Raw genomic sequence first — 72,089 nt, 5'->3', positions numbered from 1 at the left:
GGAGTGCCAGCTGTCGCGCCCCTTTAACCCAATAACTCAAAATTGTAGCTCATACTGTAAATTACTGCGTCACATAAACTGATGATAAGTATCAATACAATGCCGTATGGACTTTTATGCCCTCTATAACTCTGTCACTCTGCATACCTGATTCCACATCTGGATTCTCTTTCAATTGGGTGTCGACAGTGTGATGTTATCAAAGGAGAATAACGCAAAGGAGAACATTTTTCAATGCAATGCTGTGTCCACAAGCCATTGAGTAAGACCACTCGCAACATTAGTCACATATTCTGGAACGCATGACCTATTCAAAGGTAATCACATGTTAATCACATGTCAGGAATATCTTCGGGGGGAAGTAATTGCCCCAAGAAATCCCCGGAGGATGTGTGTGCCCACATCAGCACCGCCCCATGCATTAGACACCATTGCTATATTCATTGAAAGAAATGAGAGAAGAAATGCTGCATTTTTGTCCCTCTGCATGCCGCATTATCATAACATCACATTAAAGCAGTCCTTTTATTGCTTGCAGGTTCTTCCATGTTGGTGTGGGCCACTAATGTATTTTAAAGTAACTTGACTGTGGACTTGTGCTCTTTTGCACCTGTCTTTAAACATTTCTGCAACTAATTAGGTCTGTCAAAAGTGGCGATTTTAATAACAAAAAAAATACAAACATAGCAAACTATTCAAGGTTTATTCAAATATTGATTTTTGCGGATTGTGTCCATTACACTGTGAGGCGCTTTGATCTGAACAGATTTTTACCAATATACTTTTTTACAGTAACTACACACAATACCATGGCACAACTTAACAGAACGATGCGGTGCATTTAGTGGTCACCGGTCGGGATCTGGGCTGCACGGTGGTTCAGTGGCTGGCAGCAAGGGTGCGATCCCCGATCCCGGGTGCGGTTCTTCTGCGTGGAGCTCTCCACGCGGCAGCGTGGGTTCCCTCCGGGTTCTCCGGCTTCCTCCCACAGTCCAAAGGCATGCAGTTTGGGTTAATTGGAGACTCTAAAATTGGCCGTAGGCGTGAATTTGATATACGTGTCCTGAGATAGACTGCCGACCTCTCCAGGGTGAACCGCGCCTTCGCCCAATGTCAGCTGGGATCGGCTCCAGCACCCCTAAATAGGATAAGCGGTTTGGATGATGCAATAGTTGGGATCAGAGATGACAAAAACCTGATACTTTGAACCACAGAGGGCAGTGAACACACTGCTTCTCAGCCTGGTGTCAAATTACGTGTGGATTATTCCCTCCCGTCTGAAAGCCACCCATTTGATCCCCATAGTGCAGATGGATAAAACAAGCACGTGGGAATACTTGTAGGTCCAGCGTGGCCATGTTGATGGTCATTACAGCTGTCTGGTGGCTGGTGGCTGTCGACCTTTTTTTTTCCGAAATAACTTCGATTAAACCCTTTCTGTGTGAGCCATTTCAGGACATTTAGAGGGATTTAACTCTGCTGGTGCGGTCATTTCTCTCTTCGCCGAGAGCGTTAAGCCGTTGCGAGGCGAGCAGCTGCTTGAACGGTGGCCGCTTACATGTACGTGTTGCAGGAATTTAATGGGGGTCACGTCCTCACCTTATTGTTTCTGACCTGGGGGCTTATCTAGATTCTATAGTTAACGCAGGATCGCCATGGGGATGTCATCTTGATGCTAGCACCAGCGGGATGGCTGCCTCTTTGGGTTTCATTCAGTCCCGTATCACTTTACAGACGTAAAGAGCGCATTCGTCTTTAGACTCGACCCTCCCATTATCCTGGGAGAGATGCGGCCGCCCGGTTAGCCGTTTAAGCAGAAGCCGTTAATACCACACAAAAAAAATAATATTCATCTGCCTGTGAGCGTCTCCGGCCAAGCCACTGCAAACCTCCGATAAAACCTTTAATGGCATTTGCGTTGGTGTGCCTGCAATCGCTGTGGAGCATGCGTTCGCATTAAGGATAATTTCATGTGTTTGCTTTGGCTGATAACCCTCGCGCTGTCTGAATAGTTGATGCCTTTCAGACAAAAAAAAAAAACCTCTCTCATCGCTTTTCTCTCCCACCGTCAGGCCGCCACGCCCCTCTTATCTCACCTCTGATTACGATAAACACTTCAAGGCAATAAGTGACACGACATAATAACAAGGTGGAGAAGAGTGAGATTAAAGGTCAGGAGGCAAATGTGGATGGAAACAAGGACGACGGGAAGAACAGAAATACCATGCTTTTGAGAAGAAAACACGGCCATCGGTTCAATGATATGATGATGATGATGATAATAATAATATAAATTGTGCTCCGGTTCATTTTCCGCGTTAAATACAAAATAATATATCTTATTTACAATATCTATGGTGTACATTACACATCATGCTTACCTGTCATTGTTATCTTGCTCTGAATGTGTCTGACAGATGGAGATTCTAGCTCTCTGTGTACTCGCTGCACAGCCAGTCGAAGACTCACATTTGATGTAGGCACAGTTTCTATCCGGGGGATTGCTCGCATTGGCGAATTTGCTCCTGCGGCTCGATGTTGACGATATTCCAAGCATTGCACACAAAGAGTTAGTCAGTAAGAGAAACAGATCAGATATAAAAAAAAAACTAAATTCCCTCATGACAGGTTGGTGTCAGAGTAAAAACCCACTGCTGGTGTTTCGTCTCGCAGCAGCCGGAGGGCTTGATCAGGACCCCGGTAAGCCGACGTCAGGAGGGGGAGACCACGACAACAACACAAGCCTTTATTTACCAATATTGTTCTTAACTTTGCTGTTATCGTCTAATGAGAGATGACAAAAATAAACATCACGGGATTCATTTGATATTGAAATGAAAACTGCAACAACAAAAAAAATCAAACATTTATAACAGCAATTTCCCACACAAACAAATCCATAATCATACCGATGCATATATGCCAACATGTAGGCCTGAAATAAAAGAACTGTCTATCGATCCCCTCCACTGTATTTCAGCAGCCGAGACAGCGCACACACACACACACACACACCTACACACACACATACACAGAGACTCTAAACACGAGCAACCAGCACTACAATTAATCTGTGAATAACTCATCTAACTAAGGGATGATTTCCATTACGCCGGTTATTATTGCAAAATGAGCCCCAACAGTGTGAGTGAGACCACAAAGCAAAGCATCGAGAATGCAAACAAAAGAAAATCAAAAAAACGATGCGTCGTAATACTGATTTGGACGTTGATTACCATGGCAACGGTTAAAGCTCCGAAGCATTTGGGTCAGCCATAACACAATTCACAGTTCATGGCTTTTTTTGTAGAAAATAACAGCGATAACACAATTAAAGCACTCGTATGCCTAATATGCCAATTGTATACTGTATTTACACTCCTTCCTCTTGAAGTCATGTGATCTGTCACTGAGGCCCAATCATTACTCCAATGAGTGTTCCCATTCTCCCTGGGATGTCTGCCAGCAAGCTGGCATCTCGCTAGAATATGTGTGCTTTTTCTTCCACTTCTTCAAAATAAAAGCCTCTGTATAATTCTGTTGAAATTAGTTTAACGCTGCATTTGGGAAACGTGCAATGGTTGTTTTGCGGATTGCAACGCCACAGTTTTCCCATCACACATCACTTGGTGGTGGTGCGTACCAATCGACTGCAGGATCAATGCGTTGACATGCACTTAAGTAAGTGGGTTAAGGTGAGCTTTCTCCAGTAAGACGGTTCCTTAAATGTAATCTGGACGGGAGATTAAAGAAACCAGATTCCCCCGGTCTTGATCTCTCCAGGACAAAGCCAGTGTTATTGGCGAGCTGTCCGTGGAATCGGGTTTCTAATTGGCTCATCACATGTGAGGGTTCGCGAGGGGAAGACTTCAGACAGGGAAGTAAAAGGGCTCAAAGGAGAGATTATAACGCATATCGTATTTAAAATATTACCACCCAGAGCAAAAAACTGAAACTCACACACGGTATCCACTGGAAGCCGAGTTGAGTCGTTTACGACCGCTGAATATGTGACTATTTATGAAGTAACTCCAACCCACACACACACACACACACACACACACACAAAAGGCTGGAAGCAGCATCCCGTATTACTAATACATTTACAGTAAGTAAGAAATGCTGCCAAATTATGATCTGGGTTATGGGAAACATGTGTGACCTGCCCTGTGTATAGATGGATTTACAGTCACTACAGTGCATGCAAACACATTCTCCGTTTACCTGCCTCACCTGAGTCAATTTTGGTGAGTAACCTGGATTTTTGAGTGCACGCTTAATAGATTCATCAATATTTCGCACTTGTGTGGTTTTCAGTCACATTAATTGGATCGTAATTATATAAAGTCAACCTCACAAACTCAAAGATCAAAGATCGGGTCCTCAAATTAAGCATGAAAATAAAGAGAAAAGTGTCCGTCACCTTCAACAAAGGCAGGCGTGGCGAGAGGTGATCAATACTGCGCTTAGGTCACGCTCTCTCTCTCTCTCTCTTTCTCTCTCTCTCTCTGTGACAAATGAGTCCGGCTCTGTGAAACAGACGGTGCAAACAAACACTCTCCCTTCTGCCTCGGGGGCACCGCAATTGTGGAGGTAAGTGACGTTCCTCGGAATGAACGAAGACGGAAAACAAAAAGATAAAAGTGTCACTGCATGGGCGAGAGAGCAGGCGGCTGGCTCGCAGCTAAATGTAGCTGCAGACAGGAGGTGGTCATGTGGAAGACAAGCGGGGAGTTTTAGACTCGACATCTATATAGAATTAGTCTGAAAAAAAAAGAATCCTCTCCTTCGTCGTCTTAGTTTGTTTTTTTACCACAGACACCAAAGCAAAACCCCAATCACATGCCTCTTAATTTCTGTTTTTGACCAATAGATCCTTGTATTAGAAAGAAGAAGCTGCTCGTCAGTGTGATGACACCACTGCCTAGTTTTTCCACCCTCCAATCAAATCTCTTTGGGTATTTTTTTTCCCGAGCAACTGACAAAGTCCCTATTTTGTTTTACCTGTAATTTTAGTTATTCTTATTTATTTTGAGCTTTTAGGATGTTATACTTATGTTATGTAAAGTGTCTTTGAGTATCACGAAAAGCGCTTTATAAATGAAATGCATTATTATTATTATTATTTTGAGGCAACTGCTCAGCGATCCTTCACACGGAGACCAACACAACCCTCGCCGTCAGTCAGGCGGTGTGACACTCGAGGGACGGAGCCACAGTCAGGTGATTGACTCAGAACCAACAGGTGATTGACTCAGAACCAACTGGTGATTGACTCAGAACCAACAGGTGATTGACTCAGAACCAACAGGTGATTGACTCAGAACCAACTGGTGATTGACTCAGAACCAACAGGTGATTGACTCTGAACCAACTGGTGATTGACTCAGAACCAACTGGTGATTGACTCAGAACCAACAGGTGATTGACTCTGAACCAACTGGTGATTGACTCAGAACCAACTGGTGATTGACTCTGAACCAACAGGTGATTGACTCTGAACCAACTGGTGATTGACTCTGAACCAACTGGTGATTGACTCTGAACCAACAGGTGATTGACTCAGAACCAACAGGTGATTGACTCTGAACCAACTGGTGATTGACTCAGAACCAACTGGTGATTGACTCTGAACCAACTGGTGATTGACTCTGAACCAACAGGTGATTGACTCTGAACCAACAGGTGATTGACTCAGAACCAACAGGTGATTGACTCAGAACCAACAGGTGATTGACTCTGAACCAACTGGTGATTGACTCTGAACCAACTGGTGATTGACTCTGAACCAACTGCGTGTTGACAAACGGCGCGCTCTCTTTCAGGTGGTGGAAACACCGACACAAAGCTAATCTCATCATCAGCCCGGTCACTCGGCTTATCCACGATGAAATTAGTACGGGGACATTGGATGTGATGTGTTGATAAGCTTATTTGTCACTTTAATGAGGTTGGGCGCAGGGAAATTGTGAACAGCTTTTGTTGCCAACGAGCTCTCTTGTCGTCCATTTTTCGGTCTCTCGGGTCTCTTTGCAGAATTCAAACATGTATGTATGTATGTATGTATGTATGTATGCATGCATACATGCATACATACATACATGTATGTATGTATGCATACATGCATACATATTATACATGTATGTATGTATGTATGTATGTATGTATGTATGTATGTATGCATACATACATGCATACATATTATACATGTATGTATGTATGTATACATACATACATATATACATACTGTACATAGTATACATGTATGTTTGTATGTATGCATACGAACATAAATATGTACATACATATTATACATGTATGTATGTATGTATACATACATACATACAAGTATAATATGTATGCATGCATACATACATACAGTACATACATACATACATACATAGTATACATGTATGTATGTATATATACATACATACATACAAGTATAATATGTATGCATGCATACATACATACAGTACATACATACATACATACATACATAGTATACATGTATGTATGTATATATACATACATACATACATAGTATCATGTATGTATGTATTTCCAGTGGGATTCCTGTCAATTTTGAAGATTTGTTTTATGAAGTTGCAGATGTACAATTTATTTTTTTAATAATAAATCACAATTCAGTGAATTTTTATCTAGATATGTTTACATCAAGCCTGATGTTGCCTTACACATAAAAAGAAGAAAAAGATCCCAGTCACTTCCACTCAATGAGTCATTTGGCTCTTTAATTAAACTTTGGTATGAGACCAGTACGAGGTATCAGCCCAGGTATCACTACTGGGACTTAAAAAGTTGGATCGGAGGATCCCAAGTTTAAATAGGCATCTATTTTTAAAGATTAGGGATTCAGCCACGGTTCTGGTCAGCATATCCTCTTCATCCCGAGAGAATACTAAAGACCGTTATACCATCTCACATGCCGGCAATAAAATAATAAATCACTTACTAATTTGATTTATTTCAGATAAAAGCTATTTTACATGTTAAAGTCCTCCTAATTGTCTGCCCCTTAAACATCTGTGACTGATACCCAGAGGGCCAGCCAGCAAACCCGTCCTATCTCCCAACAACACCATCTCATAATGGACTTTTAATGGTAGTATAATGGGTTTTATGGAGTAATGAATTTACTGTAATTGTTGCCTTGGGTGGCAAAAAAACAGCGTTACAGTACAGGCAAACTATTTTAACGTGTCCCTGATCAGAGTTCACACTCTGACTTTTGCAAAATATATGTAGAAGTTTATACAGAAAACACTGAGTAGATCTATGGGTACACCAAAAAGTACTTAGTAAATAATTACTATTATTATACTGTTATCAAAAGTACAGGCCAATAAATTTTTTTATGTTCCTGTTTATGGCACAGTAACAGCATTCGCTGCAAATGATCTGATCTTTAAGATTTTCTGTAAATTATAGATTAGCTCATAATTAGTTCCCATTATTTTAATAGGGCGCACTCAAAATGCTGTAATGAAACTAAATTTATTTTCACATTCAACAAGCAGTATCAGGCACACACACACACACACACACACACACATACACACATATATCAAGCTGTATCGCGTGTGATCTTTTTTTGAAATGATTGTTTTGAATCCGAGAGCTCTAACAATTCACAACAATCGGCGCTGTAAAACCAACTAATTGTAGCTTGTCAACCTTACTTAGTTCTAATATGTTATAATACAAGGTCTGTTACCAGATTGTCATCTAAATGAGATAATTCTACTCGAGCTGAAAGTACTTTTGCAGTATTTGCAAAGCGCGATGGTGCCACACGCTACTCTCCTAGCTGGTTGGCTGGTCCTGATTAGAGTGTTGCTGGTTTCCACATCGACTGTTAATCCATGTGGTGTGTGTGTGTGTGTGTGGTGGATGCTGTGAGAGCTGATTACGTCTCCCCAGTGGCAACATAGTACAAACGGATGAGCCCGAAAGGGGTTGAAGTGGTCACCTGCTTTGGTTTCAGTAGCCGGATTTGGCCACAGATAAATCCAACAGAGATTTAGGATTAGCCCTCCATAATGCACAAAACCGACGCATTTATTAAGTACCGCAGATGTCCAATTGCTGGTGTGTTGCATCACTTTAAAGATGCATTTTTTATTTTGTGCAAATAAAGCATAAAGTAAAGAAACGATGTGCAACGACACGTTTAAACAAACATCCCGATATTTCACTGTGCATATGCGACCAGTCAAAATGTACAGTTTGGATTATTAAGTTAGCCGACAGCTTTATAATGCAATCCAGCAGCGCAACGGGGGTTTCCTTCACTGAGAATATAACATAATATTATGCAGCTTGTACAGTCAACAAGAGAACTCCACGGGGAAAATAACTTTACTGCGTGAAGAGGCTAGAATGATGTTTTATAAATGTGTGTGGGGGGGTGGACTTCCTGTGTAGGTAAGGAGAGGGGAGTGAGCGTGCTCTGAAACACAGTTGAACGTTTAGGGGTTTAATTCAGGGTTTCGATGACCGGCTGTGCACCCATCTGCTTAATGGGGAAAAGGGTTTTATTTTCTAGCTGGCGGCTTTGTTTTCACAAGACAGAAATGGAAAAAGGAAAGTTCTGTTTTATGGGGGGGGGGGGGGGGGGGGGGGGGGGGACTTGCCTTCGCAATATCCACCCGGCCTGTGTTATGCATACATATTCATACATTTTTTTATTTACTGAATAATTAACGGGTGCTACGGAGTCCTTCAACCTGAATAAATTCTAACATGATATGCTGGTGGGAATATCGTTATTGGAATATCAATATCCTCATATAAAGTAAGCAGGTGAATGTCAGAAAAAAAGCAAGAGCTAATGGCGTACAGCATAATAATGTCGCGCCTGGCTGGTGGAATATCTGCCGTGATATTAATTCGTCTGATGGCAAATTTTTAGTCTTTTTGGGCTGAAATAACAAATATCGAAGAATTTTTCTATGAAATCGTTTATTCCCTGCACAGAGAAGAGGCACCGTGATACAGAGTCACATATGAGTCTGCCCAAGGATGCACTGAAGAGTTACAATTCAAGTAGGCATATATATATATATATATATATATATATATATATATATATATATATATATATATATATATATATATATAAAAGAGAGGAAAGGTGGGAGGTTGTGAGAAGAACAGAGGGACTGGGTAAGCGTGGGAATCAAACCAGTCAGGGGTCTGCCTGCCCTTAATTTATGACCTATCCACACAAGTGATTGATTACTTTACACCAGGTTCAGGGGTTAGTATATTATGCCATTTGCTTCGTAAACCCCCCAGTCCGGCACTGCAGGATAAGATAATATGCACATATATATATTTGTAAACCAGTTCACTTAAATATAAAGATAAAACACAACTAAGAGTATAACATTTCTATTCGTGAACCACCAGCAGCAGGGACTAACTATTGTAAATGAGGTGAAAGAGGGGAGAGATTTGCCAAAGTGAAAATCATGAAATCTCATCTTTGAACTGAATTAATAATGCATCAAAAAGTAAGTGACACATTCATAAGTAGATTAATTAGCAAATGCAGTTTCCAGTCAGACATCTTGTATGTAGATGTTGTATGTAGAATAGTGAAAAACAAACATACATGCGTATAATCAGTGAAATATATTCATATACATGTATATTTGGATTTGAATACCGCAGAAAATACCCCATTTTCACATATATTTCTCATAACACTGTAGTCGCCTGCATGACCCAAAAAGCTCATTATTCCATTGACACTTTTCATTTGCAGCTGGAGATTCAAACAGATTGTCAGTAATTAATTTCATGTCGGCCCTAATACTGAACCTCAAAAATTTTTCTCGGAGTGAAGTGTAGCCTAAAAATAGATCCTTTAATGAAGAGCAGAACCATGAATTATTTTATTTGTTAAGCGACTTATTCATATTTTACAATGAGGGTTGGCCTAAAAAGAAGGAAACGCACAGTTTCAAGTTGTAGAGTGCAGCTTATTTAAATTAATACTTTTGGTAATAATACAATCCCCCCCCCGGAAGAAGAGATTTCTTAATATTAGTAATATTAGAATAATGTGTCATTTTGGAAAATGCTGGGAATGAACGACTAAGTCCTTCAGCAAAGCAAGTCCCCAGTTCGATTCCTGGCAGGAGCGTTTGATGCACGTCATTCCCCTGGCGCTCACTTTCCATGTCCCGTCTCTCTCCACCGTCAATGTCAAACACAGGCATACAATGTCCAAAAGGTTATCTTGGAAAGAAATATCATCCGACCCCCAAATAGATATTGGCTGCTTTTTTTCCTCTTCTTCTTCGTGTCGCCTCCACCTCTCACCGTTTACTTATGAAACGACGTCAGGATGAAAACGTGATTAATTGTGCTCCACTTTGCAGTCGACTGTGTGTCGGGACAATAAACTCTCAATGACAAACGCTAAGGGACGAGATAAGAGAGACGTTATTAAAATGCTGCGTGCACTTCAACACACGCTCCGGTGTCACACTTTCAAAACATTAATTCTCAGGGAAATCCAATAAAAAACTAATTGTATATATGCATATATGTTAATAATCACGTTAATTATATGGAAGTATTACAAAAAGTAGACCTATCAAAAGAGTTTTTTTTTTATGTCAATGGGTGTGTACTACTTTGCAGTACATATGTAATACTGTATCTACACATGTGCACTCCAGATGTTCGTGTACATGTCTAGAACTTTATTTTTAGCTTTTAGGATGTTTTAATTATGTGAAGTGTCTTTGAGTATTATGAAAAGCGCTATATAAATTAAATGCATTATTATTATTATTATTATTAGAACATAGTAGCCCCCACATCACCCTGTGTTCTCCCAGTGGGAAACATGAGCAGCTGTAGTGGGTGGGACATCTGCTGCTCTATGGTATTACAGCGTTTCATAAGGTTTAATACCCTGATGCCAGCGAGCTGAATTTCTCAAAAATATTGACCCACCTGAGCATCATCTGGTCTCATGTTGTGTAGAAACTGATACTGTCAGGTGTTCATTGGCAATCTCTGTTATGTAACGGTTTATAAGGTGCTAGATTTGATATTCACAGCATTAATATGACGGCAAAGACTTTGCTCAGCGATCGTCACGTTGAGAGGCAATAAATATAAATGTAGAGCGGTCGCTGTACTTGCATGAGCAAGATCGTAACAGGACAAAGGAGGTTCAGGAAGACTAACTATCTCAGATAATGAGCATAAAGACGGAGTCATAACTTACAACAGCTCCATGCATGTGGAGAAATCTTGATAGGCCTGCCGCGCTAGTTAGTTACAGTTGCTACGTTACCACTGGATAGTGGATGCTTGGTGGGGGGTAACCCTTTATTCTGAATGAGAAAAGTCGGGATGAAAATTGTCGTTAATCGAATCATTAATAAAAGGAACTCAGTACTTGTCACTTAGGAACACAGTAGGGGTAACACGTCTTTGCTCTGGCTGAGATCACTTGTGATGCTGATGCTGCCTCTTCGCGAGAATATAAAAATGAAAACCTTTTGAATTAATACCTCTGTAATTGCAACGGCATATGCAATTACTTCAATGTTTTTTTTCTTCATGTGATCACTGAATTTGGCACAGGGTTTTTTTTTTCTTCTTCGATACAACGAAGTCACAGCGCGGCAACCGTCTTTGATTAAAAACACATTTCTCTGACTTCTCTGAAGTGTGTGTGTGTGTGTGTGTCAACGAAAAGGTGCATGTATACGTTAAGGACTATGGATCTTTGACGTATTCCTCCTGTAATATTATTAATAAAAGTTGGCAGCCAGCGTCTTTTTAAGAAATTGCTGCTTTGGAGAAGAGCTTGTTGATATTGATTAAATCAGATATTGACTGTCCTTCATATGAAAACTTGAATATCACACAGGCACTCATCATATGCTCTGATTAGATAGGCTGCTTCCACTCTCTCTCTCTCTCTCTCTCTCTCTCGCTGTGCTCTCTATCAGGCCAATTGATTTCTTTGTCTCCACATCCTCCGGACCCCTCCATGTGCCCCGGAGCAGAAAGCAATGTATTAAGTGCTTGTTTGGATCAATCTAATGTGCACTGATGGCACATTCACAAAATGCTGACCGGCCAGTAAAACTAATTAATTTACCAAACACTGTTTTCCAAAGAACCCATTGCTTCATTACGTACACGTAACATCCACCGACTGGACACCTGCAAAGCCTACAGACAGAGGGAGGACATATTAATACAACAAAACGGAAACATCACAGTGTACGTGCATAAGAGCATAGAAAATAGAACGGCATACATACAAGGGCGCTGCTTGTGTAACTTTCCAAAAAGAGATAATAGGAGGTGGAGGTGTGAAAAGTAAAGTGGGCTTTGAACTCTCAAGCTGTCTTTGTTTTCATTCTCCACACAGCTCTAAAAAAAAATATATTCTTGGGAGCGAGATCGAGAAAGCAGTGGGAACAAACTGCAAGCGTACTGAACTCTCAACATGTGGGAGGCTCATGGTCTCTATCTTCCTGCTTCCACCACAAGTTTCAATAGTGCAGTGATGAGAACCTCTGCTGACTTCCATCCTGCAGACACAGCAACTTGAGGAGACTTTAAACTTACGTGGGACACTTGACTAGATGTTCCTCCTGTCCAGAATCTATATCAGATAAAGAGGGAGGAGCTTTGCCTGCCAATCACAGGTGTGTAGAAACTAAAACACCCACATCGGGATCACCGCACTCTCGTTGTCACTGGACTTCACTTCTAGTTTACTGCCACGAAACAAGAGGCCACGCAAAGCAGTAATCCACACAGCAACATCATCACTTCAGCAAGAAAATACGATTTTACAAAAATGCCACCCTCCCTGTGGATTGCCTAGATTGCCTCCCCTACCACTGGCTTTTGACTGTGCACTCAAAGAAAGGTATTAAAAGAAACTTTGACCAAACTAACTTGCTGATGTGAGCAAAAACAGACTAACTGTGGAGCAGAGGGCTTATTCGGGGGTTACCATTGGCTCATGTCTATGTCTGGGCTAACAAGGCATGCGTGGAGCGATTCCGAATGGGTCGATATCCATCCATCAAGCATGAGACCACGGAGCCACAGATCAGGTTGTAATAAAACTTTGGGGATGATGCAGGTCGTCGCTCTGTTGAGTTCTGGGAAGAACAATGATTGGACTACAAAATTGGTTTAATTTTCTGTACTTCACTGACTCCACTGATTGGCTATTCTCAAAAACCTAATGGATCGATGCGTCACTACCTCCTCGGGGACGACGCGTTTACTACTGATCTGTTCTTTTAATTAACTGAAGGATTACATGCTCTATAAAAATTAAGCTCAATGACCACCCTTTTAAATGCTATTTGCCCAAAATATATAAGCATAAATTGAAAATCTGGTATTTCTTCTTCAATTTTCCACAGTTCTTAAACGATGCTTGCAGCACCTCTTGGACATAGGCTACTGTAATATATTACAGTATTTTTTTCTCTACAGGCTTGTTCTGGTTTTCAAAACCAATTTAGAGTCTGCATTTGAAGATGTGAAGATGTTATGATCCGTGGCAGCAGTGCCCGCTGTGCTCTGCTATCAGCTTGAAGCATGTTGCATGTACAGCACGTTGAAGCTAACTGACGGCGCCTTTTTAATGCTGTGCTCTGTGTTCAATAAAAGGTTTTCTCTGTCACCAAGAATTGCTTAAACTCAATTAAATGCTTTGATCAGACATACCAGGACATTATTCATTTTCTTTACCATGGTAACTAAGCTGCACATACAGTAATACTCGAGAGACCTTCCATGGTATATAGCTCGTCCTGTTTAAAAGACGATGTTGGAGAAAATAGCACCTTATGGTAATAGCACCCAATGCATCGTCTCTCTCCTGAAACAGGGAGACTGTATCTAGCTTCAGAGTTAAAGAAGACCTACTTATGTTGAAGGTGAATAAAAAGTTTGTTGAAAGCTTCATCGTTCAAAGCTTAGTTACTGTTGCTACGCCTGTGAACGTTTCCCACGCGGCGCATGTGCCGTTTTCAATGATAATGGGGACGGATTTACCACTCAAATTTTTTGGAGACAACGGAGATTATTTAAGACAAAAGCAGGCTCCTCATTTCTAGTCTGCAGTTATCACTTTTTGTGTCGCAAGTCCCCGCTGACAATTTAAGGTCGACGTTGGCTGCATTGACAACGCAGCTACATACATGACCCATACATACATGAAAGACTGAGGCGAAAGCTGCATGCCCAAGGCAAAACAAGGCACCATCAACAAGACATTTTATGATTGCTCATATTGTCCGTGTTAAGTAATGCTTCGGTATTAGGAAGCCAGTTTGGCTGCGATCGCTAGTGTGCATGCTAACATTCGCAGCTCACATTGGAGGACACTACATGCTATGCTTCGGCGTGTGGAGAAAACCAAAGCTTGACTGGTCGTGCGTACCTAGTTGTGGTCGCTAGGCGATGATTGAACAATTCCTGGAGGGAATGGATTTCTTCTTTTTTTTTTTCTTTCTCCATGAATCAAAATAGATTACTGACTGGGAGTTGGCTCAGTGTGAGTTGTTGAGGTCTCGTGGTAGAATTGTACGCATTGTACACAGCCGATAATTGGTCTTGCGGTCCCGATTCTTATTCCACAGATGACCTTCTTTGCGCTTTCAAACTATGTCTCTTCTGTTCTTTGCCTTTTGCCCTTTAAGATGTAGGTATATTGCAAATCCGTTGCTCTGCATGTCAGCACATATTATATTTCCCCAAGCATGAGATCAAGGCTGTCCTATCCGCGTCCCCCCCTCGATTGGTACATCACAATGGTGAACATCATTGGTGTACATGAAGCACAGTAGGTGGTGTTCTGGCAAAGGTCAAGAAGGTCTGATATATTTTCTGAGCTGTGGCCATGGACCGTATATGAGAAGTGGATGTTGTCACCCTGAAGATGCCCCTTGGTTCGCGGACTCGAGTTTAGCTTTTTGGCCATCGCCCTCTTGGATTTTGGCCGTCCCCACATTGGTTTCTTAAAACAAGTGAAAGGAAGTGACCATATTTGGACGGAAGAGGAGTGACGGCTTGGAAGAGACCTGCTATACAGCTCTGGTCGCTGCCTGTCACTTACAAATTAGCCCCGCCCTAAAGCATACCCTTCTTCATGGACTATTGTACTCTAGATGAGACCATCATTTACTAAATGGACATCATGCTGTATTGAAGACTAGTAACTGAGACCATAAACTCATGTTTACAGTGTTTACAAAGGTAATAAATTAAGTGAGTCTTGCTCTAATGGACTTTCATATAATCAGACTTCCTTTTGCAACCAGAGGAGTCGCCCCCAGATGGTCAGTGGAGATAATGCAAATTTAAGGCACTTCTGCATTGGCTTCACTTTTCAGACCCGGATGTCGCCTCCTGGCTGAAGCTTGTTCTTCTACTCAGGGTTTTATGCGGATGAGGGTGAGCGTCTTAGTACATTTGGACAACGTTATCAGCCAAATACTGAGCAAACGAGTTACTGACAAATGTGTTACCATAAGCTGCCACATTGAGCAGGATCACGATCCACAATTTTATAACAAATATTCTTTGTGTTGACTATTTTGCAAGTTACTGAACTGTACAACCAAACTACTTACCCTATTTAAAAAATGTAGTCCAACATTGTTTTACGAAACAAGAAGCAAATTTCACATTCAAAAGTTTCTTCGGATATTTGTCAGTTTTCCACATGAACCACTCTTCACATCAACATAAATCAAAGCGGCCGCACGGTATTTATTTGAAAAGAAAGTCAATAACTTTGAAAGCTGGTTGGCCTGTTGAGCCCATTATCTCCTTCTTCTAAAAAAACAGTGGTGAAAAATGCCAAGAGCCCAAAAACCAGGAGATGAGTTTTTATTAAAATGTAATCATGACCGATGTGTTAACTGCATGCTGAAGGAATCAAAGCACACTTTGGAACTGCCTCCCGAGTAACCGTATCATCGCTTGCTGACAAACTATGTAGCGTTTAAAAGTGTATTTTAATTTCATACAGAATCCGGTGCAGTGAAACGCTGCAAAACAGCAACGCAGATTAATTTTAACCGCATATTATTTGGTCTCGCTTATCTACAAACAGAATCCTTCAGCACGTTAACCTGTCGACCCGTTTGTAACCAGTACCGACGGCGTTATCTTCACCCAAGCCGTCTCTCTTCCTCTCCATGTGTAATTAGTTACTTGTTATATTTTTCAAAGTGTAATAAGAAGTGTAACTATTACAGTTCAAATCTAACCTTCCCAACACCGATTGAGGGCAATGTTGTATTTTTTTTATGATGGCTTTTATCTCCCGGAGGCATTTTTTATGTTGGCTATCAGTGATGATTGCTTGAAAGGCAAGTGCAGATGACGTGTCTGTCTAGACGGGAAACAGAATCAGACTATTGTGTCGAAATGTCCTTTAACAGGCTGCAATTATCATTTTATGGTTCATTTTTTCACCTTCTACTAGTGGATGGCATCCTCCCTACAATATAATGCCAGACAATAGCCTTAGAGCCTCTGTAAAGCTATTGTATGTGCAGTTGATTTGTATTTATTGTAGTATATGGGGCCCTGGTTGCATTGTTGTTGTTCCGGATGCCATTATGTGCTCATACAGACGCCGGAATACAATTTCGGCTCAGTCCGACCGAAACTATAGATTTTGGCAGCTGTAAAATGTGGGAAATGATCAACAGAGGAGGTATAATGTGTCCCATCATCCTGTGCCGAGCGACTCGTACCCGTCAATAAAAACAGGCATATCGCTTCCAGCCAGTCGCGTCCAGCCCAAACAAGAAAATGACTTTCAAAGTTCACTGAAGTGATGTGGCTAATCATATGCATGCCGATACAGACTGACCATCACTCTCTGATGTGGGTGAAAGAGTCTGCAGCCTCCGACCGGTGCCGAAGGAAATTACAGGCGAGGTAAGCCGGCAAGAGTATAAATTGAATAGAAGTGTGTTTTGATTGAATATGCCCATCCCAATTACGTCGTACCTCTCAGGCATTCGAGTTCTCATTATTTCACCTTACCATCAGAGCGTGTTTTTTTCATCAAGGGAAGCAAGTCGAGTGCTGCGGTGAACCCTTGAATTTCATTAGGGGGAGGCTTACCAATTTTCAAGCCTGTTGTGTAATTTGGAAAATGGAAATGTTGTAGTCAGGTATAGGGAGGTTTAGTTTCCCAGGCTCATTGATCCTTTTCAGTTTGCTCCCTGCTGGGAATCCAGTCATGCAAGATCGTCTCGTTGCCGTCGTGCTCCGACGTAGAATGGGAGGAAAGTATTGGAAGTGGATTCGGAAGGAGTGCACGCACGGTGAAATCTTTGAAGTCTGCATCGGAAATCCTGTTGTCTAAGAAATGTATAGCAGTGCACTTTTAGTTTTTGTTTTCATTCAAAGTGAAAAAGCGGTGAACTCGTTCACACTGCAGCAGGTCCCATGGAGGCGCTCGTGGGAGTGGCTGTGCGCTGCTCTTTAACAGGTACAGACCGACGGTCTTCTTTTATCTTCAAAGTCTTCTTTTAAAACTACAACAACACTATTTAAACACAGTAAAAACACAATGCAAACAAATATATAGAAATCACACCTCTGTGCTGCGTGTGGAGAGTGCAAAGCAAGCTCATTGGTGCCTCTAGTAGCCGTTGGGGTCTTTGTTCTGCCCTCCTGCCCATTGGGGGGGGGGGGGGGGGGGGGCACAAGGGTCCATTACAGCATGGTGCACCACAATGGGGCACCGAAAGCGGACCTGGACGGGCGAAAAAAAAAGAGGTAAAAATGTCAGAAATCCTTTTGTTTTACGAGTGAAAACTAATTATTTGCAGCTTCCATGAGCCTTTCTTGAAAAGTTGATGATGTAAAGCACCTCGAGTTGCCTCTGTGTATGAAATGCGCTGTATAAATAAACTTGCCTTTCCTTTGAACCATCCAGGAATGTCTCCCATATGCAAACAAGGGCGATACGAAATGTAGCCTCTTTATTACACTGTGCGTCGTGTCTGCAGGGTTACCACTTTTATTAGATTTAAATCCCCCCCCCCCCGGTGTGCATTAAATTATGTACAATTACAAACCCGAAATGAAGTCATTCAGATTTTAATTTCAAACTTTCCCATAATAACTATCATGAAGTGAACTGGAAAAAGGGGCACGGTACGCCGGGTGAAGCCTAAAGCCTGCGCACCTGGATGCCACTTGTTTTTTTTCTCGAGGCATGTAAAGAAGTCGCGATCGACAGGCAAACATCTTTCACCAAACATCAAAACCCCCTTGAGGTCAGACAGATATCTTGGCCGGTGTTTCCTCGTCTTAAAGGGAAAAACAAATCAGACTGCGTGTCACGCCTCAGACTGCGAGTCCCTCCAGCGCCTAATGAAGAGAGCAAAAGCATCATTCAGACCTCTCTGCCCTCCATTCGACACCTTTTTTTTTTTTCTTCTCACAAATGCTGCATCCGTGAAGTGTCTCGCATTATCAACGACCTTCTCACCGCCATCTGGCTGGAAGACGAGCATGAGCAACTGTTTCTTTTGCCAACAATCACCAACAATCTATAGTTCATGGTCCCCCCCCAAAGTCCCATGTGAATATGTACCTGCGTGTGCGTACGCGTGTGTGTAAATGTGGTACTGCAATATAAAACCTTTCAATGACTATTTTTCAAAATTATTGAAGCTAAATTACAAAAGAAATCTATAATTACACATTAAAATGCTGTTGTGCTGCGCTCCACCGGCGCTAATGGAAAAGGCCACCCGAAGAACCAGCTGCAGATGACTGATCCTCTAATTGTATTTCTCATTACAAGTACACAAATGCGTGAAATGACAACAACAGTGATTCAATTATACACGGCGGAGTGAGGCGAGAAAGTTTTTTTTTTTTTTCCCAGTCTGGGCGATAGAACTAATGGAACGGAACCAGCAAAATGGAGTACAGCTTCTACTTACTGGCCAAATTTTTCTGGCAGAGTTTATGCGACGACAGCTGACATGCTGAGTGCATGAATAAAACACGTGCACACACACACACACGCACAGACGCATTCACATGTTCACATGTTCACAGCGTGTGAAGGGCATATGCATACATATTGGACAGTCGGTGGGAACAAGCTGACTCGTCCTTTCCTCAATGACGCATCCCAACAGCCTTGTGTGGATTTATTTTTTTTTAAAGATGCGTTTACCCTTGAAAACTTGGGACTGGAAATGATCACCACTCTTCCTGTCAAGGTAAATCGTCTAATGAAGCCCAAGGGCAAGAAATTCCATAATGACCGATAAAATACATGAAGCAAAAAAAATAGATAAAATCTGTTTACGTTCAAAGCCCTCTCATGAATGGACTCTGGAAGTCCGGTGAAGCTTATAGAGCGACCGTCTCCGCTCAGGGACGGGGTCGCAGTGGAGGAGGGGGTCAACTATACAATACGACTTTAACGCGGGAGAACGCTGTTTCCTGTATCCAACAGGAAGTCAACGTTGGTTTCTTTTAACCGCCGTCCTCCCCCTTACCTCCACCATCTGGTTATTATTGTAACCACAAAAAAGCACTTATTTGTATCCAAACTCTCCAGGTTCGAAATAAAAAAAGAAGCTCAACCTTCCAGGTCACGATTCCCGAGGAGTTACGTCCATACTGGATAATTCTGCACATCCCAAATGTTTTGTCCAATGACAAGGAGAAGAATTTGTTTGTCAATAAAAATTAATGTTTCCTGTATAATGTGTTTTTATCTGCCATTTTTTTATTATTGTTACGGTGACAAAGCTTCAAGGTAGAACATAAAAAAAGACATAAGACATATAATAAATCACTTTTGAAAACAATTTGAAACGCCTGAAGAGAACGTCACGTCATAAACAACTGAACATAAATTACTTTTGTTGTTTCACAAGGACAGAGAAGAAAACAACGAGCAATAGTGTGAAATAGTAGAAACATTTGTGTGTCTGTTGTTACTCTCAATGGCTTTGTTTCATGTTTATTGTAACATCCAGGGCCATTTCGCCAAATCAACATCCCTATATTATGTTGGCTTAAACACGCCACTGATTTTAATCGTGGTTTAGTTCGTGCTCCTCTAAATTTAGCCTGAAGAAGCTCCTCTATGCAGTGCTGCTTTGTGTGTGTTTTCTACCTTATTGACAGTGGACTAGTAATATCCATCCATTTCACAGAAGCATTGCAAGCAAAATTCAATTACTGTATGTTTGCTGATGAAATGCTAATGACCGGTGGGGTAGACAGGCAGATGGATGACCTTGATCCGGGGGGTAGGAGTTATTGATGCCCTACAGAGAGACACATTGTAAACACCGTTGTGTTTGCTGTTTATTATACGCTTTATTTCACTTTTTGCATGCCTGTCCCCAGCTGGCGGTCATGTTCTGTCATTTTCTATTCATCATTTTATCAGATTTGTTTACCCTCTGTTAAGATATTCACAGTTATATAATGATTTACGGAAGGAATGACCTCCAAATATGTTGCAAAAAGCAAAGTGACATTGATTTTATTTTATTCACAAGGAAGCACACGCTTGTGTTCAATGCACAGGGGGTGGTTCAGGCTGTACGTTCATAATAAAATTAGCGAAAAGAACAAAATGACGATTAAAGTGAGCCATTGCTTTAAAGGTTCATTACATTCTGGCGAAAGACATTAATTTATAAACATCTGCTATATCACCTTTTTTTTAATGCAGATTATGGAGGCTCATTATTGACACTGGGGTTATGTTGAAAGGCCAGATTGTTCTCTTTGTTCGAGATATTTAAAAATACATTGGTTAAGATTTAAATCCTGCCCCGTTTAAAAAAAAAAAGAAGAAGCAAACATAGAGATGAAGGGAATTACTGCCTTTTTATTGTTTTGTTTGTCAGTGTGGAGAAACTTAAATATCTTCCATTTGCTTCCAGCAATGTTTTTAAAAACAAAAAATTGTATTTGCAAATGAGCTGCCAATGCCTCGCAGTCCGTCTGCTGCATCTTTTACCCACTGAGGACAACACTGGAGCCTAATCTCAAATTGCTTATTGACTCGTGTATTATTAATTGAAACCATTTCGTTTAACTCGGCGGGGGGGGGGTTACACCCACCCGTACCCTTTTGCTCCAGCATTAGTGTGGATGTTAACTCTCTGGCGGGCCAAAGCCAAACAAGTGTAGGACTGTCGGGTGCTTATTTCTCGAGAGCTTGTTCAAAGTTGCAGTTTCATGAAACCTAATTAATGAAATGAGTGAACCACCTTGGTCTCCCATTAATTCCAATAAGACAACGCAGTCGAGTGAGAAAAGTAACACAGCTGGTTTTTCATAAAAGTGCTGAGGAAGGAGTTTCAGCCTCCTGCCCTTGTTTACCAAACACAGCAAGCGGCTACATCTGCAGTAATGAATTTACAATGGAATGGCGTCATGTATTCACTCTAACCCGGTACACACATTAATTCATTGCGTGAGATAATAAATCAGTAATACGTTCAACATTATGCTTCGTTATACCTTGAACAACATTGTAAACTGGGTATTTTTATAGAAGGCACTCTGGGCCTTTTGTTACTGTGCACAGATGACAAATATGTACACTAATTGTGTCAATGCTACACGTGTGAGCGCAACTTCCCCCTTCATTAAAGTGCCAGCGTGCACCACCAGATTCCACGTGTTCTTTCTTAATATTTAACAAATCGCTAAAAGAAGTTCAGTTCACTACATCGTCTGGCTACAAATACAATGCAATGCGATCAATTTGGAGATTGACAGGTTTGAGTTGATGTAAAGGCTATTACTGTAATAACTGATGCCAACTGGCACCGGGGTGTGCACACACTTTTAGAGATAGGATATTTTTTTTTTTTTTCTTTTTGCGATGCACTGCCAGACTCATCGTCTGGCAGCTATGATGATCAGGAAGCCGAGAAACTTCTGTTTGCTCCACCCGGGGCGGCTGGCGGTGTTTTGGGAGCACGCAGGCTGACAGGCTAATGTTTCATACGTAGTCTTCTAATGAAAACAATGTGTTATGCACTCCAGGCTCTTTTTATTCTCCATTCTGAGCAATATTGACAAAGATTCGTGGGACGGACTGTACGGCCTGATGACCTGCACCGCTGTGAACCTTTCAATGCATTGATCGCCTCAGACTCTCTCAAAAAGCAGTTCCTTGGATGTGCTGCTGACTCAGCAGGATGCCGGTGTTCGACCTTCGTTTCTGTGTGTGTGACCCGTTTCTCACTCGGCTCTGTTGAATAGAACAAATATTGTGAAAATAGGTTTTAAAAGGGGAACTTTCGGGTCCAGTGGACAGTGCACGCCTTTTGTGTCTATACATGCATTCCTTATGTGCATTATGTAATAAAAGAACTATAAAAAATACAGGGTTACAGTACAACATAATAAACCGTATAACAACATTCTAATACATTTTGATTTTGCTTTGTTTGTGTTTTCCACATCGAATAAAAAAAAGCACTCAAACACGCGAGTGCACCGGCCCACACCGACATGAAACGTAGCGTACTGAACGGTGTGAAAACCTGACCTCTGAATGATTATGTCACATTACTGACGTGTTTTATTTCTGTCTGCTGGCGGTTTTTCATTTGCCCTCCGTGTTTGTTAGCGTCGTTCAAAATCGTCTGCATGGGAAGAGCCTTTTTGGAAGAATTCAGCCGACAACTTCTCTCGTTCTGGTAGATTTATTTCTCTGATCACACTCAAAGTACAAGCTGTGATTGCAATCACCATGGAGTCTCGACAACTCTTCCTCTAACCAGGAAGTCCGGCCTTTACATACACAGCTTTCGTCACAGGTTTGTATGCATCATCCAAACTTCTAATTGGTGCTGAACTATCGAGGAGGGGGATAATTCCATCTCCTCCTCTCTCTCCACAGAACTGAGCCCTGCAAGGCCAGTCCACGTCTTGGTTAGACTATTCAATGACATATGGGAGTGTTGTGAGAAGGCGCTATCTATTCTCGAGAAGCAGACACAAATCTCATCTTCTATTTGTTATTCTGATCTGGAGTAGCCTGAAAAAAGCATAACATTATAACAATAAAGCATTTATATTATCAGTGGTCATGGGAAGAGGGCAACCTGTTGTCATGACCTTATGGAAAACCTTGCGTGGTCTTGTTCGTTGGACTCGAGGCTCGAATAGCCGGGCGAAATGCTTTCTTTTTATTTTTACAGTCGCTAAGCCACTTTACGAACCCAGTTGATGTGCTTCCGTCAGGAGGCTGGGACACAAATGCAAAGGGCAGCCACACATTTGTGACATCTCTGTGCTCTGCTTGAAAGGAGCTACAAGAAAAGCTAATTTTTTTCTCCTTTAATTTATGTTCTTATCGTTTCCCAATGCCCTTTCAGTCACAGCCACTCAATCACAGCCACAAGGCTCGACTGAGCGGCTGAGGTCCTTGCGAAGGGCAACCGTCCTTTCTTTTACTTTCAAATTGAGTGCTACAGGCTTGGAATTGATAAGAAGAACTGTCTGTCTGTCTGTCATAATGCACTCTATATAACAACTCTACATCGATGGCCGAAGAGCAAAACCTTCTGGAAAATTCACTTTTTTGAGAATAAAAAGAGAAAACGTGTTGTTTTCTTGCAGAATGCTATTTGTTAAGGGTACCTAATACATAATACAAAAAAAATACCCAAATAAAAAAACACAAAGTGCAAACAGGAGGTTTCCCCCACTTTTCCTGTATCATTTTGCAGATTGGAGTTTTTGACCATCGATTTGATATCATATCACACACTCAAGAATGCAAGACGCTGCGCCGAGATAATGAAGTGATAATTAGGGATGTTGCGAGAACTGATGCTTTGGCAACAAGTCTTTATTGTTTTTGACGGTGGTATTGAAAGTCGTGGGATTTCAGGTATTGGTATCGACTGTTGCATTTCTGGTATTGCGAAGTCCAAAAATGAGGTTATTTATCAGCAGCGCGCATGACAATATCAGCAAAATCATTGCGGGACTCATCCAGGACTGTTGTCTGTTCTCTATATTTGCATTTTCTAACATTAAAGATTGGGGCGTATGGGACAATATATTATTTTAGCGCCGGTACAACATAACAAAGACGATCACTCCCACAGATGTCTTTTTGCAAACAGAATCCGAAGAAATCAAGCCCCATGATCCTCCTGTGCCGCCAGAGCGCCCCTGGCAAACAACAGCGTATTGATTGTTTTATTAGGAGGGGGGGGGGGGGGGGGGGGGGAAGCAGCGACGTGTATATTGATGGTCTGCCTCCGTCATGGCGACGACAAGATGCTCAATCAACAGCCGACCCAGCCTATAAGGTGTGAACCCTCCTGCCTGTTTTCATCACACGTCAGCGGCTTACAGAGCTTTAGGAACGCATCGGTCGCCCATGTGAGAGGGAAGCAGAGCGGTGGCACGCACTCCCTTTACCGCGTTCCGAATGAACTAAAAAAAAAAACGTTCCTTTTAGCCGGTGTTCATCGGCGCGTGAGGAAAAAAAACATCTTCACCACACGGAACAAGAAGTTCACAGTGGACTGAACATGCGGCTTGTAATGCCAGTGCACAAGTGCAGCGTATTAAATATGAATCAAGAAAGGACACATCTACATGTGTTTTGTCTTTAAAAAAAAATTCTCTACGTTGTTAGATTTTGAGCCCTCATAAATAACCAGGCGTTCCCCCTCCGCCCTTCGCCAATTGTTGTGTCTTAATAAATGAAAGTAATCTTGTTGAAGCAGAAGAAAGCTTCAGACATTCCAGCACAGTACTGAATATTTCATTTAGGTCTCCAGTGTTAGCATGCAGCAACTAATGATGAACCGAGCCTCCTTTCAAGCCTCTTATAAGACAACCCCCCCAAATACTGCCAGTTTGGTTTCTCCGTGCATCCAGGGAATAACAGGAGAGCATCACTACAGCCCAGTAGTAGGCTCAAGCACCACCGGCCTTCGCTGCTTCCTTATCGATGCAAGGCATGTGATCAACATCTTTAGAGGTTGCTGCATCAATTGATGTGCTGGTGCATGTTTTTATAGTAAGAAAAAAAACAACAACCCTATATTTTACATCCATTTAGACACAGTAGAATTATTACACAAAAACCATCACTAACGAAAAACCTGTGGCTAGACGGTTGGTTTTCGAACTCACAGTCCTTCCCTCTGAGCACCGTGCACGCGGAGCAGCATCCGCATGATAACGGGACCCGGTGCCACACTGGCAGGTCTTGACCCTTCGCCTACATGCTGGGGTCGGGGATCTGAGCATCGAGGGGGGAAGTTCGGGGGCCGCGCTCAACCGCATTTCCATTTCGTGTCAGAGAGATTACGATCATTGGAGATGATGTTGGCGCAAACCTGTTTTGTCTGCAGACTTAGCATATAAATGGAAAAAAGATTTAATCGGCAACAACTAAAGAGTTCATTGAACTGCCTGATAGGCTCTGCTACCCAGCATGCGCACGAGGAGTGAAACGTGTGTTAGTAGAAGTAGAAGTGAAGATACGCTGTAGGACCATTTGAAACAATCCTTCTGGAGTCCGTCGATGCTGAAACGGACATCTGAGAGATTGTTTGCTGTGTCGACCACACAATTTGTTGCTAGTTGCCAATTTGCAGTCTTCAAAAGCAAAATTACTCTAAAAAGCACGGCGCCTTGAAGTGAAGTGTTGAACTTTCAGGAAGCGTAGGAAGCGAGTAAGTGCTCTGAGAGCAACTACCTCAGAGGGGCTCTGTTTTGTTTTAATAATGGAAAATATTTAAAAATGTTGATTCTGCATCTGAACAAGGAATGATGATTTGCAACACCTGCCAAACACATTCCTCACAGTTTGAAGGATAACGAAGGGTAGACATCTGTGCCTTTCATCTCAATGTAGTGGCAATTACACACTGCATTTTAGATTTATGTCAACTCCGATGACAAATACCCAGGTGATTTGGGCAATATAAACAAAGCAAATTCAGGAAAATTGGATGAAACAGAAAAAAATTCAGAAAGAAAAAAGCGAGGGTGGGAGGGAGCAAAGTGGACGTGTGTTTAGATTGCTGCAAAGGGCAGTATCGTTTTGGATGTAAAGCTTTCAATGTAAAGCGAAACAATGTGACATAAATGCCAAGCGAGTTTGAGATGACCAGGAACGCCATTCTAATCATTTATTGTGTGTTGGTGTTTGCCTGAATATGCCAATACGGCAGGCTTCAGATGCTTTCACCTTTTGGAAGGCATTTGAAGTTGCCCCCCCCCCCCTCACACACACACACCCATTCACAGAGTTCAGTGTGGAATTCATTAGTGCTTTAAAACAGCAGTAGGCAGGTCAATGTGGCTCCCTTTGATGTGCAGATACTTCACCTGCTTATGCTTGCTTCAGCAGTGTGTGTGTGTGTGTGTGTGTGTGTGTGTGTGCGCGCGCGCTTACTTACAGGGACTGGCTAGAGGCTGTCATCAGAGGCTGTGCCTGAGACACTGTTGCCATGGTAACACATTTTTCCACGATTTGATGACAGGCATGAAAGGCATGTTAAGAGATTGAATGTTTCTAAAAGGACACACACACACACACACACACACACACACACACACACAAACATAACTTTCACCCCAGAGAGAGTGAGTGCAAAAGATTGGTGTGTGTGTCTCCAAATGCAGTGTATGGTAGCCTTTTTATATTTTTGTCAGTAGTCATGTTATTTTGTATAGACGTTCATCTAAAGTCCCGTAGAAATTATGAGCAAAATGATGCCCACCAGTAATTATTTATATTTATATAGCCACATACATTTTTAATATGGAGTGTCTGTGTAATCAGTCTCTGTAATAATGTCCAAGCGAGCATCACTGTGGGCACAGCCACATGAAATCAGATCTATGCGTTTTGACAGGCCGTTGATAATTATTCACTTTGATTAAGGCTGAGAACTCAGAGTGTGCATTTCAGAGTGCTTTTGTGTGGCTCACCACACTGAACTGATTGCATTTTCATAACAATGGAAGGATAAACACTGAAAATAGAAAGAAGATGACGATAAGTGATGTCTTGCAAATGTGGATTTGTGTAATAAGTCTGCAGCTTGGAGAAACAAAAAGACTCCACAGAAGACGGAAAAACATAAAAGACAAAGGATGATAAAGGTAAACAATTTAACAGAAACCCATTTATTTCTCTGTTTTAATGTGTTTTGCTCATGTTTTTATACTCTTGGATCCCCACATTTGTTTCCAACGCAATAATTTAATGACATTTGAAAAGTCTGACACTGATAATGAATAATCCCTCTTCATTTCCCGTGATTTTGAAGACTTGACTGAGGGAGTGGATGAAATAAGAAAAGCCTTCAGCCACATCTTAATTAACACTTTAGGAGGCAAAAGAGTTGTTTTATAAGAAAATCATGAAATATAAGAAGTTTCCATCTTCAGGCTATAATATTGAATTGGTAATAGAAACCATGAACTTATTCTCATCTCAGGCAAGCTGCATGACTGGCATCACTGCTCCGCATATGAATATGTGTACATTTTTGGATGCAAATTCGAGAAATAGGAATCTGCTGCGATTCAACTGGGTTTTAAAACCTCGGCTGAGACCAGAGCATCATTATTTCCCCGTTATTCATGTCATGAAGCTGCATCGCACACACACACACACACACAAACACACACAAATCATGACCTTTCGGTACTACTTATTACTTTGAGTGAGATGTTCATTGAGCCAGATTTATTCATGCAGGTTTTAATACTTTGTACAAACTGAATAACTGTTGAAATGAACATCTCAGTCAGTCTGTAATAGAGAAGAAAAAAAAACAGGAAGTGTGACTATTGGCTTTTTTCCTGCGCCAAACTATTGTTATCAAAACGGCCATTAAATATCGACTGTCGATCGACCTCTGCAGTGCATTAAAGGATATCGCAGCGAGGAGGAAATCCCATAAATTGGATTTGGTTTTTATGTTTTTATCAGTGGGAGCTGAAGGGGGGGAAAACAAACTTGTTGAATGTGGATTTTTTTCAAGGGCATTATTGGAGATAGACATTATGATCACTGTACATCCTCAAAGGAATGTACATCTAATTAGGTTTCAGCTAAGCTTCTGCAAATATGTGGATAAATACGAAATGCAGGCGGACCGTACCACTGTGCCACGCGGTGGGGATTGTGTGTCGTTGATCCGACATCGTCACAACACCCATGTTTATGTGGGCCACTGTTTTTACTTCTCTGGGAAAATCCTCCACTAATTGTGTCCCCAAGGGGCTTCGCTGCCGGCCAATCAAAAAAACAACTTTTGTGTTTACTCAGAGCAATATATTTATTTACATGACCAAACAAAGAGTGAGTGGGATGTGAAACGTGGGATGGATCAGTGATGGATGACACGTTGAGCACTCCATGTATATCACACATGGGAATCAATCCTGCGCTTCGGTCCCCAAAGGACGTCCCATGTGTTTGATGTGTATCTAGGTCTCCTCCGCGATTGGTTCCCCTTATAGAGCTCCGCACTGCAAAAGTAGCACAAAGTACTGGAGCAACCGATGGGACAAAAATATTTTTGATTGAGAATCAAATTAAGATTTGAGAAGCTTGTCGAGGTATTTCGAGAAAACCTTTGTATTGAATGAAATGGTAAACTTCCACATAAAGAGAAGTACTAAGGCAACGGCAACTTTTTTTCCCTCCAAATATTGCAACTTTGCAACGTTATATTTTTCATCTTGACTACAGTACAACCAAGTGCTTAAAAATATATACTTTTAGGGAACCAAATACATAGGTTGCAAATCTATTTTCCTGAACTGAAAACTCACCGTCAAAGTAAAATGACAACACGGACAACTCCCAGACCGAACAATGCTGTGGTGGCGACCTGTCAATCATGAGGTAGCCACGCCCCAAAATCAAACCCTGCTTTGTCATCTATTTTAGTCTAAATGGGACCACAAGTTACTAAATGAAGACAAGAAGAAGACTTGAAACATTGTAAACCATTGAGACAATAAACAATGGTCTCAATGGTTTACAATGTTTACTGAGGTACTCGCATCTATACAATGAGGACTCGCCCTCCTCCTCCAACGTCAACATTGCCTTCACTATTCAGACCTGGACTGGACTAGACGTGATGGAAAAATATTGCTATTAAGTATTATTATTAAGCGTTGCATTTAATGCTGTAAATACCAAAGATAATATTTCCATTGTTCCCGTTATCACATATGAATTTACATTGTCGTGGCAGCAGAAGTCTCGGTATGTTTTTCGCTATCTAAATTCTACATGGCTATGTACCGCTCTAGGTGAAGTGGTCCAAATTCATAAATTTCGGGTTGAATTACCCTTTAATCTTGCTTGCTAGAGTGCAGCATTATTTGACATTACATTTTGGTGCATGTACTCATACACTGACCTAAAGCTTTGGGGTTTGGAAAAAAGAGAGTCATTCATCAGAGTCTGCCTCAGTGACTCTGGACACAGTGATTAATGGAGCCCATCGGATGTTCATCCCCCTTTAGATTTAAACGTTTATAACATTTAGCCGTGTTGTATCTCACTCGCTCTGTTTATATGTGTCTGTTTTGCTGCTCTCATAGGTCACGATTGCTTGCTTTTTCAAAAGGTTTTCTCTTTTTTTTGGTGCTTATAATGCCTAATATAGTTCCAGCAAATGTGGCATCTAATTAACTGTCAGGGCTTTGCCAAAGAGAAATGATGGATAATGTGGAATGGTTGCATTAATAAACGCAGCCAAGCAGAGTAAAGCGTAGACTTGGGAATAGGAGCGTCTGGGCTCTGGGGTGCTATTGCTTGCCGCGCGGCTTTACAGATGGCGGCGCACGCGCGCGTGCACGTGTTTCAAGTATAAATCGAGTCGGCCGTCGTGTGAAAGGATACTCGCTCGCTGCTGGGGGGGGGGGAGAGGGGGGGGGGGGTGATTGGGGAAGAGTTTAACAGCGGTGTGCAGTCACTGTCATGCTGCAGAGTCATCTGTGATTTACAGTGTAATTGGTGCATAATTTGCCAGCTGCTACATGTTTAATTTGATGAATTGTGTTTCTGACACAAGAAAACGTGACATTTTTGCTTTGTCATCGATCGATTCGCATCTCTCTGTTGCCGCGTGTTGTGGTAAAAAAAAAAGAAGAAAGATCTGAAGTGTATATGAAAAGCACGAGTGTGACGTCGCACCCTTACTGCACCTTCTTGTTTCAACAGAAACTCTCTGCTTGTAAGGAGTCCGCCATGCCACTGATAACAGCTGAGTAATAAATCAGTTTTAAATGTGGTGATCCGTCTGTGTATGGCACTTTAAACAATGCCAGGGGAACAGCACCATTGTGCCCACTGCGAAGTTACCGGCGGCGCCGTTTGTGACTACCGGAGTTTGACGAATCCCAATACGGTCTCAGATGGAGACAAAGTTTACAAAAACTCTGTCAACGAGCTAAAAACTTCTGAAATGAGCAGAGACTTGCTGGCTCATGGCTATGTGTGTATGTGTGTGTGTGTGTGTGTGTGTGAGGAGAGACGGGTGTCATTTAACATGCCTTTTGGCGTGCTAGACGCCCACATATCTTCGCACCCCTCTCCTGCTTCTCATGTCTCCCTTTCACGTCTCTCTCCGTGTGATGTTGCCGCCGCCACCGTCCTCCTCTCCGCCGCCGCCCGCTCTGATTCACTGTCAGATCCATCTGTCGCTTCCACGCCCAACCTTTGTGGGTGTTTTCGGCTCGCAGCATCCTTTCACTTACCAACGCGTTTAGGATCGCGGGCTCAGCCTCTTCGGAGGCTAAAGAGAGGAAGGCTTGAATCCTGGAGAGATTCCGTGAAAGATCTGAGAGCTGGCGCGTGTTCGCGGTGACTCACCGAAACCCTCCGAAAAGATCGTGGAGGGATTTGATGAGTTTTGCGGGCAGGTTAAGACCTGCCCGCAAAACTCATCAAATCCCTCCACGATCTGAAACGAATAAAATGTCAAATAACAGCTAATAAGTTAGCATACCGTTAATGCGTACTCTAAGTGTGACAGAGATGCCGTAATGGAAGACGTCTCATTGGCGTACAGTGTTGAGAGACGAGATGGATAGGACAAGTCATGGTACAATGATTCAGCATTAAAAGTCGAGTCATCAGTTCTCGGGGGTAATGAATAGTGAATTCCATTTCCATGATAGAGCTATAAATGTCTTCTTCGTTCCAGCTCCAGAGCATCCTTTCCCATAAGTCTTCTCTCATCTGGGGATTTTTTTTTTTTGCCGGAGAGTTGCATGCTTCCATATGATCGTCGCCTCTGACATACACGTGCACTACATCACGGTCAGTTCAGATGATTGTCATGGACCTCAGCATCCGTTGGATGTTGCTCAGTGACTCCTCTCCTCCTGCACTTCATGCCATCTGAACGCGAACACAGGCCAAAAATATGAATGTGACACACACAGTAACACACGCAAACAAAAAATATATAGATTCATGATTTTCTTTTTAGAATAACAAGGACATAACATGCGTATAGTCGAATACATTATACATTCCCTTCAAACAACAACAACGACATTTAATAAAAGGTTTCGGAAGAAATTTAGATGGTGTGGCTACTACCGAAAGGTGTTATATAAATGTATATATTATATATATATATATATATATATATATATATATATATATATATATATATATATAGCTCCTGCCAGGGGGGGTGGGAGAAATACAGAGAGAGCACAAGGTGGGGAAGGGGCTTCCTTCCTTTCCTTGTTTACTTTCCTTGCTTCCTTGTCTCCTTGATTGGCTTCCTTTCCTTCCTTCATTGCCTTCTTTCCTGGCTTCCTTCCTTTCTTGCCTCCTTGACTGGCTTCCTTCCTTCCTTGCCTCCTCTATTGGCTTCCTTTCTTCCTTCCTTCATTGCCTCCTTTGCTGGCTTCCTTCCTTCCTTTCCTCATTGACTGGCTTCCTTCCTTTCTTGCCTCCTTGATTGGCTGGCTTCCTTCCTTCATTGCCTTCTTTGCTGGCTTCCTTCCTTTCCTTCCTTCCTTGCCTCCTTGACTGGCTCCCTTCCTTTCTTTCCTTGCCTTCAGGTGGTTCCTGGAGCCTCTCTCGCGTACATGGTTCTGACACTCGAGCGGCTTAACAAACACTGTTGTTGGGTTCTTTCTGGTTGGGAAAAATGTCCTTAAAACCCGCGCTGAAAGTAAAGCCCTGAGGGCGTGAGAGCTTTTGAAAAGACATCAGATGTTCCGAGAGGACGTCCTGTCCTCCAGCTCTCCAGGGTTTTTAAATGGTCTGCTGGTGTTTCACGAACCACGTTTGTTTTCTGTCTCCTTCGCTCCTCGTGACACGACGTAAACGTCTCACACGTGTTTGTTTTCAGAGCTCAAACATCTTTATTATCTCAAACCCGTCCCGCTTCCCGACGTGCCGCCCTTCATGGTTTTAATTTGTCACGAACGCATCGATGCGTTTACCGTCTCCGCTTCTCGGGAGAACATACATTATCAGATTATTTTTTTGACTTCAGGAATTTGAATGGAAACAATATATTTCAATGAATAGAAAATAAAATCTAAATAAATAAAATTATATTAACATTAATGCTATCAATTAAATTAATCTTACATTAATTAAGAAATATTATTCCCTTTTTTTTATAAATCTCTTTTGGCAAATCAATTTGGTCGGGAGGTGGAGAGTCATACATATTATGTATTAGCATTAGTATTATGTAATACAAATAATCAAAGTAGCAGTATTCTCTCTCTCCGGTGTTACAAGAGCAGTAATAGACAAGTCCCAAGTCCTAACCTTTGAGTTTTGAGTCCTAATGCACTCTTCACTAAATCTGATCCATCCGTGGTCATCAAACCGCATCTTTTGGATACTTCAATCTTTTTTTAAATGTTTTTATGTGTTAACTACCACGTTATGTTATGTCACCAACCCTTGGTATCATACTTTCCAACATGGTACTGAGTAACATAATGGAAGTTCTTTTACATTACATTTCAGACACATCATAGACACACCTACGGGGTTAAGTGTCTTGCTCAAGGACACATCGACTAGTCCGGGGATCGCACCGCCAACCCTCTTACTGAAAGACGGACCTGCAGTCGCCCTCTTTCATGGTTCTCTCCTGCAACTTGTAGTCGAAGTAGCACGAGTTTCAGACAGCAGCAGTACTCACAGGAACAGAGTGTTTAGTTATTCTTCCCACATGACTTCATTAACTCCTTTAATTAAAAAAAAAACGTCTTTGTATCCGTCCTTCGGTCACGCTCTGAACAAAACTGCGTGGGTTAATCCTCCGTGGGGGCCTCCTTCAGTCCGGCCCGGTCTATTGTGTCTGGGTGCGTGCTCAGCTGCGACGGCGGTAACACTGAACCCCAGCAGGGCGAAGCAGGAAGCTGTCTTGAGTATTTATATCTCCGCGTCCTGCAACAATCGATCTCTGATGGTGATGACCTAGACTATGTACCACAGGGTCAAGCTGGAGTTGTGGGCGTGTCTAGACATCCAGCTCTCCGAGATGAAGAAGACTCCTTGGATGAGATTGAAGACTCGCCCGATGAGTCCTCTGAAGAGGAAACTCAGACCCAGGCCAATAGACTGTTTCAACATGTTCAACAACCATTTCACCAAAAGATGGCTGGGATTTGTTTATCGGTGACAACATCATTGAAGAGGTTCGCAAATGCACCAATTTAGAGGGACGAAGAGCAGCGGCAGCAAAAGAGAAAGAGTGGAGATGCGTTGACAAAGTAGAATTCATGGACTTTATTGGTTTGACCCTCCTTGTAGGGGGGGGCAAGAGCTGGGATGTGGCCCTGCATGAGCTGGTTCTGGATCCACTGCAAAATACAATGTACAAGCTCATTGAGAAGAACCTGAAAATTGTGGGGAACAAGCCAGACATACGCCTGTCATGAAGCCATCCAAATCGAGGGAGAAGCATAGCTCCACAATTGGATTCAGTGGCAACATGATCATGGTGAGCTATGTGCAGAAAAAGGGGAAGGTGTTGTCCTCCTGAGCACCATGCATGACAGAGCAGTGGATGAAACAGTGTTCCTAGAAAGTTCTGATCACTGTCGAGACAAACTACAAAGCCCTGAAGCCAGAGAAGACTGTTCTGATCAGGCAGAACCAAACTCTACAAAATAACCTCCAGGTCCTGGAGAAAAAGGTCTCCCACAAACAGACCTACGTGGTAAAGAATACTGCGCTCCAGTCAGAGATGGTCGCCCTGAACCTCGGAAATGGCACTCTTCAGCAGCAGGTGGAGGAGCTCAGCGACTCACTCCAGGGTGAGCGAGCTTTAACCGACACATACAACTCCCTGATAGCATCCAAAAATTAAATCAAGTGACACAACGGAGACCTCAGGATAGCACTCCGGAAGCTGAACAAAGACCTGGCCCGAGAAAAAGTTTCAGTTGACATGAGCATAACCACGATCAAAAAAGACGAAAGTAGATTGACACGTGTGGAAATGTACATTGTCCTGAATTTGTCAATGCCAGAACTAAACATGGAGGTTTTTTGAGTGTGCATTAACAGCAAACAACAGCACATGGGAACACAGGGAGGCTTTTAGAATATAATTCAATGCACTTGAAAAGAAGAGAAGTGGAAATGAAGGCCTGTCTCTTGTAAACATTTCATTAATTACTGTATGTCAGTTGTAGGCACGATGCACATCTGAATGTTCAACACGCACACTCTAATAACCAATACCTAAAAGACCAGAGAAGCCTTGGATGAGAGGGAAAGGGAACAAGACTTCATAGCCTTTCATATTCAAGGTACTAGTTGCTTTTAAGACCCATTATCCCAAAAGATCTTCCGGACCGGAGACCAAAAGGTTGTAAACAACACACGCAATGCTGACGGTAGTCGCAGAGTAAACATGTTTTATAACTACAGGTTACAAAAAAAATCAACACCTGATTGTGGACGAACCAAGATGTTACGTGGGTTTTCTCCAGCTGATGGGTTGGTGGTTTTTCTCCAGTTGATGGGTTGATGGGTATCTCTACTTGGAACCTTTAAGCTTAATTTATAGCTGTGCTGTAGCCGGCATTAAAGACGTAACTATACACACCGGAGCTGGGGGCGGCTACGGAGTCACCACACTGGGACCATGAGAAGTCTTGATTGATCGTATTGAGCTGCTCCTGTTCGCTCCTGTAAGTTTGCAAAGCCTCTAGAAAGTCAGAAATAAAGAGTGAGGAAATCTATTCCTTTTCAATGAGACAACATACTTCGCAAACCCACCGCTCGCCGTGACCCACGCTCTCTATCACGGCGAAGGAAACAAGGTGATTACCGCGTTTGCTCGGAATAGTCTCATAATAAACGAGGCAGATCCTCCGCCACACACTGGAGGAACCAAATATGAACACAGCTACCGCGAGGGGATGTAATTAAAGCTGGATACAGCCTGATCATGTACAATACATGCATGTGGCCTGCGGTTGTGATGCCGTTGATATCCAACACTGAATTCAAAATCCTTTTAACCCCTCGCATCAAGTCTTTTCTCACCTCAAAGATCAAATTAAACCCAAATCGAATGCATTACTTTACTAACCCTTTTAACAATTGCAAATCTAATTCCTTACAAAGGAGAGAGATACGTGATTTATCCCTGAGAGAAAATGTCTGACTGTGTGCAGTACTGTAGCGGTTATATACCAGATAATGCCTAGCTATTGATCTTCAAATGTATTATTAACTGTAGTGGTAGTTGCACTGAAGTAACCCAAGTCATCACATGACATCGTGCCGGCCACTGTTCCCCCTCCCCCCTCCCCCCAGATGTTGAGCCATATGTGTGTTATCACCACAGCAGGGATAAAACCTCAGGATTTTACAGTATTAAACTTGTTTTATCTCAGCTTTGCTGCAACGAGATTATGCTTCCCAGCAGAAACCCACCATCTGTCGGCTGTTTTCCAGAAAACAGAGAGAACATTCCCCCACTTCTTATAGAGGAAAGCATGTGTGTTGCACGACGAATGCGGAGCGAACACTCGATGCTCTTCACGGAGTCAGAAGGTGCAGCATGGTCAGAAATAGCTTCTCCAGACCTTTTGTGTGGAGGGGCAATTTAGACATATTTAAGCCGCTTTTCATATCATGGTTTAAAGACCAGCAGAGGGGTTTTGTGAACCTAGTCACATCAGTGCCTTTTTTTTCTTCATATTCACAGATTTACTTGTTGCAATTTCTTGATTGAGAAAAAAGGACGTTATTTTAACCTTTTTTAAAGTTGTTGTATTTTGAGATGTGTTCCGCACCGCACCCCAAAATAACAAGCAATATTCAATGAAATCCACACAAACGGCTCAACTTTTATTCTGCTGTGCTCGTGCAAAAAAAAAAAAAAAAAAAAATACCAACTTGCAACTTTGCAGAAAAAAAGATGGCCCAGCGGATGCCAACAAGGTAACGGTGATTAAATATTCATCCGGTTCCCTCAGATTCCCCGTCTGGTATTATTCACAACAGAAACAATGAATGGCTGAACGACGAGTCCTCTTGTCTCCTTTCTATCTGGTGGACTTTGACTGGAAAGTGCAGCTCCTCCCTGCATTCAGTCCTTTTCCAGAGCGGAGGAGCTTAGGAAAAACGTTTTGTTCTCCAGCAATGTGAGGATGAGGAGGGGAGAGAGATCAGACAGACACAGTTGACCAGTCAGCAAATACTGTGAACAGGGATGTGGAGCACAAGCTTGCATTCTTGAATACACAGAGGGTCCACGAGTCCTTGGGCAAGACGTGTGTGAGTGTGTAAATGGGAGAGTGAAAGAAACAGTAAAGCCCTCTGTCATATTAAGGTGCAATACAATATTCAGCGTATTAATATGGCGGCGAACAAGTATTTCCCATGTGTAGATACAGTGTAGTAGTGTGAGCAGAACAATACGTTGCTCTCCCTCTATGTGCGTTTTTATCCCAGCTTGTCCTTACCGTGCACGTGCTTTTAGTGCATGTACTTTGCCTAACACACAGTTCACAGATCTCCAGGGGCCATTGAGGCCAGCAATAATCATGTGCATACTAACCGACTTTACCAACATATTAAGCATTACTTAATAAAGCAACATAAAAAAAAAAAAGTTAAGCTGCTGTCACTGTTTTCAGCTTCGATGAGAGGATGAAGCACAACTATCCTTCTGGTCATGAAAAGGAAAAATAAAAGTTGTGAAAGCAAAAATAACGTGCGTTCTTTCTCCAGCCTTTCCGTCTGGCTCATCTAGCCGGGCGGTGCATCTCTTGGTTGGTCTGTGTGACTCTTCCAGGCTGTTCTGTGACTTTGTGCCTCACAAATGTGACAATGGAATACAGCCGTTTATTACATTTGATGAACGGCAAATGGCGTTGATGATCATCTGCGGTCCGGTAAAGATAACGGCGCTGGGTTCGTATGCGTGTGCACCGAAATGAAACTCCCGCAGCAGCCTCTGCAGGGACCAGACCAGACCAGACCATATCAGACCAGATCAGATCAGACCAGACCATATATGGGCATGATGCGCCTCAAAACAAGACAATAATTGTTTTAATCTCTCAATTAACTCTGGACTAATGCAAGGTCCAGAGAGCAAGGATTGACATGGAATATTGATTAACTATTAAATCCTGATTGTTGATTAGCTGGCCATACTGGCCAATGCGGATGCCAGTCAATAATAACCATCATATATCCAGTCAAGTCATACTATTAAAGATATGTTCAGAACTCGGGTCCCGTGGCCGCCGGAAATCTCGGATTCAATGAATTAAAGTTTAACAATATTTAATGGAAAAGATAATATTCATATAGCGTTCACGGCCGTGGGTCCAGAAAGGAATAACTCTCCACAGACGGAGGCCCCCGGGCTGTCTTCGAGACCTCCAGTCCAGTAGAACCATCTCCTCAGAACAAATGCTCGGTCGTTAGTCTGGTCATGCAAATGAATTCACACCTAAAGGTTAGTTATATTGGCTAGTTCAAAGAATGCCGCCGTTTTGTTCGCTAAGCTAATCGATAAGCTAGCGGGGTCAAAGCTCACACTTCCGGTCAAGGACAGGAAGTTCCCTCCAGAATAAAACATATTATCCTGCCTTCAGAATAAAAGCAACATCTCAGGCTTCAATCGGCATCCATTTCAACTATTGTCTAAACAATAAAACATCATTCATTCTCATGCATCATACAGTTAATCATTACATTTGTCGTCAACAGTTACAATAATAAAACAGTGATCCTCTCTTATGCTTTATAATACATTCCTCCAGAATATTCCTCATAATATCCCAAATTAATTATCACATCTTTCTTCATGTATTAATTTAAAACATAGACTCTCTTATTTACTTGTGCAAGTGTATATCAAATCCACTACAACTCAACACTATACATCAAGCTAATATGGAGCTGGCTTGTCTGATTCTGACGGTGTGTTCAGACCGTGTCTTATCATTCTGTCTGAAACAACTTGTTATAATGTCAGCCTTCCTTCTTTTAACGACAGCTGTGTTGTCACTGAAGGTGTCCGGTCTGAAACAACAGCCATCTGGGCTCCTCAGGGTGCTCATACACAAGTTTATTCACTCCATCTTTAAGAGCAGACGGCAGCACTTGAAGCAAAGCTCCCCTCGACAACTAATCTCTGTGATAGTTTCCTCTTTATCAAATTACTTGACCATGGTATAGCTGGAGGGGAGTAAAAAGAAAACTGAAAGGAGGATAGACACGGCAGCGAAGGGCACCGAGCACGTTGCCGAGTGCCCAGGTGTTCCGACACATGAACTCTGCCGCAATTAGGAGAAAGACGAAGCGAAGGGAAGGGGAAGTGAAAGAGATGGTAAAGAGCGAGCTGCAGCCAGAGGAGCTCAATCCCGTATAAGTCGCTCCTCGGTTCGTGGGAATAACGCCGGCATCTTTTCACAACAGAGCCTTTCAGTTCCTGCATAATATCCTCCCGATTTTTATGTCCGTCATAGGTCAAGTAGAATGGCCACGTGCTATAATCTTCATTGGCTCACCATATCTGTGTTATTAATATAGAATACTTTTATTAGAACTACATGCTGTGCTTAAGTAGACAAAATGCCCTCAAGCTTCTGCTGTTTTCTTTCACGGAATACAGATGAGTTGTCGGGGGAAGAGGAGGGAGCAGCGCGGCGCTCCATTAGTGCTATCTCGATGTCTTTTTTTGTGGGATGTGTGTAAATCTCATTTCCACTGGGGGGCATATCTGATGAGGTGCAGAAATGAAACATCTTGAACTCTGGGCTCTTTTGAATTGAATGCTCTGAGAGCTCAAAGACAAAATCAAATCTCTGGCTGCTCTTTTCTGCTTTCGGGCTCTGAAGTCGTGACGCTAGCCCCTCGGAAACATGCAAATGAGACTGCACAGGCTCATATAATCAGATAAACAGCCTCTATTGAATACCAAGTGCCTAAACACAATTTCGGCAGGAAATTATACTGCTGATGAGCAGGAGATACGTTGTTATAAATGAAGGTGTGTGTGAGCAGTCACAGTCTTATTGTCTTTGAGAAACGATGCTCAGTGCGCCACATCCCCTTGTTGAGGAATTATGAAAAACTGTTTTACCCTCTAATTAGCCAAATATTCTGACCCAGATATGATCAACCGGATTTTAAAATGGAAGACAATAAGCTTGCAGGCAGCATGTCTCCGAGGGCTATCTTATCTGTGAAAGCAGATTCCTAATAGAGGCGACCCACAATCAGCTCTCCCTCCTCCCCGGACGGATCATAACCAAACGTCCGTCTGCTGAAATCCAAACCGCGAAAAGTCCTCGGAAGCACGTCGAGAACCAGGAAAAAGGAATCGAAGCCGTATAAGTATAGCTTCCCGCTCACCGCGTCACTTGATATGGTGTTAAATTAAGGACAGGCGCAAGTTGTGTTGACAAAACTGCACGTGAGTCTGCTTTCATGTAGTAACAAACTCCACTTTTTAAAAAAAAAAATCTCTGTCTTTGACCTTGAAAGTGATGAGGAGGATTTGTTGTTGCCCTTTCCATTTGGTCAGAGATGCGGATCACATTTGAAAGGAGTGGCCGTTTTGGGTAAGGGGCTTATAAGTGTGACTGTCGGCTGACATTGGCTGCTCGGCGGAACTCATTAGACTAATGAATGTGTGTGTGTGTGTGTGTGTGTGTGTGTGTGTGTGAAACTGCCAAACTGTATTGACACTCGCAAAACACGATATGCATTAATAATGGGTAGCTGAGAATTTTTATGAATTCTGGAAGCTCCATCGTGCAACTTTTTTATCGAGACTTTGTGTACACATGACTAAATCCCTTGTTTGTATAAAATAGTCTTTTTGGTTGCATTTATGAAATAAATATTGTAATTGCCGAAGATGAAAACCCATTAAAAAGCACAGGTCACAGGTGATTTAATCGTCGAGTCATATTGTGATAAAATTATTTTGACATTGTGATACTCTACTCCTACTAGATTGATACTAACGAGCACATACTAAGTCAAATTCCTCAGAAGCTCTGATGTGGAATATTTATTTTCAAGATTGTGGTTTTGTTTTTCCACACACTTTTTTTTTTAAAACATTTTTTTTTTACATAGACTTTATATTACCAATCGGTTCCATGCGTTTAAAAAATGCATACATATGGAAATATTTCTTTATTTTTTTCTCCAGAATTTCACTTGAAACTAGTATGGTCGCTTTGCACTAGAATTCTCAATTAAATGAGAAAATATTGAGAAAGTATTTATTTCTCTCAAAATATTAAAATACAAAACGTTAAAATAAAAGTGAGACCATTCATCAATCTTCTCGTCTAACTACTTGGAAAGAAAGTGAAGAGGCGTAGTTCCCAAACTTTTGAAGTTCAAACTCAGAAGGGGAGGTTATCATCCGTCTCAAAGGGTCAGACCTCATTCAGTCATCCACTTTGTGTACAGTATGATATCCCCACATACAAGCTCATAAATGCATACAGTATATTGTATATATACTCACACACACTGGGACACAGAGAGCTGAGGTAAAGGGGTCCTGGGAGGTTTAACTGGCTGTCCTTCAAAAAGCCTGTGTGGGAAATTGCTTCCACGGGGGGTAAAATGACAGTGAAAAGGCATCACCGCTGGGGAGAAATGCAGCAGAGACTAAAGGAGAAATGTGAGTCGATAGAAAAACATCCCATTGGCTGATGTATTCTGGATCAGCAGCAAAACTACACCTCCCCAATCATTTCCCCAAAGTAGTCCTCATCTTCTTTATTCTTTTTCTAGCGACAGAGACTTGGACTGCAACTACAACTACATGGCGTCGACTGCGAAGAGCTCAAAAAGCAGGTCCCCGATTAATCTTTCACTTCTTCCAATGAAATATAGTTTTTCCTCCTCGCGTGATAACAGCCGCAGGAAACGAATGCCCATATAAACAATGCATAGAGTGAGTGGCGCTTGGTGTTAAAGGGTTAAGTAAACGCGAGTGAAGTGCGTAAAACAACAGTATTGTTCTCCGTTTAAAAATACATAAGACGAGAGAGGAGAGTTTCATCGAGAGCAGAACCGTGACCTCTCAGCTGAGAGACAACACATGTGAGCGCATGCTGGGATCAACACATCTCACACTCCCTTCCGTCTCCTCTGCCAATCCAACGATGTCCTTCAAGCGCTGCGAGCATAAATATCGTGCACTATTTCTGACACTATATGTATTTATTCCGTAAAGGCCCTCAGCCTGCAGCATCTCCTGAGTGCTGCAGGGCGGCACATTGTGATCTTTATTAGAGAACACGTATCGCACATAAAGGATATGTACTCTGGAAAAGAAGTTGCATAGAAACAGCCCTTTGTAAAATCTAAAAAATATATCAATACACACAGAAAATATGTGAAAACATTGCATTTCCTAGCCTTTTTAAACACAGTTATTAATGTTTTTTTTTTATAGATAATCCATGTATCCATCATGTAGCAACACACAGACAAAAAGAGCACCGTGCTCAGAAAGTCACTTTACTTTAACAGAAGGATGGGCACGCTAAAAAAAACAAACAACACAGATAACGCTGGATCTGTTTTTCCTTTTTGGAAACGTCAGCATGCACTGTCGTCTGTTGGCAAATGTCCACATTAAGAAGTGGCTTGTTGTCTTTGCTTACGTACTGTTCAGTCACATCAGCGGCACAACCTGTCGCCGATGTCAGTTTCACTCGTGCAGTGATCAGTTGGCGAAGCCTTAGACGGCACTAAAAATGCTTCATCAGCAAAAATAACCGCAGAGAAATGCAGCAAAAGCCCAAAAGCGTTGCCCAGTTATCCAATGTTGTTAAGAAAACTAGAAATATGACCAACATGAGAATACACAGAAATTAGTGCCAATTATCAGAGTCTTGATATATACCTGAGTCACTGGTGCTGAACACATCGCAAGCAAATTGCACTATTACCACCCTACAACTGTGAAAGGGAGGCGACCCTATGGCTGCACAATGAATCCAAGATTAGTTGCAATCACACGATCGACTGCGATATTGACCCTTTAAAAAAAGAAGAAACGTGCTCTGCCCATAGCGCTCGTGTCACACCTGTTTTCGGCAGTCCAGAGCGGAAGAGTGATGTACTGTTTATTACTCATTTGAACAGCGAGCAGACGGGCGACACACAGAATTCAGGTGGGGAAGAAGTCGTCTACAGGAGCTGGAGGACGAGGCTGAGAGGAAGGATGCCTGGACCGCTTTCCTGCTATACCACCGTGACCTGGAGGGGTGAAGGCTAGACGAGGGGAATTATTTATCTTTTTACTGTCCCGTCCCCAACAACAGACACTTCATGTGTCTGTAGAACGCTCGGCCGCGCTTTCCACCTTCAAGGCAAGGCCGTTGCTTAGGACTTGATCAGTGGCAAACAATGAAGCAGAGCAATCAATGCCACATCACCTGCTTCACTCCTCGACCGAATCAATGTAAGTCTGAGATGGTTTTTTTCCTTCCAAGATTTATTGAAGCGGTTCAGCCACTTACGACGGGGGGAGGGGGGGGGATGTGGATTGTCTTTAAGCTGCCCTTGCAGGCACTCGCCGATGCTCCACACCTCTCCACCTGTACGTCAGCCCCACAATATGCTCTCTCCTTTATTGCCTTTTATAAATCAAGAATATGATGAGCTCAGCCCAGTGGAGCTATAGGTGTTATTACCTTTACGGTATTCTTGAGGCACGGGAGAGCAATGCTCATTCTTTTTCCTGATTTTCTAACCGTTTTTTTTACCATTTTAAACTGGTAATCGCTAACGTGCCGCACACCGGGAGCTTTATTGCGTTTGTCGCATACTGTTTGCTGTTCTCTTCTCGTTTTTCTCCTCGCGCGTCTGTTTCGCCACCGAACTCTTGTGCGTATGATGTTGTAGACAAAGAACGCTGCAAACATCTGCATCTGTAGGAATACATAAAGTGTTCGGGCACAGCTGCACGCTGATTTGTTTTCCTGGACAAGCGCAGCATTTCACTGCTGACTTGGCACCACTGAGGTTCTGGATACACTCTCTCATAAACACTCTGGCGGAATAACTTTTTTGCTTCAGCGACTGAATCAGATTTGTTTGTTGTGGACCAGATTGTTCATAATTTATTGTTGTTTCTGAATTCATGTCCCCTGTGCCTGATCCATTGTGTATGACATCATTTGTTTTTTTCTATTCATCCATGTGGAAGTAGCATTTTACTGGGGTTCTTGGTGGAAGTGGAACTATTATCTATTTAGTTATGTAGTCACCAATCTCTGATAATGTTACTCTCTCTTTTAGACACATATGTCGAAATTATGACTCCATGTCCGACTGCTGCTACAATACAGACGTAAAGTTTCATAGTTTTTATAGTGTCTTAACTTATATGTTGTCTACATGTTCTTTGTGGTTGTTATCTGTTTTGCACTGAAACGTAATTTCATCTTTTGTATGTTTGCACAAATGAAATAAATGACAATAAAGCTGACTTTGACTTTGATTGTAAACACATCAATCCGTGTTTAAATCAACAGTTCGGTTACATTATGATGCGTTCAGGCTCTGTTCTCAATGAGAATTGGGCGGAGGTAAATTATAAGGTTATCGTGATGTGTTCACATGTAATCTTGTAAACTGTAGCGTTGGTGAGAAACTTGAGTAAATCCGGTTGTTTGAAATAAATGAGATATTAGAGATGAATTATGAGCTGTTCACGCTCAGCTCTAAGCATGCATCATTAAAACTAATGATAAGATTTGTTTTAATCCATTAAAATATCATTATCTTTTTTGAATCGTGTGTTTTTATGGAGAAAATAAATGACTAAAAGATGAAACAACATGGTTTACACTGACTGATCTGTTCGACGGTCCAACGCCTTCAAGACCAGCTACTGTAACCAGACATCAAAGGGATCGGTATCTGCCAATTTGGATAATCAATTAGTATCGCTGGCAAAAACGTTCTGCTGCTTCATATTTTTTTATTTCTTTTTCACCATCCATCGTATCTCTAACTATATATTGATGACGATGAAGTCCAATGCCAAATCAATAAAGGGTGCTTTGTTACTTTACAGCACTGTTAATATTTGATTGCATGAAAGGCACTTAAAATTAATCAATCCAAAGATACCACAATGGAGAAAAAAAAAATGTATTGTCCCGGGAAGCATAATTGTGCCGCAGCAGTGATGGAAGCATGTCTCCAAAACACAAGACAACTACAATGGCAGCTTCGCTCCAGTCTGTGCCTCCAATGTGCCCGTGTTTCTTCCACAAAGATATAGCGTACGGCAACGACTACCAATAAGCAGATTGTTGTTCACCATTGTAGTGAATTATTAAAAGAAAAATGCAACACGCTTTTTGTATATTTTGGTCTCACAGGGAAACGCTGCAGCTTAAGTCTTCAGCTTAAGTGCAAATGTACGATTGATTGGTAAACCTTAAATGACGAGTCATCTAAAAGCACGGGGAATTGGGCGTCGCAGTACAATATAGTTAGAGGTCGCATTGTGGAAACGGGGGCTTGTAATCAGAGGATAACACATTTAAATGCCTGACAAAATTTTTTATAATAATACTACTCCCCCCCCCTCCCCCCACCCCTTCATGTACTGCTGAGGTGCCCTTGATCAAGGCAGGAAGTGGCCACACGCTCCAGTGGAGCTGCTGAGTGTCCGACCTCGGTCGCACCGGGCAACCCCCAATCAGCTTGTTGACTTTAATGAAACGCTGCAAACGTGAAGCAGGAAAGGAGCGTGTATGACCACGATCGTGTCATGTCAATGATTTTCAAAAATGCTCCTTTTTTTTAAAATACACATTCTCACCCCCCCCCCCCCCCCCTCCGAGGACATGAACAGCAGTCTCCCGGGCGAAAGTCCTGTGTTTGTGTACCGTCAGACGCATCATTTATTCAAGTGCTGAAATGTGAATATCTCCCTCTGAACAATTGATCCGCACATCAATAAAGAGGATGGAATTGCCTATTTAACCTCGTCGGCCTTCGCCGTCGGTAAAAAAAACCTGCAGAAGAAAAGGAGCTCAGCAACGCGTTGAAAAGCGCTGGCAGTTGACACACATTCACATCTTTACGTCTGGGGGCCGCATTCATCCCACCGCAATCTTCCGGCGCTGTCACTCAAGCGGCGTCGGGGGTTAAACGCCATCGCTTCAGCGCTTGACAATGCACGCCGATGGAAATGCACTCCCGGTTAGGCTAAGCATCCTCCAACCTGAAAGTCGTCGCTCTATTTATTATGTTAATGCCTGCTTCTGTTCGTATTGAAAAAACCCTCCGAAATGAACATGGGTCCTTACGACACGAGGTCATTATAAAATATTAGTGCACAAATCCCAAACTGTTCAGGGACAGTGGGGGATTAGTGTTGATATTTTGGATGGGAGTATAGCGCAAGCTGTATGTCGGATAGAGTCCTTTAATCAGACACTGGCGTCGCACATAATTCCTCATCCGTCCATAGTGCATTTCCGCATGCTGCATTTATTAAAGATCTAGAGTGAGCTGAGCTTTGATCGCTCGATGAAACAAAATATGCTGGCCGAATTCAATATTTCAACTTTTGTTTTGTGCATCTGTTTGTGTGAGCGCATATGAAAGGCTGCTGGGGAGATGGAAGGCTAGGAGAAAGAAGAAAAAAAAGGGAGTCTTTGTCTGTTTGAAGCCAGCGCTTCATTGATCACCTCCTCGGGTTTCAAGGTAGCTGAGGATTTTTTTTTTTTCTTTTTTTTTTTCTCGTTTCCCTGCATTTTCTCACAGCGCTTTCTTCCGGTCTCTGAGTGCACTCCAGTAACCTCGTCCATAAATTTGAAACAAACCTGCCTTGCAAGCAAATCGCGGGCTCGCGAGGCAAATCTGCAAACTCCAATTCAAATGCAGAGTCGTTATGCTGCTGCTGCTCTGAGCAGTAATTTATATAATAACAGTTGTATACAGTTAAACACGTGCACATCACATAGAATGTGAGGCTCAGTTATAAAACTAAACGGATCACATAATTACTCATCTCTCAAAGAAATATCTCATCATCCAACACATATAGATAAGCACAGTCTTGAATAGACCCCTTCAACCATATTGTGTACAGAACAGGGTGCAACAATAAACCCTTGATACGTCTTGATGGAGACTACCCTTCAAATTAATTATGAAGAATTGATTCAAATCAGGCAGAAATGATTATCGTCAACTTTCATCATGGATGGATAGAGATGATTAATTCCACCCCATCTGTTTTCTCGGCACCTACGCAACCCCCTAAAGCTCTCAAACGGGAGATGGGCACATCACACTTCTCTATTAAAAATAAATACAAATCAAGGGCACGGCTCTGCTGACAAACTCGGATGGAAAAGTGCTGCCTTCGGATTTAATCTATAGGGAGGGAGGTTGTTGTGCTTAAGAGATATTGCTTTCTCAACACAGAGTGATGCGTGTTGGATTGTTCAGATATGGAAAGCAGAGCCGGTGTCACACAGTAGATCATCTGATATATGCAGGAACGGTGTTGTTGAGCTCGGTTTTTTACTCTTTTTTTGTTGTGCCTGTTTACAGCTCCACTTCCCAACTGCCAGCCACAGACGATCATACCTTTCTTGGACTCTAACCACTCGCCAATGCATACTGATGAAAACGGCATCAACTATTCAGCGGCTCGACACATCGCGATCGTGTGTCCCACATCCCCGCCGGACGTCACGCCTTTCACCACTTCTGAGCTCGCGCGCACACACACGCAATCGTATTTTTCCTTTTAGAACAGGGAACACGGACTGCGGCATCATAGACAGCAGGTGGGCACAGCAGTTGCGGGTAGAGACACCTCTTTGTGCAGTGATGCATAATTCCAGGAAGTGTAGTGTTTTGGATCTGAGATGACACACACACACACACACACACACACACACGTTTGTCCGTCTTCATTAATGATGCAGGGTAAAAAAAAAAAAAACATATTAATGGTGGTGGTGGGGGGATTGGGGGATTCTGTTCTGTATCCGTTTTCCAAAAAACACTCGGATATGAACATGAAATGGCATACGCTTCCAGAGTGTAACGCGATAACATCAAGCGACAATTTTCCATAGTTCCATCAGTTCCATATGTTAGACGATCTATCGCAGATCTCCTAAAGTCTGTGCTGAAGCAATATTGACCCTCTGGCATTCACGCAGGTAGCTTCTCCAGAGAGACCACACAGGTGGACGGTAGCAAGCGGGGCCCGATCGAGCATTTTTTTGCCTCAATTGTATTCCCCATTAAGTTCGGCTCCTGTGACTAATGGGCAACCCGGCAGTCCACCGCTTCACCAGAAAGCAGCGATGAAGCCGTCGGCGGGCGAGTGAGTCAACAGAACGGAGAAAAAGAACATCCTCATTACTGAGTTTGAGTTGTCGGCTACAGCAAATACGTTCTTTAGGATAAAAGGGCACGAGGTTACACACACATGGTGGAGGATTCAGAGGGTCTGATTCACCAAAGGTGATGTTGAAGCAGTGTGGGCATGCTGCACAGTGAAACGAGAAGGGTCAAAAGTCAGCTGTCAGTGTAAGAAGTGGCACCGCCTGACACAGTGTGTTGTGATTTCAGAAAAATCAAAAAGTCCACTCTTACCTGCTAATGGATTGAATGCCGGCAATCAAATCGCTGGCATTTAATCTCAGCAAAATAGACATTTTCATAAACCTGCAGCAACCCAGGTTTTTATTAGCATGTGTGTGCATGCGTCTCGTACAGAAGACTATTCTACAAAAGTGCTTTCTCAAAACCTGTCGAGCAAGATATTAAAAAATAAAATTGAGTAACAATTGCAGGATCAAATTTGGAGGCCAACAAAAGCAGCTTTCGTCACCAAAATGTAGAAGTTAGCGTAACGTTACAACTAAAAACATCCACAAACAATGCTCCCATGGTTCAAACATCTAAAAACAACGCGCAAAGGCATACGATTAATTTTCCTAAAAACAATCTAACCTAATGTGTGGAGAGAAATCCCGGTTTTCACCTATTATTCCATACTAACTGTCCTTCACAAAGACACAGCACGTATTGTGAAGCCTTAATTTGTATCCACTCGAAACAAAAGGAACATTCTCATTACTGGGCTGGAGTCCGTTGAGTTTTGTGCTACATTGAAATACATGTTCACGTTCTTTCAGAAGAGGATCCCACACACTAAAGGATTCATCAGGTTATCAAAGTCAATATCAAACTTATGAGCTGCGTGGAAACCTGTCAGATCGGGACATTTAATTAAGGGATTGGGTTTTAATATATATTTTTTTCATATTACATTAATTGACTGTTGTCCAAGTCTTTTGTGAATCTTACGGAGAGACTCTGCATTAAAAACTGTGTTTGTCAAGACAATTTGGCCACAGCCTGATAACTGGTCAACAGCCATTAAGAGCTTGAATCTTGCAGCTTCCTCGACTACTACTTGTCATGTTGTCCAATGAAAATAGATTTAAACATCTAGACATCTCCATTATGTTTAAAGACGAGCCGCCTCCATCGCCGGGCTTGATGATGGCTTGAAATAGCCTTCTGCCGGTGAGTGAGGGCATATCCGGTCTGCTGTACACACAGAGTTCCTGTCTGGACGAGTGTGTGTCAGCAGCTCAGCCCTCATACAGATGCTGGAGTGTCAATCTGTGATTTGTAGGTGTCCAAGGGTTTTGCCCTTGAATCGCGAGCGTCAAGACAGCTGTTTGTTGATCTGTCTGAGTCGCTTGTATGCCAAGGACCCTGTCCAGCTGATGGCCTAATTCAATGTAAATACAATCCCTCCTCAGCCTCCCTACCGTTCCCAAAAGACAGCTGTTCCTCGGGCCGACTTGGCCCCCCGCCACACCCCTCTGAGCTTTTTCAAAAACGCCGCAAACTACATTTCTCACTGGAATGAAAACCCTTTTAAAAAGGGGTGATTCGGCTCATTTTTACTTCCGTTTACACCATTCATGCAATTGTGTTCAAGAGGTTGTGACTTGTTTCATCCGACTTCCATTTGCAAGAACTGATCAACAAATGCAGTGCTGGTATAAATCCTGTCATATCATGTCCAGTATGGGATGAACTTCTGGGTGTTGAATAAATAATTCTACTGGAGGACTATTTTAGTCTCTTTTGGGGGTTCTTTTCATCCATTGAATGTGGCACAATTAATGATATGGTCAAAACCAGGAAAACATAAATGAATGGAGAAAAGAAATCACGCTGAAAAAAAATGCAATCTATCTCATTAAGCGTGATGTGTACGTGAGTGAAAACTCATATATTTCTGTGAAAGAGACAAACACACCTATTCTTTACACTTTTGTTTAAAAATATGTTTTTATCAAATGTTTGAAATATAAGCCATTCACTTTAATGGAAGATAGCATCAATATTAAAAAATATATATTTTATTCTACTTGCCTTGCAGTCTGATTCTTCATCTGTTACTGACACTGTAGTCATTCATCTGAACTGGACCATGTTTCAAAAGCGTCATCAGTCATTAACGTCAAACTGATTATAAATGTCGACGAAGCATGACAGAGTTGCTATAATCTTCACAAAAAGCTGTTTTTTTTAATGTTTCAATGACACACTTGTGTGTGTGGGGGGGGGGGGGATATGTGTCAACACACACAAGTGCTATGTGTGCACCCAGAGCTGCCAAGGGACCATCTCATAGCCACACACCCATATGACATAATTTCCTTCATAACGCTGAAGTAAATATGACGACAACCTTGCAGCTGCACTACACCCGTCTGGACAAACACGGGGAGGACATGAGCACAACACGAGAAATGCAACTTTTAATATTTTGCATTCAAGTGAACAATTTTCACGACGTAGAGGTCAGAGCTATTTCTGTTCATATTTTAGTCGATTGATAAGGTTTACTCTCATTTCCACAGCTGCTCTCTAATTCCAGCCTATGGGGCCCAGTGCACTATTACTATATCAGTCTGGGGGGGGGGGGGGGGGGGGGGGGGGGGCAACCTGGCAACACAATCACACCAGGATAGTAGACGTGGGAGAAGCTCATGCAGTTATCGGGCCGTCCTCTTACCCGAGTATCAGTTAATGGCTCTCTATATCCATCACATATCATCCATCCACTCCAGGGAGAGTTTATTGTCGAGGTTTCTGCTTTAGAGACACATATGAGTCAGACATTTTTGGAAAACAGTGACAAGCTGCCACAGCCTGTGTATGCTCACCGTTTTATTGGTCGTATTTGCACTCTCTCGTGTGCCGCTCGGGAAGAAATGGCATAAGTGTGTCTGACACAGTCCTGACACTACCCTTTTCCATTCTCTCTCTGCCGTTCCTCTTCCCCGGTAAGTGTGTGCCTCATGGCCATCCTGCAAGACGCGGAAGAAAAAAAAACACAAAGAGTGCGAAAGTGTTCAGACTGAATTCAGAAAGGTTTTTTGACGAATAATCTTTTGACTGAAAGGGAATGGTGATCACCGTAATTGTTCAGACACTGCAGGGAGCGTTCTTTTCTTCCTCGATCTGAGACGCTACAGAAAGAGGGTTTTTCTTCCAAATTGGCAGTGAAAAAGACAACCCGTTTCTGAGCATTTAGTCACCGAGTGCGTGTTGGAATTAAATTCGCTGCATTGTCTGCGTGCGATATGGGAAACGACTCACACACGTTTTACGGGAGACAAAGACGTTTTACGGGAGACAAAGATACAAAGTTTACGAGAAGAACAAAAAAAAAGGCTGGATGTAAAGATGGTGATGCGGTATCAACGGTGCATTCAGAGCAGAATCCTGAAAAGAATTGTTGTAATTCAAATGGGAGGTAACTTCAGCCCTAATGAATAGCTAAACATCTCATTTGTAGTGGTTTGGAATAGATGATAACTCCACTTATCGTCCACCAAAGAAATGCATTCGTGCGACAATACCCAAAGTGAGTCGCGTTTGCCAGGCCAAGAAAAAATGACATTCTTCTGGATGCAACTCCTCACTTCAAAGTGAGTCAGAACATTAGATATCAATGGACCCCTAGTGAGGCCAGTGGGGCCAGCCCGTCGGGCCTGACTCCAGCACCGCCAGCATATCGGGGCCCCGTCCATCTGTTGCCCTTGTCCTGTGTGTGTGTGTGTGTGTGTGTGTGTGTGTGTGTGTGTGTGCCATCTCTGTCATCTGCTGAACTCTGTTGCCTTTCTCTTTCCTTCTTATTAGGCCTGAAAAGACGCACCAGATGGCTTGTGGGAAGGAAAAAAATCATAAAAAATCAAATCTCCATCCAAACGGTAATGTGGCAACCACCCACAGCCATGGTGGAGCTCTGAAAGATTTAAGACATGCATGGCACACTTTAAACACACACACACACACACACACACACACACATACATAAAGACCTCATTGGCCCACGCTTGAGTGGCACCAAACGGCATCATGTCACGAGAAAGGATAAATCAGTGAATGATCTCTTGATATATTGACCCAACACATATGCCCTTGACACTTTGTGGCTCCGCGGTTTGTCAAGACAGACACTGTGTGTGTGTGTGTGTGTGTGTGTGTGTATGTGTGTGTGTGTCGCGTTCTGTTTGCAAACTGAATAGTCAAGTCCAGTTTATTTATAGTCCTCCACACAAGCATGTTTCAAAGGATTCATATATCAAAGACACTCGAGCTCACATACACACTGATGGGTCATTTGGAGTCTCCAGTGCACCTGACCTGCTTTCGAGAGCATGAACCCTCCACACGGCACGGGGTGAGGGGCTGACATTGTGTTCACGCACCTTTTTTGATAAGTGGCAACTGTCTTCAATGAATGCTTGGTAATTAGTATTATAGTACTCTTTAGAAAAAGGTCGGCGTGATAATATACTCAGACAGACACACACACACACACACACACACACACATATCAAATATACTTTAAAATGAACACTTACAAATCAAACTTTACTTGATTATGGGTCAATAAATTTGGTTTAACACACGTCTCATTCGTTTCCTCCGTTTCGTTGCTGTCCGTTGAGCATATGTGCTTTTGTTCTTTTACAGTTTCTTTGCGGTATTCACAGCAGATGTGCAGAACAACATAGATACTAATAGGAAAAGGAAAGTCTTCCATTTTCTGTCCACCACCCTACTCAAAGCAGGCAAAAACCGGAACATCAGCTGATGATCTTTCTCAAACTAACCCGGCGTCGTTAGCATTAAAACTCCAGAGTAGTTTGGAAGCTAGGTGTAAACGTAGCAAAATAATTGTCTTTTAAAATGGAAACGTAGATTAATATGACTCTCAAACTGTCAGCAAGCAGAGTTAGCTTAGCTTAGCACAAAGACCGGAAGCAGCTGGCCTGGTTTCCATCAGCGCCTCTAAACCTCTAGCTTGGTTGCTCTCCTTCGTTGAGGCCTTTTTCACGTTAACATTATTTCATGAAAACCTGTTTTACTGAAGAAATAAGAACACAAGTGTTACTTTGATGCACTGAAGCCAAACATGAAAAGAGTGAAAATGCACGGAGGTCCTTTTGCAGTAAAAAAAAAAAAACTAAACTGAATCCTCTGCGTTACTACAGTTTTCATAATAACAATAATTGAAACTGACTGAACTGCCATTTTGCACAGATTTTATTTTCAAAACACGCAAGCGGCTGACAAAAAAAAAAAAACATACACGCAAGCGTTTTCAAATAAAACACCCTGATCAAATGTGATTCTAAACACTCTTTGAACCCTCAAACAGCCTCTTTTTTAAAATGTCTTGTTCTGTCCACATTATAAACCCGCCCCTCATCCTCTCCAATATATTGTTCTGCCGAACGCCCTTGTCACACTCTCGTGATTTTTGATTCAGCCATTAAAGTCATGAGAGTCCGAGAGCCGACGGCCGGACTGAAGTTCAAAATACCGCATGGCACTTTGCAGAGAAATGTAGCGCGCAGTCGTGAGATCATCTGATGGCTTTTCCGGTTATCCAGGCTTACAGACACACACACACAACACACACACACAGACACACACACACCACAACAGCGACTGCGCTCCTAAAAGCAACTTAGTGATTTCAATTCCCACGTGGCTGCTTTTTTTTCATCCGACTGTAAGGGCAACATGAAAAAGTAGCCTGTGAGTTCTCTTATATCAAACATAATTAGAAACACAATTGTGAAGCGCGAGTTTGTTCCGTTTCCTGCGTGTGATACACTCAGGTGAATTATGTCTTTCTCCCACGTGGCTCTCCTGAGGTCTTGTTTCGCTGCAGTCGAGGACTTGGGTTCCCTTTGAGCCGGGCCACCTCTGTTTTCCGGCTCTCCTCTCGATACTCCGCCCTGGCCGAGCTCCTCGGAGAGCCAGCTTTGGTGTCCGGGCTCAGAGGAGGTGAGCTGGCAGATGTGATGTTTTTTTTCCGTTTTTTTTCTTTAATCCTCACACCAGACGCTGTCTCACCTCCACAGCAGACAGAGCTCTTTATTCACTGCCGCCCGAAATTAGATGGTGCACTTTTTTTCGGGGGATTGGAAATGGGGTGGAATTGGCATTGAGGTCGTCCCTATACCGATCACTGACACTAGCATCTGGAGATTGATATATACACGCTGGGGCCCTTTACTATCACAGAGCACAATGACTTTCGTACACGTGCAATTAGTTTCTGCATGTGTGCTACTGTCAGCCATGCATGAGACGATGCTTTAACTGTGACACAGTTGCAGCTCTTCTAGAATTAATTTGTCACCGCCAATACACGCATTTGTCTTTTATTCTGCGTCTGCCCAAGCTGATGTCTTTTGAACGTATTTACTGGGGCATAAGGGATCTCTGTACAGTGTACAATGTGTGCATCTGTAAAAAAAAAAATTAAAAAAATGACCTAGAGGGGTAGAGCTTACTTCATTATTATTACCCAATGAAAATAAACAGGAACCACTAGTCTCTGTCTTTGACCACATCTTCTTCTCCAACACCTCTTCTCCATCTCTCGCCTCTATCTCTCTCTTTCTGCTCCCCACTCCCTCTCCCTCTGAGCGACTCCCCCCTCTCCTTTTGTCCACCCCCCTCCCCTCCCCTTCTCTCCTTTCAGTGCTGCAGCCCACCACCCTGCTCCGAGCATTAATGGTACATGCCATTAGAAAGCCCATCTCTCGAAGGGAGGAGGGGAGGGTGGTCTCAATCTCTGCTAAGAGGCTACTTTAGTCCCCCAACATAAGCACATTGACAGATGTCTCCGCACACGGAGAGCCGTGTCACCCGTCACGACGGAGCAGCCGGCTTCTGTGTGAGCCAACGAGCCGCGGACAGAGAGAAACAGTGAGGGACAGAGAGAGGCACAACGAGGAGGCAGAGTGGAGAGAGAGAAAGAGATAGAGAGAGAGAGAGAGAGAGAGAGAGAGAGAGAGGGAGGGAGGCAGGAGAAAGAAGAGGTGAAGAGCCACGGAGCAAAAACACACAGCTACATCGCTGCCACTCTGACGTTTCCCCCTCATGCGCCTGTTCCGGCTTGTGTGAGCGCAAGAGGAGGAAAGAGAGAGAGAGAGAGAGAGAGAGAGAGAGAGCGATAGATATATATATAGAGAGAGCGATAGAGAGAGAGAGAGAGAGAGAGAGAGAGAGAGAGAGAGAGCGATAGATATATATATAGAGAGAGAGCGATAGAGAGAGAGAGAGAGAGAGAGAGGGGGACAGGAGGAAAATAAATCCCGGGAGCTTGTGCCCCTTCTTTGCTTTATGTTCCTTTCCTCTTTTTTTTTCATCTCCATCATCCAAGGCATGAAGGCGGGTGTCAGCTGGCACGGCAACATAAAAGAAAGGGATGCTTTGACTGCTGCCTCTCTTTCGACAAGGGGACAAGGAAGAGGAAAGGGGGGACAACACACAGCGGGGACAAAAACGGGATTTCCAGAATGAATGGGAGTCCTTCTGCCGCATGCGCTCGGAATAGCAGCCACACGCTGAAGTCTCTGAATGAGGTAAATAATGATCCCACTTTATCTTCCTTTTCTTTTCTCCCTACGTGCCTGATTGGTCTGCAGGGTCAGATATACATCTGAGAGGCACTTGAAAGCATGCACATGTACGCTTGATAGAGATTTAACAATTTCCATGCTGATGAGGTTTGGAGCGGAGGCAGAGCGATTGCCATCTTTGTCCCTGGGTCGCTGTGTGCAGCCGCTTCGGTGGAAGTGAGGGGGGAAACCTATGCATGTTGCATGCCACAGAGAGGCAGTGTGAGCCGGGGGGGGGGGGGGGGGGGGGGTCTGTGTCGGCCTGATGAAAAGAATTGCTGATAATCCTCATGATGAGCAGCAGAGCTGCTGCACAAGGTCCAATTAGAGTTTGGATTCAGTGAGTTCGGCTGATTAATGCTAATTGAATTCATACAGTTAAAATATGAATTTCATCCCTTATGGTACACGTTGAAATTCATGCGGAAGAAATAAAACATTACGAAGACTCCAACAATAAAACATAAAAAGGAGATGGAGGGGGGGAATGAAGTTAGGGTCAGAACAAAAATCCAGTGCGTGTTTTCTCAAGCAAAGCCTGACAGAGCACTTCCACTGGTGACCCTGGGGAGCCGCACACTGTCTTCCGGCCAGAAAATAACAACTTGTCCACAGGAGAGAAACACAAAAAAAGGGTGTGGGGGGGGGGGGCATTGACTTGAGAAAAGGAGCGCTGAGTCGAAGTTAAGTGGGCTGTACCGTCTCATTTCTGACACCTATACCTGGGAAGCCCCGGCTGTTTGTGGGTTGTTCTCCCCAAACCTGCACAGGTGCGCCAGCAGCTCCCGGAGAGAAGAAACTACGGTGCATTGTTTCCTCCCGTGTTCCACGAATGAGGGCACATGTTGGCCATAATAATAATAATAATAATAATAATAATGAACTAGAAGAAAGAAGAAAGAGTGTTGCTCCCGTATAGTCTGGCAACGGGAGTCATGTGAATGCGCCTTGGTAATATCAATATTGCAGCATTCAGAGCTTAATTATATGTATGTGTGTAGTTAGTGGGGCTTCTCGGGAGTGTCGGTGGAAAAGCTTGCAGAGCGTGTGTCTGGGCTCCTGTCCTAAGTCCTTACTCATGTGTCAGGGAACATCAACCTGACTCTCCCTGGAAGTTCTGACTGGTCCAGTCACAGCACGCTGACACCCATCATGACATCAGGCATATTGGGCAAATATGCTGTCTCTCTAGAACACATTTTCACATTCAGCCCACATGCGTCTGAGAAGAAAAAATACCTTTTGTAGAATAGTTGATATTATAACTTAATGGCAAGTTAGATATGATCATATTGAGGTGCTGTGTGACATGTTGATGGGGTTATTGAACCCGACCCTTTGGTGACTGCAGGGCTGTGAAATCTCTTAATCCACACCGGGGAATCCAATAAATCCCACAGTGGGATAGATTCTTCCTCCTCCCTTGTATCGTAACTTCTCCTCATCTGTTCCACGGTCCTCGTGGGTTTCTCGGCCTGTGCAGTGGGCTCACATGGCCGTGCGTGTTCCCATGCAGCTGCTCCTCACCCGAGTGTTAGCATGCTCCTGTCGGGCTGCACTCCCTGGCCATGTATATATTTAGGTCTCATGCTGCGGCCTGCCAGTGTCAGCAAATAGCATCCACATCTCATTTACGGGGCGAGGACGCCTTGTCATTTTCGTCCCGTCTTCGTGGTTGTGCCCCCCCCCCCCCCCCCCCCCCTCGTGCCATGAAAAGCTCAAAGTGCTGAGCGGCCAGTAAATACGCAGACACGTGACGCGGCTGCCATGTCATGACTCACAGTATCAAGTAGAATCTAATTGAATAAGGCATATTTGCAGGATGACATGGTTGACAAGTCTTTTATTTATGCTTCATCCATGGCTTGTGACCATTATAATTCATGAATGGAAATTACTTAGTTAGTTTATATGCTTTACTGCTATCTTTTTTTCTTTTTGAAATTTGGGGGGGGGGGGGAAAGCAAACTATCCTCTCTGGAAAAAGGTGAAACTAAAATGTTAACTGGAGAGCTGAATGGGTATCATAGTAAGTGGAAGAACCCACAACTCTTTATTAATGAAGCGTGTCACTCTTAACGCGAAGCATTAAATATTAGGAACTCTTTGAAACACAAAGACAGAACTAGCTACTTGGCCACACATTGACGTGTCCACACTGTAACGGATTAACAGCTTATTATTATGTGTTAATGAACAATTAATTCATGTTTTAATCCAAAGGGGGCACCAAATGTGCACCATTTTCCTCACGCAGACCAACAATGCAATGAATGACATAATAATTTTTTTTTTTACGAGACAAGTATTTGGGTTTACGTCGTCTTGTCAAAAAGCAGGCGTCGCATGTCCGCGTGCGGAGGACCACGTGTTCGTCAGCGATAGCTCAGCGCACATTTCACACATCGTTGCACACATCGTTGCACACAGTGTAACAATGTGCACGGCACGAGAGGCCAACAAGACGGAGGGATTGGACTTCGCACAAATGTTTTGTAAGCTATCGACGAGGTTTAGAAACAGAGGGCGGCGTGTGGGTGTGTGTAAAGCCCGTCTGCCTACACTCGGAGCTCACAGATGCAGGTTTTTGAACCCCACTCCGCTGGTTGAAATTAATTTATGTTTGATGTGTGTGCCCTGGGTTTCTCTTTGAAGGTAGCTGCTTCGGTCACAGAGCTGTACAGCCTTAGGCAACGGAGGGGTGAACAGCTGAAATGAGAATAAAACATCACCTATATGGCGTACAATTGGTACTCTGTGGAGCAGCAACCCACAGGACTAAGTGTACAGTACAGGTTCGGTACATACGGGTGCATCCAACTTGTGGGTATACAGCACACCCGAACCGGGTGCAGTGATTACTGGGAGGAGCTAATAAACCTTTATGATCATGAATATTAACCACTGTGACTGTTTCGCCACGGCAGCCTGATCTTCTTGAGGCTACATTAATATTGTTCTCGGGTATAGGTGTGATAAATTATAGTTTGCATATGTCACACAGTTCCTGAGGCAAACTACACAAAATAGCCTTTTTTTTTTTAAATTAGCATTTATTTATTTTTACCTTAAAAAATACCAGCATTTTAAAGTACCATTCTTACGTCAGCAAGCAATGATAATTAGTAATGCACGATAAGTGCAGATTGTCTGACTTATAGGATCAGGATGCTGCATTCAAAGGGCTTGATCCAAGTTAATAAATGAACAATAACAGCACAGCTGCTTGTCTCCGGTTACTAAAAAAAACAAGTTTGTGTTAGTCTAATAACTGAATGTTTGGAAATTGTTCCCTTTTATTTTTTTTAATTGAACAAGCAATGTTAGCAGGATACTGATTGCAGCCAAAAGACAGATCTGAGTGCATTTTATTATCCGTTCATTTATCGGGTCTTGTGTATCGTTATCGTGATATTCAACAATGTTATTGCATACTTTGTCATATTGTGCTGCCTTAAAAAGTACCACAATTTCCCAAAAATATATTTCCACCTATTACATTGCCCTTCATCCAAACGCTATTCGCTGCATCATCAGTATGCAGATCATGCAGTCCTATGCAGACTAGTAACAAGGGGAAGTTAGAAAATGCTTCCATCAATAGATTGTAATAAACAAAAAACTTTGTTTCAAATAAAGCCAAAGCTAAAATAATTTGCTTTTGAAGTACTAAGTGCATTTGTGAAGTTAACAGTTATCTTCCACAAATTGCCTGCAAATCAATGATAAACTGTTGTGTTTCTTTTTCACTTTTGTTTCCGATGGTGAGAATCCAAATTAGAGGCAAGCAAGATCCACATTAATAAGTAAAGGTGGCTTGTAACAACGCTCAATAATACATGTCCGTGTGGTTAACGGTTACAAAATCCGAAGTCTAAATTGTCTAAAACAAAAAAAAATATGTGATGACATGGTTGTTGTTTTTTTCGCAGTGGCTTAAAGCGCATTACCTTTTTTTTTTTTTTTTTTAATGAACAGCTTGGAAGCAAAGTTATAGCAAAATGAAACTAAGATCAATCTGTTGGGCCTTGCAGCAGCGCTGTCGTAGCTCCTTGGATTACACTCCGTGGGGCACTTAAAATCTGTCTGGCTGCCCATTAAGACGGCCACTATCCTGGCTCATTAATGTCCTGCAGAGGAATTAGAATAAACTGTGCTCCACAGACTTATGCTGGCAGAGGCCCTTTTCTCTCCAGCAGCTTTTCCTCTTCCAGGAAAACAGCAGTTGTTTTCGCCCCAACGGTATACATCCGAGCAGCTCGGAGTGACCGGCAAGCGCAGAACAATTAAAAGTTCAGCCGCAACCCGTTGAATTCACCCGGACTTGTTTCAGCGAATTTCAGCAAAGGTTGCCAAAAATAATCACAGCGTAGGACATCGGCACTCGCTTAATCAGGCTTGAAAAGCGAGGATAACAGGAGGAGGCCGGGACGCGACCCTGGGGAAGTAGTGAAGCAGTACGAGTCACAATCAAATGCATTACTATTAGAGGAATGGAGGGCTTGAAGTGGGATAAAAGATGGATTTTTATTAGGTATTTTTGTTTGCTATTTCTCCCCACATTGTGCTGCGCTTCATAACTCACTAAATGTTGAAGTGGACATGGTTATTCCTCTTTTATATGTCTGAGTCTTTTTTGCTGACGAGTCTGAGCGGAGTCTCCCAAGTAGTAGCTACTTTTAATGGCTTGTGAAACGTTGTCAAACTGTACGAGGTGCTCCTGAAAAAATTTGGGAGATTATAATTCATTCAATGGAAAACCAGGTCAATAAAAAAAGTTTTATTGTCATTATTGCTGATGCCAAGAATAGAAACCCTTTGCTTTAATTGTTCTTTGTTTGATGGTGTTTCAGTTCAGTTTCAGTCAGCAGACTTCACTTATCATTGTCAAACAAAAGCTAATGGGTTGTTGTTGTTGTTGTTTGTTGTAATAAACCACTGAGCTGGTTAGTACATCCAACAGAGCAGGGTTTTTTTCTTTTTTTCAGACCTCAGGGAGTCATTTCATTGCAGACAAAAACCTGAAACATGTTCGTAAACAACTGCTCCTCCATCTGCTGAGCAAGTTATGTGTGAGGGTCAAAGAAAAGAACGGCGTCATTTCTGTTTCACAGGGATTTGTTGCTTATAGGCTTGTAATGCTGTTTATTGGTTCAATCAGTGATGCTCCACAATTCAAATAAGTTTCCCCTTTTTTTGTTAATGAATTTTTGTTGTTTTTGTGGGGGGGGGGGGGGTAATCTCATTATATGCATTTGTGGTTACCCGTGGTCCCCGGAGGGCAACACTGCTGTGAGAGAAAGAAAGAAGGTATTAGGGGCAACTGGCAGTGTGGTATCAGTTGTGTTCACATTCATCAGGCCTGCTGGAGATTAGAAGACGGAGCAGGGATGCTGCTAGAGGCCAATAAGTGTGAGTGCAGTCACACAGCGTACTGTACACACACACACACACACACACACACACACACACACACACACACAGAGAGAGTCACTAACGCATAAACACTAAAGCCTCTGACCCAGCCCTCCAGCTTTACTTCCCCCACTGTCAAACCATATTCGGTCACACAAAGGGACAAAGGATAAGAGAGGAAAAAACACTTCTCACTATATCTTCAGATGTTTTCTCTGGTTGTTACATAACATAAGAGATCGCCAAGGATGATCATGTCATGGCAGAGGTCTTCCCTTATTGTCACCCTGTCCACGCAATGAAGACGTGGCAATGGCCACTGTGGGGGAGGGGGGGGGGGGAGCCTTGTGTCAGTTAAACAGATACAGCGTCAACACAATCATCAAATCCGAGTCGGGGAGTTTTCGAAGGACGTTTAGGTTTAGTTAGCCACTGGACTGACGTGACGTTTACATTTTATTTTCGTATTGAACAGCGGTCTCCCAGATAAAGCTCATGTGTGTGTTTGACCCTCCCACCAGCCCTCTTTTAGACTGTATCGCTCCGTATACTGCGTCAGTTGCAGCCCGTACATTGGAGTTAGAGCAAGCTGCAGTCTTTGACCCAATGGGTAGTTCAGGCTGGAATCACAAAAGGTGCCCAAAAGTGTGACCTGTCATTCTCAATCTGAAGTTCGTTATGTGTCTATTAAAGTTACTGAAGTACCGGTAGACTCTATTCATCAAAAAAGAATGATTTTGGCAGTGAGTCCATTTTATGCTTTTCTCTTTTTTCTCCTCGTCTGTTTGATTAACATCCCCGTTCCTTCTAGGGATGGCTGCTGTAATTACTCACAGATTAGGGGATGGCAAACTCACGACACGGCAAAAAGTCCTGGTTTTGAGGCACAAACAAAGCTCTCTCAATTACCCTCTTGAGAAAATCCTTGCGGCTTTGTGGTAAATCCCTCAGCTTTAACGAGCGCTAAGTGTCCCTCCACCTCATGTGTGGACACGCTGGGAGATCATCGCAGTAATCTTTCAAAGACAACGCTGGCCACGGAGCACCGTTACCTGGTGTTGCTCGATGTACAGGTGTATAAGCGTCGCCTAGTTACGACAGACGGTGTTTCGAATGTGACACCTGAGAAATAACTTGGTTGCCGTGTCTTCATTCACACATTTTTACGCGCATTTTTAAAAATAGAAATGGCAAAATTCAATAATACTCAATTCGATAACACTCAATTGCCCAAAAAAAGCATTATCTTACACTCTGTGGTTTTTGCCTTTATTATATATGTATATATATATATATATATATTTTTTAAATTAATTCTGATGTACTGAACTGAATATTCCCGTGATATGTGAATGCTCGTCTTTGTCTCCAGACAGCATGAAACATGGCAAATTGAAACAAATTCCTCTCCATTTTTCTCTCTTGGATGGGTAAGATAGCCAAGCTATTTTACGTAGCTCATAGTCAGCTTATAGCTTACGTAGCTTATAGCCAACTGACAAAACTACGCTGTCCCTGCGGTATTTTTGGGTTAAAAGTTCACCTAAAATTTGCTTAACAATTGAATGGAAACACAGCCAATGACCAACCTGCAATAGCTTGAAAATAACCAAATTACAGCTGAAACCCTACCGCTGAATGAAGAGATCATATTCTAAAGAGGTTGTGCTGTTACAGGAGGTATAATACACAAACAATAAACACAAAGTGACTGGCATTTATCGATCAACATCTCTCTAGTACCCAATAAATTGTGTACTGATAGACAAAAGGGATTAGTACAAGCAGTTATAGGAGCAGCAGAGGGACACGGAAACGAGGATATTTGTTTCCCGACCGTGCTCAGCACAAAGTGTGTAAAAGTATCCTTCTTTCCAACTGGATCTTTAACCCTTTGAAATCCAGAAAAAAGAAAGTGTAAATCTACTTAACTCAAGAAATGTCTTTGATCACCAGCCATTTGATTGATTAGGGTGAACAGTTCTCTACTTTCTACTCTGTACTGCTAAACAAGGCTTGCAGTGTGTTCAGAAAAAACCCCCGAAATGTCAGACAACATCTTTCTCCAAGTCATCTTTAGTCAAACTCACCTCCACATACTGAGTTCAAGCTGTGTTGTGCTGTGCTTGCATTGGTGGATACCGATTATACATCGCTTAAAAGACCAATTACTCGTTCCGACATTTTCTGTATGGAAGGTGTCAACTTTTGCTAGTTACAGCGGCACAGACTTGCCATTGCTGTGTAGAGAGTTATGCAAATGCAGATGCAATCTACAAAGGACACCTTGCTCGTTAATAAGCGGCGGCCCTGATGCGTATTGGGAATCCATTGTGAGTGCTAATGAGGCTACCAAGTTGGAAGAAATCAGAGGAACTCTTCTGTTGTTACTAACAAACGTCGTTCATTAAGACATGGATTATGTCTCTCGCTTCGACGGGAACGCTCGGGTGACGGCATGTTGTTTCAAAGTTGAGTTTGGTGGTTTTGAAACGGAGTCCGCCGTATTCGCTTCTAACCCGGTGCGTTTTCAGGAGGAACAGGTGAGGTAATGGAGCGCGTCCTTGACTTGCAGCCGGTTTCCCAGTGGGAGGACGTTGGAGAGAGTGTGTTCCGGTCACTGTGTTACATGCAGGCGGCAACCTCCGGGTCTGAAAAGTGAAGCCAATGCGGTTGCTGAAAGATGTCAGATTGTATGGAAGACGATGACTCACTTGATGTGTCACCTATACGAAAAACATTGTAAACATGATTTCAGGTCTCCATAACTAATTACAAGTGTTCCTCATGACGGCATGATTGTCCGGTCGATACCGTCCAAATATGGTCACTTCCGTTCACTGGTTGCAAAGATACAAGATGGCGACTGCCATAATCAAATCGGGCAAAACGCCAAACTCTAGACGGCAAAATCACGTCCACAAACTGTCAACTACGTCCACTTCTAATATCAATCTATGGTTTATATTGTTAAATATAAACCCCTCTCATTTCATCAAAATGGGTGTTCATAATACAAATTCCAGGCACAAGCACACATGGGTGCGACCACAATGTTTTTTTCCATTTGCATCCTTTTCTGCCACGATTTTTTTAAAGTTGTAATAAATTGATGTTAGTGCCTTTTTGGATGTCAAGCAATTCATAGTAGCCAACTGATCCAAATACAACGGCACACCTTCCACCCCCGCAGCTCAGTCTAGCAGTGTTGTATAAGCTGCCACTCTGGACCTCTGCAAACAGCTCATGGGCGCCAAATAAGAAGAAAATACCAGGCTTGGTGCATAATGGCTTCCATTTTCTAAATGATTTTCTAGATCTGAGACCAATTTGATTTACTAATCCACCCCATGAACACACTATTAAAACCATGACTGTTTCTTTTCTCTTTTTCTATTTTTCATCCATCGATGTTGAAACGTTGAATGTGCTGAACTCATTTTCTGCCATGGTGCAATCATCCCTGTTACACAGTATGAAATAGGATTGGCACAGAGAGGGGCTGTCTGGTGTTGCCATTTGGAGTTACTGAAGGTAATGTAGGCAGCAGTTGTGACTGTATTGACTGGGTGAGATGGATAAACATTCATTTGCAGCAGGGAATTACTCAAGATTAAATATTGATGGTAGTTTTTTTTTTCTTGCTTGGTATATTTACATTTCCAGACCAAACAATACCGACACAGCAGAAAAAAGCTCAAGTTTGAGTAAATACAGACGGTGCAGTGTGTCACTGCAGGGAGAGGAATTTATTTTTGGACTATTATTTCAAGATTTATTACTTCCAAACATCCGACTTCTGTCAAGGCCAGCAATTAGTGGAGTTGATTGGGTGGAAGTTTACACACTTGCAGGTGTGTGAGAGGTAGAGAAGAAGTCCGTGTTTCCTGCATGCTCCGAGCTGCCAAACAGTGCGACACATCGTGCTGGGAAGCCGGAGACGACGGGCCTCAGCTACCCTGATGTTCTGGTTCTTGTCATCGCTCTCGTGGCATTTCATGTGCAGTGTGGTGCCAATTACCCCTCAGTCACAGCGTTGCATCTCTGAATAACGGCGGGCACGCGGGTAATGAAGGCAAAAGTTTCATTGCATCCCTCGTTGAAGTTTGCTTGGAATGTACCATTAAAAATGTGGGTTTAAGGCGGTGTTCTTTCTTTTCTATTGACGTGAAATACTTTCTCTTGACCTCTCTAGCGGGAGCAGGGGAGTGCTGTCGAATGTGGCTGTCAGAAATCAAACAAATCCCCTACAAAAAAAAAAAGTTTGAAAGAACAAGGTGACCTACCGAGCACATATCGTCTTTCTGCTTTGGACTTTAAGTTATGCGCTATGAGAAGCACGTCGGATGACCTGCATTAAGGCTATAAGAATTAATTACCGTTGAACAAGCTGTAAAATACAGATACAAAAAGAAGAGCTTAAACTGTGCATGCTCATTATTCATAATCATCTCATAAGTGATGGCTCCGCGTTCCGCAGAAGATTGGCAGGTTATAATTGAGGAGGCCTTTTAATTATATGCATTGGAGGTTTATTGGTGTGTACATTTTGATTTCCCACTGACAGATGCCCACCCTCAGTCCTCTAATGCTCACCAGCAGGTTTGACATGCGGTTCGCACGTGCTGTCCTGAGGGCTGCAGCATGACGCCCCTCAGGCAACATCTACTGAGCCCGTCTGTACCATCTGACTACGGATTTGATGGCTCTGAATCGCATTATTTGGGGAATATGGGGAATTTATAGGAGCAGAAGTGGAGCAATGAGCAATGTGCAGTCATAGTATGCAAGCTGCAGTTCATGAGGGGCAACTAAACCCCAGTTTAGTTGCCCCTCATGAACACGACCTGCATGTTCATATTAAAGAAAATAATTGAAATGCCCAATATGTGTAATTGGAGTCTCGGATCTCCTCTTGAGGGTGGATAACCATTAAATGACCATTTAACACAATGGCATAATTGCCAACTATTGTCATTGAGTGCAGTGATTTATGAATGGCTGTCTAGTTCAGCGGTTAACAGATCAACAGAACTTTGCACAGAGGGACCGTTTATACGCTCTCCTCTCCGAACCTCAGTGCAGTTTGAGAGGTTTTCAATGAGAATGAATCAATATTGGAGTCGTTTTGTTCCCACGAGGGACTCAAGTGTTTGTCTTGTTTGTGTCTGCTTCATCTTTAATAAGTACAGAGGGAACGGAGGAAAAGTAAGACATTCGTTGCAAATTGCCACTGCGAAACCGCCGCTGAGTATAAAGTGCTGCTTCCACTGAACGACAGCGTAATAATTTGATCGTGCGGCCCGGTGACGCGTGTTCTGTGACGGGAAAGTCCTGTACGGTGATCACCGCTGAAATAGAGATTCTCTGCACCATAATCATCCCAGAAAATATCACGGTCGATGGGCATACAATTTATTTGTTATTATTATTATTATTATTAGTAGTAGTAGTAGTACTAGTATTAGTATCACATTAGTTACAATGATTGCAGCGAGGATTGAGAACTACACGTTATATAACTTAAGCACGTCAAACTACCTACTAAACGTCCTATGATCATTCATAATTATCATATACTGTAGGTGCACAACAAAGCAGCCATAATTGTTTCTGTCTGTACATTTAATTCACACACACACACACACACACACACACTTATGTCAGTTTTTTCAATCCCCATAGATCTACATTTGAATACAGCGGTTTACCATTAGAGCCTGTAGTGTGTGTGCGTGTGCGTGTGTGTGTGCACATGTTTCAAGTCTTTTGTCCTTTGCCCGCGTGGACACCACATCACATCATCGCAAACGGGGGACCATTGGAATGAGGTGCCAGGAGGGCCGCGCTCGGTTACACGCAGCTCAGTGTCGCGACATCGCTAAAGATAACTGTAGACGGAAAACAATGTTCACACCGAGGACGGGAGTTGAGTTGTAATTCGCCGTGGATTGGAGGCCCGAAACAAATGCCCTTGTGTGATTGATTACACGCTACGAGCTAATGAGATAAACAGAGCTTGAATCGATTCCGTGGGGGAGGAATCACGCCAGAGGGGCACATGCGGCCGTGTGCAGTGGCTGTATTGACGGGGCGCGTATTCAGAGAGCCAGCGAACGAGAACAAGCTGCGCTCTTGGCTGAGAACAGAGCCGTTGTCCTCTTCCGCTGCATGGAGCGGCGGCGCCCACCGCTGCAATCAGGGTCAATGCTGCTCAAATCAAATGCCAGCAAAAGGGATCTGACAAGTTGGGTACTTACCGCTTAGCAATCAATCACTGCGAAGAAAAAAAAACCTTTTTCTAGTCACGGGCTGTGCGGCAGGGATCCTTGCATTAACAGATGGGCATACAGGGCGGCACCTTTTTACCTGCAGTTCGTGACAAAGCAAATTACAGTGCGAGCATTGGATGGCCATCAGCCCAATTTAAGGACTAACTGCCGAAGCTGCCTTGGCCCGTCGGTTAATGACGGACACGCTGGTGTTACGAGTGCGTTGGTTTCACCAATTAAAATGTTCACGCTGCACAAAACATGAATCTTCGAGGATAAGCAGGACCGGACACAGAGAAAACACGGGGCTTTGGAGAAGTGAATACCTGCTCTTCTCCTCATCCCCTAACTGTTAAGATGACTGTTTTACAATATATTACATGCGCTTTTGTTGCTTTTCTTCAGTGTGTAAAATACACAACAATATTTGTCTCAAACCACTCACAGTTTCAAAGGGGAACTAAAATGCTTGTTTCAGGTTTTGTGTTAGACACACCATATACTATATAAGATACCTTATACTTCCACAAAAGACAAAAGACAACAAAAATATGTTTTATTTGGATCAGGACATTTCTTTAAACGGCATGTACCACAGTCATTTTGATGCTGCCTGATAAGCACACCTCCTTCTGAAAGGACCCTCAGAAGGAGGTGTGTTTAACTGATTGTTTGATGATTGTGTCAACCAAGCCTTGTCTAAAGACACCAAGGGGTGAGTCCTCGGGGAGAGCACAAGCTAGAAGCATGGACTGTTTGTTTTTCACACAGAGGACAAAGGGACCAGAGTGTCTGTGTTGTTTGTGCTGCTGAAGACTTGGGAGGGGAACTAAAAAAAAAAACTAAAAAACATGTCATGTGTCCAATTGCATAAATATTCATACGCTGTAGTGTTTGATCATGAGCCTCTGGGCAGGAAGGCAACGAGGGAGCGGCTGCGTTGTCGCAATTCCTCCACAGACGGCCGGAAGAAGTTGGTCTCACCGTCGTGTGATTCTAGATTTGCCCGACGACGGGGAGGTTTCCTTTTGTGTGCAAAGGATTTGGAGTGTGTGTGCACGAGTCCGTGGGTAGTCCTAATGTTTTTATATGCTTTTTACACCATTTGTAAATGTACATTGAGAGGCTCAATTTCTTACTGATGTCTCTATAGGATCTAGATCTATTTTTATTCTTGTCATCGGTGCTACCGGGTCACCAGAATATTCTTTCGACTCCAGCGGGGTCTCTGACAGCGACCCGCACATCGCTAATTGCTGTTCTGAAGGGAGGGAGGCACGGCAGAACGAGAACCTGCACTACGTGAGGCAGACTGTCGCTCTACTGCAGTGAAATTAGAGTTTTTTTTATTAAAGGGAACCTGGTGCTCAGAAGCACCGCTGTTTTTGTCCACAGGGACCGCCAAAATCAACACTTAATTGAAGTTGCTCATTGTAGCTTTAATATGCCTGCTGTGATCAAAGCTGTTAAAAGTTGCTATGCTAAATAGTGAGAAGACGTTTATTTTCCAACCCTACATTAAAACAGTGCACACATGACGTTAGGTTGAATACAATCAGTAATTGCTCCTAAAAAAAAACAACTAAAGAGTGAGTTTGTGATTTATTGACAATGACACAGTTAATAACATGATTTTGAACTCCTCTCTTCGTTCTAATTAAAATGAGGGAGTTCATAAGAATGGCTAAGTTTGTGTAAGTAAGGACAAATCTAAATCTACAGTATGAATGAGAAACCCATGTTTTAAATATACATGCACACGTAATAAACATTGCCACAATATTATCTTTGCTTTTTTTAAATTAAAAATAATGAGCATGCTCTCAGTGGTGAGTAAAAAATATAACTCCTAACAAGGCACTGATCCAAAATCACTATCAAAACAAAAGCTGTCGGATCTACGCGGAGAGTTCACCACACTGATGACACAATGTCAGTGATAATCACCTATGATTGACAGCTATACTGTCCACACGTGGTTTCTAACATGCTGAATTAAAATACATAGGGGGAAAACAAGTTTGTACACCACGTACAAAGCGGGGGGGGGGGGAAGGGATGAAGATCAATATCGCTCAGGCCAAGGCACATTGCAAATGAAAAGCATGCATGCCACAATAATGGATATGGATTTTTGTGTGTGTGTGGCTCGTGTTGTATTCCCATGCAGTGCTGAAATCTGTATATACAGTGCTGCAAAGATGGATTGATGAGTGCACGGGACAGGGAGTGTATTTCTACATATAGGAACTTCCATTACAAGGTGTTCAATCACTGTGTAAAGGGCAAAGAAATAAAAAGAAATAAAAACACTGAGTGGGTAAAAATGCATCGAGGAATAAAGAGGAACATTACAATATTTACCATGCTGAGAGAAGCGGGATAGCAGCCTTGAGACTTCTCAAATTGTTTGTAATCAGTAAGACACCCGCTCTGCATCAGCGTGCTTTTGTGTGTATGAGCCTTTCATTGTGTGTGTGTGTGTGTGTGTGTGTGTGTGTGTGTGTTTGGGGGTCACGCTGTTTTATCCCTGATGTATTTGTTTTTTTGTGAATAGATTGTGCAATATTTGTGGCTGTCTGCTGTTACCAAGGTGATAGCCTGTGGTTGTCATCCAAGCTACCATACGATGCACGGGTCAGATAAAGAAAGGCGCAACCATGACAAATACATTTTGTTCTCATATTTTACAGTAGATCTTTAGATGAAGTCTATACGTTTTGTCTTTGGTTTATTGCACTGCCAAAGGCTCAAGTATGAATTAATTTCAAGCTCGTAATATTCTTTCTCCGAGTCAGCCTCACATACTTACTGTGTGTCCTTTCGTCATTATTACCCCATCGTGACACTGACACATATTAAACCGCGAGGATGCATACTTATTGAGTCTGTCCTCTACCCAAAAAAGGTTTATTACCACCCATATTTACATGTATTGTCAGGTGGCAAACACTAGTGGCCGTAGCAATTATGACGGGAGCAAAGGAGGTAGTCAGACGGCGTAGTGTAAAGAGCAATAAGTGAATGGACGGGTCAAACAAACACAGGACTTTGACCCAGGAGTCTGCTGTTCTTGTCTCGTGTGAAACAACACATCAAAGTTGAGTTATTTGTACTTGACGTAGGTTTACTAACCTAACCAAGTAATGTTGTTGTCTGAGCCTAACCAAGTATTTGTGTTGTCTAAACCAAACCAAACTGTTAGTTTCATGTTAACTACGTGTTTAAAACTATGATGTGGCACTTTAAGCTCCTGCACTAATCCAGGACACGCTGGATCATATAAGAGGGTAGGAACAAATTAGCTAAGTGGTTTTATGACTTATTGGACTAATAAGATATATATTTATTTATTTATTGAGTGTTATTCATGGGACCTGGCTGGCTATAAATAAGTGTCACCTGCTCGTATTTGTGTGGCTTAAACATGGATGTTGTCACTGCTGCTGTAAGTGCACACTTTTCTAAAGCATCATGTCTTCATGAATTGTAGTCGAACTGAAATTAACATCAGTGATCAGTAACATTTTATTTTTTGTTCTATTGTTGGTATGGATAATTTGAATGGTGCACTATATGTGTGAGTAGCCACTAAAAGTGTTCGTAATATAATTTCAGCTCCCAATGGCAGAACAGTTAACCAGCTGGGAGGCCAATGTCGTCATCAAAAAAGTGACATCCAGTTACGCAAACATGAACAAGCTAATGGCTTCTGCTGCTGACTAGTGGTCCGACACTTTATATAAAGTACACTTTCACAATCGATCCCTTTATCCACTTCCATTTTGATTTGGAGACACTTAGTGTTTTGTACTGTATGTTAAAGTAAGAACAACGTACAATGTACAATATATATATCTAATATATATACACACACGACATTGATGTCTTTTTGTTTGATGTCTTCTTTATTTTAATGCTTTGATTGTTCAGCAGACAATCCTATCAGATCAGCTGGTCAATGCAGCAGTAGAAAAACAATAGAAGAGCAATGTTACAACTGCACGTTGTCAAAAACACCCAAAAACAGCAAGTAAGCAAATAATAACTTTGTGATACTAGCCGTAATATAGATAAAACACTCGAACAGGCCAACGGGAACTGAGGAAACATTTTCAAAGTTTTTGCCTCATCTAATGATTTCACTGTCAAAAATGATGTATCACATCTCTTTGTGCTTCTGCTGAAACAAGCAAAGGGAAGACATCATCCTTTGAGACAGTGTATGGCCTGATTTGAGGTACAGTGGATGAGTCATGAGGTTGCAGCTAAATTAAGCAATGTTAACGTTTCGGTGGAGTCTTGTGCCGAAGCCTGTGTAATAAGAGATTAGTGAGGCTGCACCCAGCGATAGTGGTGCATTACTTTAAACAAAAGGCTAAATCTAAGGAGGTTTAAGCCATTTAAATAAAGAGGAAGGCCTTTAAAGTGTGGCAGGTGCACTTCACACAAATCTGATAAGTACCCTGTGCCCAAAGTAGTTTTGCATTAACTGATCCGCTAGCAGCAGGCAGGCATAATGTAAAAATGCTCAAGACTATACACATGTTGTAGTTTTCTCAAGCAAGAGAATAAGACATTCAAACTCAAATACGGTATTGATCAACTAGTCAGGACAACCCATTTTAAAGACAACCTGTCATCACTGGAGACGTGCTAAAGTAGCTTTGGTAACCGCCCAATCGATACAATCCCATTCACGCCGTTCCTTATTGGCAACAGACAGAGATAAATTAGTCTTGTTGAAATCTCACTGGCATCCAACCGACACAACATCTTCCAGCAAGATTGTAGCTGAGTTCGCAAAAAGGAAAGGTC

Source organism: Cyclopterus lumpus, chromosome 13 (assembly GCF_009769545.1).
Source record: "Cyclopterus lumpus isolate fCycLum1 chromosome 13, fCycLum1.pri, whole genome shotgun sequence".
NCBI lineage: Eukaryota > Metazoa > Chordata > Actinopteri > Perciformes > Cyclopteridae > Cyclopterus > Cyclopterus lumpus.
Note: the sequence above shows the minus strand (reverse complement) of the source record.